The sequence below is a fragment of the Cygnus olor genome, chromosome 14 (assembly GCF_009769625.2).
Source record: "Cygnus olor isolate bCygOlo1 chromosome 14, bCygOlo1.pri.v2, whole genome shotgun sequence".
Taxonomy (NCBI): domain Eukaryota; kingdom Metazoa; phylum Chordata; class Aves; order Anseriformes; family Anatidae; genus Cygnus; species Cygnus olor.
Genome location: NC_049182.1, coordinates 18534655 through 18606743, shown reverse-complemented (window position 1 = coordinate 18606743; position 72089 = coordinate 18534655). Strand labels below are relative to the sequence as shown.

The 72089-nt window shown below is 36.9% G+C and overlaps 1 protein-coding gene across 4 annotated transcripts; it reads left to right on the top strand.

Moving 5' to 3' along the window:
• Window positions 1-22394: 22394 nt before the first annotated feature.
• Window positions 22395-66389, top strand: GABRA1 (gamma-aminobutyric acid type A receptor subunit alpha1). Of its 4 annotated transcripts, none has more exons than XM_040573582.1 (10): window positions 22395-22575; window positions 26016-26103; window positions 29896-30008; window positions 39955-40022; window positions 46922-47142; window positions 48875-48957; window positions 53247-53390; window positions 57730-57882; window positions 60478-60680; window positions 63561-66389. In XM_040573582.1, the coding sequence occupies exons 2-10, from the start codon at window positions 26030-26032 to the stop codon at window positions 63867-63869; spliced, it is 1368 nt and encodes a 455-aa protein (XP_040429516.1). In that variant the 5' UTR covers window positions 22395-22575; window positions 26016-26029; the 3' UTR covers window positions 63870-66389. The 4 variants fall into 4 exon arrangements, with proteins under 4 accessions (XP_040429516.1, XP_040429515.1, XP_040429517.1 ...); XM_040573581.1 differs by lacking the exon at window positions 22395-22575 and adding an exon at window positions 23688-23837; XM_040573583.1 differs by lacking the exon at window positions 22395-22575 and adding an exon at window positions 23903-24001.
• Window positions 66390-72089: the final 5700 nt, after the last annotated feature.

Below are 72089 nucleotides of genomic sequence, written 5' to 3'. Positions count from 1 at the left end.
AATGACAGATCAGCAAAAAACATTTGTTGCTGTGAAGAGGATAATCTAGATTTCAATTATTATGTTAAATAATGTACAATGGAAACAAATTCACAACTTACATGCTCCCATCCTCAAATGCTCTAAGTCACTATAGCTCAGCAAATGGACTGTGTGCTAACCTAACCTTCTGTGTCAGCTACAGGAAGCAGGCATTTTGAAAGGCACGACTATGAACCACAACAGAACCTTTTGTGCAGGCAGCTTTCTCCTGTAAAAAAGGTGGGCAGAAGGGAAGTATTGCAGTCACTTCTTTGTGAACCATTAGCAATGAATTTACTCACTGAACTGAACTAAGACATGAAATGCTAATAAAAGCTTGCCTTGGGCAACAGTGTTTTCTTTTTTAAGCTCTATTTCTTTCTGTTTCCATCAACTCATGGCATTAAGAACCAAACTCCCCCCTCAACCCTGTCCAACCACCCTTTCCCCCATCATCTGACTTGATTCACCAGAATATTTGTTCCCATGGCAGAAGAGCTGCAGTACTGCACTTGGGGCAAACGCTTAAACAACACATCCTAACCATTCAGTCTGCAGTCAGTCTGCTGCAAGTCAGGAGCCACGGCATATGCAGGAAGTTACAGAACAGATCCAGAATAACTATTTTAATAACCATTTTTAACCAGTGAGGACCATTGGATGGCTTCGTTCATTCTTCCCTCTGCATATTCCTAATATTGGTGAAGAAGGCTTCCTCCTGCCTCAAGAATTCTTTTATGTCAGTAGCAGCCATTAGCATATTTAGGGTAACTTGTTTCTCCCAAGAATAAGCACAGTCCTCTGAAGCCTTACTGTGCTTTCTAGGTATGACATGCTCCAGAGTGTCACAAAATAAAGCTTTGCAGTAATAGGTCTGTAGGGTGAGTCACCAAACAAAAAAGGAAGGGGAGAAATATGCTGTTGTATGGCTCTTTTAACCAAATAGAGCCCTTCCACTTGGAAGATTAATAGTATTCTCTGATTGAAGATTAATGATAAAATTGCCTCGTGTTCCTTTCTGAAGAGTGCCTGTTCCAAGAGTGCCTGTTCCTTGCCTGAGCTGTATACTGTGCTCATCTAGGGCAGTTAGAAAAAAAGTAAAATATCTTGTCATTAAATTTTCAAAGTACCATTCTCAGATCTTTTATATGCTATGGGTAGACAATTCTGTCTTCATTATCATTCCTAGAAATGCAATACAAAAATTAGAAAAATCCCACAGTTCTAGGCATGAAGTCATAGGATGAGCCCTTGCAAGAGAGAGGAAACACCACCTCTTCTGTTTGAAGGGCTCAGCATGACAACCCATATTTATTTTGAAAAGTGAATAAATGTTTAAGTGAAACACTACCATGAGTTAGATAAAAGACAATATAGATCATTATGATATGACAAATTTAGTATTCTTTTTATGACTTTGTTATAAGGCTATAGGATAGTGAGATTCATTGAGAGATTGGAAAGCTGAAGATTTTTTTTTTTCTTTTGAAGGGGAAGACACCCTTAATCCTTAACCCTTCCCAACCTGTTGGGTAGGAACTTTTTTTTTTTTCCATTTTATATTGCCTCAGCAACCTCAGACTAAGAAAACTAATTGCTTTGCTGTTTTTGAAATTGCTGTGAGCATTCCACTGTCGAGAAGCTGTTTTTCTAAAGCAAACATATATGAATTTCTGAGATAGAAAGGCTTCAGTTGACATCAGAGGGCTTAAGAATTGCTTCTTACTGTTTACATAGTTTTTAACAAGGCTGAATTCCCTTTGTAGAAATCATTAGTGCAAAACTCTTTCACAGACTACAGTCACTTCAGTAATTTCAGTTCCTGTTTATTCTGAAAGGATTTAACATTCAAAGCAAATGATGGTATGCTGCAGTAAAAAGACTACTTCTTGCTGTGCCACTGCATGTAATAAACAGAGCAGACAGTTTAACAGAATTACAGCAGAAGTGATTTGAACAGTAGTCACTTTTCTAATATGTTTAGTACTGACCAATATTGCTTCTTATGCTGATATAAGTCAGAGTGTGATTTTAACGTCTTTCTTAGCTCTTTTGAAAAAGTCAAATCATCCTATCTGTCCTTAGTCTCATAACACAATAAAAAGCTAAAATTCTACATCCAGTTAAGAAGGTAAACGCATATCGCCATTAAAAGCTATTCTTTTTATGAGTTTGTCTCCCTATGACAATCCTTTCCTTACAGTTTTGAAATTCATAAGGAAGATCTGGGCCAGTTTAGTATCAGACATTATTTCACCTTCCACAAGGTTTTCAAGGTAACCAATCACTTGCCAGTCTCTGGCAAAATTGCTTCCAATCTTTTGGATTTGCACAAGTACACGTGCACACCAACCTTAGCTACTGAATTAGCATCAGACCTGAAGAAGTCTCCCCTCTCAGACCATGACTAAATCATGTTATATGGGGAAAAATTAAAGAGACAGACCTACACATTGTTTCTTCTTCCATAGGGACACTATTACGTTCCCACTGAAAAGGCACAAAGACAATTCAAGCACCAGCCCACAACTCAGAAGGACTAATGTTTTCAGTGTATACCATAACACTTACACACGAAGGAAGGAGATGAACAAGTCTGTTTTCATCAGCATTCCTCCAGCACTAGATTTAGTTACCTGGAGACAGCTTGTGTGGTCACACATAGCCCATCACGGCAGTTATTGTAGCTATGAAGCAAACCTGAGATGTCATTTTTGGTTGGAAGGAAGGGATAGTTTGGTTGGGAGGACAATGTTATACGGAAAAACAAGAGACCCTGAAAACTGGATGTTGTATAAGAATTTTTTCCCTTCGATTTAACTTCCATTTCTTTAGACACAAAAAAAGAAAACAAGGTTAAAAAAAGGAATCCGTCTTGGCCTGGAAATTCTGTCTTCAGTAAGTGTGCACCAGACTGAGGACAAAGTTCCTCTAAATTATGTTTCAAACATCTCTAACTGTAGCATTTCCTGTTATTTCTCTGCTCTTTAAACTGCTTTGTCAAATGAGTCTGTCCTACACTTAATAGATTCCATTTTAATCAGCAGGTGTCTCTCTCTGTGACTGAGAAGAATAAAAATACTGGTTAATCAGTCAAAAATGTATATAATCAAATAAAGAAAAACTCACAGAAACTCCAGGAGACAGTCTGGAGATGATTAATAATTAACATTCCAATTTTCAAAAGGAAATTTTATTCTCAGAGGTGACTAATTTCCCAGTTCAAGACTCCATCTAGATACTATCTGTAATACCCTTCCGGAGCAAGCAGAAGAGCTCTTCCCAAAAATTCATAACTCTCAAATAAACTTCAACAGCAATACTTGCTTTCCAGTGGGTAATGTGGAACTTCTGTTGTTTTCCTTGTTTCATTTAATTCAAGGAAGATTAAGTGGATACTGTACGGAATGAATCCTGATCAGAAATGGATGAATCAATTAACTATCCATTATCTGAAACACTGTACAAGCATGATATATTCTTGCTTGTCAAAATAGCTTCCATCTTAAAACAAAACCCATAACAAAACTTGTCAAATCTCATTGATAATTTCCTCTATTCTCTCACCTTCCACGCAGAAATATTTTGAAATTGGAGACCAGAGGCTTTTCTCACATTCCAAAATTAAAGAAATGTAGTAAAGGTAGGGAATAATTGGCATAGAGTATATAGCAGAAGGAGCTGCAGTATTTTTTTTCTGCAGAATCAATTAACAGATTTGCTATAATCTTTAGTCATTTTTCATATCCCTCTAAAAAGATGAATCCAGTTCACATTTTCTCGTGGATCACGGTCAGTAGAAATTACTTGTAGTTTCACCATCCAGAACTCTAAAACTTAAAAAACCATGAGTGACTGCAAAGCATAGTATAACCTTCAGCTGTAAACCTCTTTGAAAAAGAACTCGTGCTCAGACTGCCAAGTGAATTTAAATACCTCACTAACAGTGGGGAGGAACAGAAATTCCCTGTACTGGCATGAGCAGGCGTTAGCTACGTAAGTATCCTCCTGTCCAGCTCTTCCAGACGCTGCACATGAACACTGTCTCTGCCAAAGAGCTCTCTCTGGGGCTCTCAGAAGCCCTTTGTTAAAATACCACCACCGAATTGAAGGTAGGATTGATTTCCCCATCTCTGATGGAGTTCACCCCTCTCTGAATACTGCTTAATCATCCCTACTAGAAATAACTTTTCCCTGGGGCTTATGGAAAGACTTCTAAAGGGGAATACTTTTGCTTTCAGAATGTATCAGGCTGCCGAAAGTGGCAGGCATTTTCGAAGGAGATGTTCCCAAAGGAGGATAACCTCCCTACAAGGTCTTTACTATTTTGCTTTCCCAGCTCTGCCATCTGAGCACTGCGTTGGTATATTAGCATGCACAGCATCCCTTTATGAAAAAGCATAAACATTTTCAGCAAGGGCACTCCGTGCAAGTTTGTCTGCTAAGTGGCTTTGCCTTCTCCTAACATTAAAATAAAACAGTTCTCAGCAAAATAGATTCCCTGTCATTCCTGCCCTGTAAACAGTGTCCAGAGCCAGGACATTTTTAGACCTTCTCCCTTAATTCCTGTGAGTTTGCATACAGCCCCTCCAACCTTTTAGAGTAAAGATCTTGTTAAAAGCTGACTGCCCTGTGACTGCACTTCACTGAAACACTAGCAGCACATTGCTGGAGAACCATCACCCTCCACTTCAAATGGGCTCTGTACACTATAGGCAAAGGTAAGGCCTGGGAGCAGATATATTACATTATCTCAAAATCACTACAGAAGATATCAGTGACCTGAAGGTCACATGATACGGGAAATTAGGCTTCAGTACTCCTGTGGAAGCTACATGTTACTGGGAAGAAGTAGTGGGAGGAAGTCTGCAGGCTCTGCTCAGGTTTTGCTTGCAAATTAGGAATATTAAAATACCAAACAGCCAGATATTTCCAGATTTCTCTTCACAAACTACAATTTGAGGAAGTTAACAAGAACACAGCTGATTCTACTAACGTGTCAAAGATTATTGTAGTAGTTCCCTTTTACAGCCCCGAGAAGTGACTTTTACAAGCAGACCCAAAGGCTGTGCAGCCAAGACATGCCTTGTGTTTAAAGGAAGAAAAAATGACTTATATGTATAAATATAGAATAATACAAGTTTCTGATGATCTAAGTTTTATTTAGTATTCATGGCTACAGGTCAGATATTTATATTAGTTTCCTTTGAATTAACCAGATATAAAAATGGGACACCAACATACATATATGCATTGCAATATATACACACACACATCCTTACCTGACGCTAGTCCACATTTGCTTCACAGAACAGTGACCTATTCTGAATATCATTTTCTTTATGTGCAGTGGTACAACAGAATCCGATTTCATTTGATGATACAATTGCATTTGAGGTACTTAAATTTCATCCCAGCAGAAATAACCATTTCTCACTTTGTCATACAGTATGGATTATATACTTTGTTAGATCTTAAATACTATTTGAAATATTTAAAAACCTTTACACAATTCCTATTAATTTTATATTTGTCATTTTTCTTTCACATTGTATGGAAGATCTAAATAATTATATATGCCACACACACATTACATAAACAGCAGATTCATACAACTGTAGAATATCTTGGGTTGGAAGAGACCCACAAGGATCACTAAGTCCTGGCCCTGCACAGGACCACCCAAAAAACAGACCATGCATCTGAGAGGGTTGTCCCAATGCTTCTTCAACTCCAGCAGGCTCAGGGCCTTGACCACTGCCCCTGGGGAGCCTGTCCCAGTGCCCAGCACCTCTGGGTGCAGAACCTTTCCCTAACCCCCAGCCTGACCCTCCCCGTCCCAGCTCCATGCTGTTCCCTCAGGTCCTGTCGCGGTCCCCAGAAAGCAGAGCTCAGTGCCTGCCCCTCCGCTCCCCTTGTGTGGAAGCTGCAGGCCGCCATGAGGCCTCCCCTCAGCCTGCTCTGCTCTGGGTTGAAAAAACCAAGAGACCTCAGCCGCTCCTCATATGTCTTGCCCTCCAGAACTTTGACCAATCTTTGTTGACCTCCTTTGGAGCATCACTAACAATTTTATGTCCTGATATTGTGGCACCCAAAACTGCCCACAGGACTTGAGATGAGGCTGCACCAGCGCAGAATAGAGCAGGACAATCCCTTCCCTTGACCAACTAGCAATGCTGTGCCTGATGCACCCCAGGGTACAGTTGGCCCAAGCACTGAGAGAGACCATCCAGGTTGATGGTTACTAATGCCTCAGCTCAACAAAATACTTCAGTGTCAGCTCCTCTCAATTCACTGGAACCACTTGCATTCTTTAAATAAATGTCATGCTCCAGGCCCAAGGTCACAGAAGAACATAATTTTACTTTGATAACCACTCTTGGCCCCAGCTCAATCCTCAAGTAGGTGAGTGAGTCGCCTTCATAATCCCCAGAGGATAGGTGTTTCCAAGCTAACTGCACAGAAGTGATAAAGTCACCAGGAAAGAGGCACAGAACAGGGCTTTGGTCCCCCCTGCTGCAGGGCCTGCTTCACTGTCCCAGTCAGCATAGTAAGAGTGACAGACAGGAGATGAAAACATCAAGACACCATAGATGTCTGCTTCCGTACTCATAGGTACTTATACTTGATAATGCTAAGCACAGAATAGGAATGAGACTAGCAGCAAAAAAGAATAGAAGCTTAATGAACAGTACATTTTAAAATACCCACTGATATCTTTTTTTAAGTGTAATAAATATAGACAATACAATCTCTGGCAAGGCCCCCTTCACACCCCCCCCCCCCCCCCCCCCCTTCAAATCTATAGTTAGCTTAGCAAGAGAACAAGAGTAGAAGCAGAACTGAAAGTGGGTATATATTTTAAGAGAACTAATAAATCATTCATCAGCCTTTGATTATCATACTCTATAATCACAGAATCAAGCAATAAGTATTTCGTATCCAAATTGAACACTTCTACCTGGCCATTGACTAAAAGTGGGAAGCACTTAAATACTTCTGTTTTGTTTTAATTATAGGCAGCTCAATTTCAATCTATCCATTTATTATATCATTTGCATCTCATCCTGAAAAATACATATGCATTTCATCATCTTTAACTGTGTGATTAGACCAATGACACTACTGTCTGCAAGAATGTCTCTTATTTTTGAATAATATTACTCCAGTGCCAAAACAGATTCCTTCTAAAAATATTCACTCACATTTTACTGTATTTTAGGAATGTTCTTCAATATTCAAATTTTAGAAAAAATAAAACAAACCCCACCATCTCCCTTGACTCTTCCTTCTTGTGAAGATCTATTCTTTGAAGCATGTTATTTCTACTACAAATCAAGAACTCTACCTGGGACTCCAGGGAATCTATTCTGCTGCCATCCCTGGAGTAAACAACCTGCTAACAAACCTGCATGCGCATGGAAGAAATGGATACAGCTAAAGATCATTTTGGTGTCAGAATCCATGCTCATGGTTTTTTGACATGGACAATATTACATAAAGAGCTGGGTAATTAACATATAATTGGGACATTTTGTTAATTCCTAGAAAAAGTTAATTAAGGTAATACAAACAACAGAATTGTTTTAAACAAAACACCAAGCTTAAGACCTTTACCACTTCTAAGCAAACCTTGACCTGAGCAATTTTTCCTACAGACAGAATGTATTAGCAATGTGTAGGTTTGACTATCTTACAGTGTATTTTTCCACTTGTTATTGTCACGCTCTGGTGATGTAAAGAAATCCTTATGATCATTCAATTTTAAGTTTGAAAAAGAGACCAAGGCTTTACACTAGAAGGACAAGAAATACGTGCAAGACCCCCCCCCCCCTTTTTTTTTAATGTTAATTTAACTTCAGCATATAACCTCCAAGACATTTAAAGTTTTACTAGCATAGAATTTGAATACATAATTTTGATTGCTTGCCATTTATAACATGACATACAGCTTAAATAAACAGACTATCAAGATCATATAACTATAAGCAATTTTTGATATCCGGTTTAAACAATCACAGTCAAAGCACTACAATTTCTGCAGTATATTTAGCAGGAGTATAAAAGTACTCTTCATTACAACATCTAACACAACTTAAAAATATAAATTTATTGGTAATTAGATGTCCCTTGTAGCAGGATTTTTTTTTTCCCCCAGGAACTTGATGAATACTTGCACCCCAAAATGGATTACATTACAGTGCCCTCACACATGACCTTGGTTGACTTGATATTTTAAGAAGGGTGAAAATAAATCATCCAAATCTGTCTTTGGTATCAATAAACTTTTTCCTCTTGGTTTCAGTTGTATTGGAGACATGATTGGTTGGAAGTCTTCAAGACCTAGAGAGTCACAAGACTATTAAAGTTTCACCAGTCTCATCTGAGAGACCACTGAACATCCAGCATAATGCTAGAAGCATCTATTGTGAGAAAAGAGCTTTGGACCTTATATGCATAAGAAATAAGATGCCTAGAGATGAGTCTTGCCATATACCCAGAAAATTGTGCTTCCCTGTGAGCATGTCTAAGCATGTCAGCTAAAAAAAAAAGAACCCCACAGAGGGGTTCTTCTTTTCACAGAAGACTAGTAGCCATATAACTCAAAATTAAATATAGAAGCAAGCACAGAAATGCAATAAAGTTAAATCTCAAACCATATATTAAATTTTATCGAAAGGTTCTGTTCTCAGGTTCTGCTCACCGCTGCCAAATTTCAAACTAAATATGGTCCTGAAAGGATAAACTGGCAAGCCAACTGGGAGAGTACATGATGGGCTCCAGTTACACCCTTCAGGTTAAAAGAAAAAGCTCCAGGACAGGGAGGGGTCTGACTGTCATGTAGCTATGCAGCACTTCTCCACTGTTAAAACTTATGCATCTCCATGTGTTAATACAAAGGATATGCTTGCACTTCAGACTTCACAGACTTCAGGCAATGAATGGCTGGATGTGTAATTCCAGATCCTGATACCACAAGGTTTCAGTTCAGAGTTTGTTTCCAACATGTTCCCCCCCCCCCCCCCCCCCCCCCCCCCTTTCCCCCCTTTCTTATAGGCAAAGAGCCAATCACATCAAGGAACAATAACAAACAGATTTCAGGTCCTTTTATTTTATTAACGGCAGAGAGAGAACATTTTTCCCTTCCTATTGAAATCTTATTCATATTATCTTAGAATATAGTCTTCATTCATGAAATCTATCCAAAATAACACCATCAAAGAAGCTTGCCAATTCATGAAAGTTTTATATCCTGACATGCAAATCAGTTACTGGCAATCAATACTTTCAATTACGTATCAAGTTTTTTCCTTGAACTCAATAAACATACAGCAATCACATGAAAAGTCAAGGCAAGAAAAACAAAGGTCAAACTTAATTGTCATCGCTGTTCTCTAGATGTAAATTGGCAAGGGACTGGAATAGAAAATGTTTTTCATTGTTTCCTGTGCTTTAACCCCAACTACTAACTGACTGGAACTTCAGTGGCTGGACCTCATGCAATAGGATGCGAAGGTCGGGTGGTCTTGTGGTACAGATGGGAAGAATCAAAAGGGCTATATTTAATTTTCGTCTTTGATTTCAAAGAATTCCTATAGGTTGTAAACAAATCTGCTTTACAAGACGATGTTTGTTTTTTAAACTGTGGTTTACTCATTTGGCCAAAAGCTATATTAGTAAAGCATAGATGCAGTGCAGTATTTTTTACTAAAGATAAGGATTAAATTAATGCTGGTGCTTGTCTTGTTTAGTGCTAGAAGCTATGAATTGAAAGTGATAATACTGAACAAAAATAAGGGTATTTTGAGTGCATGTCTTTTCATAGGCCTCTTCATAGTTTTAAAAATAATCATAATACCTGCAAAACCTCTCCTGAAAGACACACACATTTTACCTGGGGAGATTAGTTCTCTCTAGTCAGGTCTTATGGTAGTCTTCCACAGATATTTGAAAAGGGCTTTGAGATGGGAGAATGACAAGTTTCAAGATCCCAAACAAAGCTTTATTTTAATTCCTCTGAATTCTGACACAGGGTTTTGGAAATATCCAAAAAGGACAGAATAGAGAAGACATAACTAGTCATTAAGATCAAGAACATATCCCTTCACTGCCTAATGAGTGTCCTAGATGAACAGAATTTATGGAGCTCTCTGAGTTATGATTTAGATACTAAATTACCTAGGACATGAGTTAAATGCAACTCTAATTATGCCATCAAAAAAAAAAAAAATGAAACCACCACCACCACAAACCAACAAATGACCAAGGATAAAATATTGATACTTTGTAATGGTTAGGCATACCCTGTTTTTTGCAGTAAGACATTGATTTTCAGAAGCTTGATTTACTTACTAATTTGAGTAGTTTCAGTTCTGAACAAACTATTGAAAATTCTGAGTTAAATGAGAAGCTTCACAATACAAACGTTTGCAATATTCAATTGCTTCTTATGGTTTACATTTACTACATTTCTAGCCCTGTATAAGAATGTAATTCAATGTATTAATAGTTGAAGAATGGTGCTGGGAGATTAAGATTAGTAGTTGAGAATATAATGCATATACTAAAGTTACATAATGCTAATGCTCTTTTAAAGCACAGTTTCTGTAGAGGAGTAACAAACATTACATCTCTTGAAGATGACAGATGCAGAGTTGAAGATCAGACCCATTAACAGAGTGGCATTTTTTTTTCCTAATTCATAATTGACAACATTTCAGTGTTTCATAGCTTTGGCTTTCAATACTCTCTCTTTCGTTGCATCAAGATCCACAAGAAGTTTTGCTGGTTAGATGTATTCTCATCTTAGCTTAATTCAGAAGCACGCACTATCCAGGGATCTAGCAGCAGTGTATAAGGACCAAGTTATTTAGTGCACAACTACCTGTATTGTCAAAGGATCAACAGCTACATCAGGACTGTTTCACCTTGGTTCCCCAGCTGTTGTGATACACCTCCACTTTCTCTGTGTATGCGTTGTCTCTTTTCTTGGTACACCTTTAACTATAAAATTTCTTTAACTTGGCAAACTCTCCTCCCATGGTTGCGTGCTTTAAAAGTAAAAACATGCACACTCACTGTCAAAAAGTTCTTTCCACAATTGTTACAAGCTCAAATCTACACTGTCCACCTTTGCTGAAACAAACCCACCTGGACAGACCAAGCTATGGGTTTTTGCCTGTGGTGAAACAAGAAAAAAGTATCCTGTCAAATGGTTGGGCATAAAGACTTCCTTTCATTCCCCTACTGAATGTAGGGACAGGTGTACATGACACTAGAAAATCCTATAGAATTATTAAGGAGTAAGATACATGCGGGTGCTACAATTGATGGTCAGAGATCAAAAGGGTAACAAATGAATAGTTACAGCTTTCATTGACTTAAAATTTCTTCCTTCACGGCAGTAAGCCTGTGTTAAGTCAAGATGAAGGGATTTTGCCTATTGTGCATTCCTATTAATTGCCTGTCCCCTGTCACTTGACTGGGGAAGCTGTCTTACGTTATTATAACAATGAGAGAATCCATCAAATTCAAAGATTCAAAGTAAACGTAATTCCTCTGATTTATTTTTCCTAGCTTTTAATGTAGAATAAAAACAGTTACGTGAAATACCTTTTCAGGTCTGGATTCTTACTTAATGGCTTTACTACATACTGTAAAGCACAGTTTCCATATTACTGCATACAAAAAGCCTTCCAAGCTACTCCTACTGTATTAGTGATATAAATTCCTCTGATGTTGATATTTAATTCTTACCATGATTACATAATCATCACTATCAAATAAGATGGTCTTAGATTATTTGTTTATTACCCTATATCAGGACAACCGCGTGCATATTTGTATTTTCATGTTAAATTTAGCATCAGGAATTCCACAAGGATGAGATGTTTTATGAACACATCTCACAGTTCTCCACAGTATCTTAAGGCTTCGCTCAGATTTCAACTGCAATCGTTGCTATGTTATAGGTGAAAAGACGGTTCTTTTAAGGACTTCCTGGTTACACTGGATGATTCTCAGCCTCTGAAATCTTTAGGTTTCCAGTTTCTCCCTCCTGTAAAAAAAATAATGAGGTCCCTTCTGTACTGCTCCAAATTGTCAGTCATTCTCCATTGCAGTGGTCCTTTAAATAGCTTTTCTTTCAGTAATGTTGCTCTAAAGGTATTTTAACTTGGCATACTGAAATAAAGGCATTCACTCACCTAACTACAAAAAACTGCTTCTTTTTATACGTCTGCAAAATTTATTTGGTTGAATGATACTCTAAGTTACAATTTCATTTTAAACATGATTTTTTCCAATCAGTATTTTTCTGTTGGATGTTGGAAGCAATATTGTTCACTATAACGTTAATCATTTGGCATACTTTTTTTTTCAGTTTTGTGTAACATCTTTAATAACTCATATGTTGCAAAAGAAATAGAATAGGCTAAGAGTTGTAAAACTGCATATGCCGTTTCTTCACTAAAGACACTAAAACTAAACTTTTGACACATCTATTTCCCTCTGACTTTGTGCTAGTAACATTAATATTTAAGTATACACAAAATATTCCAGAAGGTATAGTTGAAGAAATTTTATATTCAAAATAATTTGTCGTACTGCAGATGGAAGGGTCAACTCGACTTCTGTATGAGTCCAAGGCTGTTTTTCAATAAACATTTGCTTTGACTAAGAATTTGAAATATACACACATACTGAAATCCAACAGGTAAGAGACTCACCTTGTGATGTAGCATCTAGCCCTATAAAACCTGGTTGAGGTCAAGAAACATTTTAAATTGTTCTACCATTTTTAAACAGTACTATCATCAGACTATTTTCAGTAACAGGTCTTACTCTAAGAACAGATTGTACATGAAGACATGTAATTTGCTGAAGTGTAAGCTGTGTTCTTCCCCCCCCCCAGTTTAAATGATTTAAATCAGCTCACAGTATTTAAATGGCTAGTGCATGCTACATTTTAATTTATACATTTCAATATATATAGCTGTCCTGGTTTTAGCTAGGATAGAGTTAATTTTCCTCCTAGTAGCTGGTAGGGTGCTATGTTTTGGATTAGGATGAGAAGAGTGCTGATAACATGCTGATGTTTTAATTGTTGTAGAGCAGTGCTTACACCAAGCCAAGGACTTTACAGCTTCTTGCTCTGGCCTGCCAGCGAGCAGGCTAGGGATGCAGCAGGAGCTGGGAGGGGACAGACCCAGGACAGCTGACCCAAACTGGCCAAAGGGGTATTCCATACCATCTGACGTCATGCTGAATAATATACAGGGGTGGCTAGCCGGGGTGGGGGGGCCGGCTGCTTGGGAATAGGCTGGGCATCGGTCAGTGGGTGGTGAGCAATTGTATTGTGCATCACTTGTTTTGTACATATTATTATTATTATTACATTTTCTGTCCTAATAAACTGTCTCTATCTCAACCCACAGGCTTCAGTTTTCTCGTTTCTCTCCCCCATCCCAGAGAGGGAGGGGGGAGGGTGAGCAAACGGCTGTGTGGTGTTTAGCTGCCAGCCGGGTCAAAACCACAACAATAGCATACAAATGAAGGATTTTTTTTTCCTTCTAAGAGTTGTTTTTTTAGTTTTTCCCTATGTGTAAACAGTCACCGTCTCACCATTGGTGTCAAGTTCTGTCAACAAGTTTCCAGAAAATAAAAATAACAAAAGGAGACCCTTACAACAATAGCCAAAAGAACATTTGAGAAAACATTTTGAAGTCCTAAACTTAACTAAAGAGGCACATGAACATACATCAGGCATTCCTGATTAATTCAGCAACACTGCTAACATGCTTAAGATAGATAATTGCAAAGCATTTGTAGACCAGTACATAAGAGATGTTTCTTGTCAGGTGCTGGAGTTGTTGGGGCTTTTGTTTTGTTCAAAGTATTTTCCTCATTTCTAGTGAGATTAAAGGAAAATAAAAGGAAAACACTCCATGCATCACCAGAAAACGAAACATCAGTTTACAGGAGGTATCCTAAATCACAGGATTGCATTCTAACTCATGCATTTCAATCATTGATTAATGACATAAATGGTTTTATAGATAAATTATGCAAATATTCGTGGCAAAAGAGCAGGACAATTCTTCACCTTTCAAGAGGGGCTTTGTATTTTATTCCTGCTAATGGACTGTGTTGTTTTAATTATATTTGAAGCTCATTCTTTCTTCTGAGGTCTGATACATGTCCTGATTCTCAGTACACACTGACGACCAAACCAGAAAATACTGATTCTACAGAAGGACCTTTTGCCCTACTCTGACAAGGTAAACTGAAAGGTCTGTTTCAGATAGAAAGTGGGAGTAAAGCACAGGATGGGCTACATGAACATTAATTCCTTGACTTGCTAAAGAGGATGAGCCACCAGTTCTGAGCATTCGACTTGGCTAGTTTAAGAAGTTATCCAAGTAGTCTCAGTTCTTAAAATAACAAAATTACTTTTACAACTTTTATTATATTTATAAATATAATTTTATTATATTTATAATTACTTTTACAATCAAGACGCAATGAATTAGAAAGGAGTCTTGCTTAAACTGCTTGACAGCACTTGCTCAGTAACTTCACCTGATTAACCTTATTTTTCCCCTATAATCTAAATATACAGCAGGAAAGGGAAAAAAAATCAGTGATATTAGGACCCTGTTGAACATTCTGTATGTTTAATGCTTAGGACAGTGAGCAGATCTGATGATGCAGACAATACTGACTATTCTACACAGCCACGCTGATTTATGAAGGAAAAAAGACACAGACAATTCCTAAAATAGGCATACTTGCTATGGTATCAACAAAATAAAGACCTTCAAGCTTTAATGGGAAAATCTGAACTCCTGTGTATAAAGCAAAATATTCAGGGAAAAGTTTCAGTATTACATGGTAGAAGTAGTAATGCTGAATGAACATGCATTTTCCAACCTGGGAAAAATACTTGAGTGGCTTACATGACCAATTATTTTTCATCTATATAACTTAATTCAAAGAACAAGAAAACAACTGAAACAAGAAAGACTGTTAGAGAACTGGAGGGTGGGGAAGCATGCATATTTTGCTCTTTGAAAAAAAGTGGTAAAAAAAGTAGAGTAAGTTATATACAGAATTATTTCTATAAGCACCTTTGGCTAATTCTTCTAAAAGACAAAAATCTGCAGTTTTGTACAGCAGATATTTTGTTCTAGTGAACTTATTAACTTTATGTTATTTTCTTTACTTTTTCCTTCCATTTTACTTGTCTACAGGGAGTGGTAGGAGACCAAGGATGAGCCGGTTCTAATCACTACTTGCCAAGGATCTAGCTTTAGGAGGTTCCCATAAACACTTTGTTCACTTAGCAGTTCTATTTGCAGCCACGTGGTGGACTGCTGTCCCACCTGCTTACTTTGGATCATTGTCTACAGAGAGCCTTCACTCCATGCTTTGTCTTATAAGAGAAACTCTGAAACATTTTAGCTACTGGACCAAATCACTGTGTTATCAAGAAGTACCAGCAGCTTTGCAGTCATAGGGCTATTGCCATCCCTGACAGATGAGAGAAGTTCATGACACTGCTAAGAATTAATTAAACATCTTGCTGCACACTACTAGGACAAATGCGTCACATGCCAATTGCTTTATGATAGAGACTTAATCCACTTGAACATTTAGACTTCTCAAATTTTTGCTTAAATTATGTATGTTTGTAAATAACACTGCATCTATAATTCACAACGCAGAAAATATTTTCACCGTTGACAAATTCTCATACACCAATGTTCACCAATCCCCACCAAAGAAAGAACCAAAAGAGTCACAGCATTGTACCTGGCTTACTATCAAAATATTGTGGTGCTACATATTTTTCTTTATTGTACCTTGAACTCTCAACCAGTCAGATACAAATAACAAGTTGTGGAAAAAGTCTAGACCTGTTACAGAATAGCAACAATATTCTATAGACCTGACTTTAGAACCCTCCATTATGTTTCTGTAACTAAGTTTTAACTAAATAATTATTAGTATTGTCTAGCAATTCACTATAGGACCTTGATTGCCCATTTTATTAAAAGGGAAAGACAGAAGCCATAGCATTTCAATGGGTTTAGACAATTCCATACTTTGTATATAATTATGCCCATACTACATGCTTATATGCCACACTTTAAGTATTTTTATGTGCAGAAAACTGTATCCAAAGAAATGGAAAGCAGACTTCTTACTCTTGTACCAAATGCCTTAAGAGACTAAGCAATAAGCACTCTTCTATATGATATCATTTGTACTGAAACTGACCAACTACTGAGGCCAACAGAAAATCTTTAAGTGACTTCAAGAGAAAGTTTTAAAAGCCATTTTTAAATCCACTACATCTATCCTTGGATAAATTATAACTAAACAAGATATTTTACGTTTACTCCTGTTCAGATAGCATCTGATCGAATAAATGTCTAATTTCTAGTTGGTTATTAGGAGTTACGCTTCTTGGATTCCTCTATAGCTGCTAGAAAGTAAAACAACCCTATGAAAAATGATTCATTCCATTCCAACAATCTCTTAAAAGAGTAAACTGAGTCATCGTACCTCTCTGATCACAAATGGTGTCTAGAAAAAACCTTATGAATCTAATTAGTCATGGCTGAAGAGGTGTTAGATGAACTCTACCTTCAGTGACCTGAAAAACAGAGTTTTACTTTCAAAAAGAACAGCTGACTCCTTTACTCACTACCTTACCATGAAAAGAGAAAGTCAGACAACTTTCTTGGCAGCCTGTGAAATATTGTTAACAATAATACTTATTGTTAAGTATTAATACTGTTAATACTTATTGTTAAGTATTAACAATTAACAGCCTGACCCTGCTAATATTGTGCACTCTCGTTCCCTTCAGTAAGGGTACACAGTGGTAACTGAGAAGGTGGTTCTAAAACCAGGCTCTGAATTACTCTTAAAAATACTGAGACCGTTTCCTCACAGCAGAATTGACTCAAGAAAGGGGAAAAAAGGAATGTTTCCCTCTAACGCACACCAGTGACTGCTACCCCCCTGGACAACATTCTAACCTCAGTAGATTTTCTCTTGATTTGCAGCAGTAGGAAAAATAACCCTGATGCTTCTTTTTAAAGAACCACCACTGACTAAGGAGATACTGGCTGAACTCTAAAGCAAAGAGAAATTAATATTAGTACACAAAACGTCCAACGAGGTAAGAGTGCACACCAAAATGATTAAGTAAACATTAACATTTTTATGAAAGAAGCAAGTAAATACTATGAAAGTTAAAAACAACTTCATATTAAATAGCTGACTTTTCACATATTACCTGAGCAAACCTAGATGTTTATAGTAATTGCTTCATTTGTTTAAACAAGGTAGTAGGCAGGGACCAGATCCACAGCTGCTGCAACAACCCAGCTGAACTGAGCACAGCTGTGCCAGTTTGTGTGCTGGGCACCCAATCCAGACATCTACAAAGTTGTTTATGCTATTCAACTTTAAAGTTACTGGTTTCATTCTAAAATAGCATTTGGATCATTATGGATTATCAAAGGCCTTCAGAAATGATATTGTTACAGCTTTCCCTTAGTGAGGTAAAGCACAGATTTTGATTACAACAACACAGTTTCAATTCTAACATCTATATTCACTGACAGTGTATGTAAAACAAAAATAGTTTTTTTGTTTTTTTTTTTTTGCTTCTATAGCCCAGAAATTATTTCAGCTCTTTTTGAATGAAAACAATAGTTTCCCAATATAACCACAAAGCCTACTGTAAATGCAGATTTCATACAGCAAAGATTGGCATATAGATATAGCAATTGGGAGGGATATTTCAATGAATGAATTATGTAAAACAGGAAATATTACGACAATTAAGGAAAAAATTAAGTTCATCAAGCAGCACCACTCACATCAAAACTTCAGCTTTGCTTAAGACCGGAGAGCTCTGCAAAGAAAATCAAAATTCATCTCTGTATCTTAAACTCATTTAAGTTTAAGAACACTTATGGCCTATTGGCATTACCTGGATTTTTAAGTGTTTGGCTGAATAGGGATGGATTTAAATGCATTTTAAGCATCTGTCTGAATTCAGGCTGAGATATTCTGACACTGCATCTTTTAGTTCAATCAAAGGCAAATATATATACTAGGAAAACAGTGAACTGTGTTTTTCTCTGCTGTAGGTTTTTCTTCATTTAAAAAATGTATTTTACCATTTCTAGTCTCTGGAAATGTTTATTTTCTTTTCACGTTCACTGATTTTCTTTCCCTGCAAGTAGTAAGTAACAAGGGCCTATTAATGGACTGAATGTTCTATTGCTATATAAATTCTTAAAAGGAAAAAAAAAGTTTCAACTTTCAGGAACTTTGAAGGTTCTAGAACTGTCTAGTTCTTCTGTTTACATAGATTTTACCTGAGCTGATTTTAGGAGAAATCATCATTATGGATCGATTTCGTTTCTTAAGTAACTACAAAATTACAGGGTAGCTGTCCATAGGTAGTCCATAGGAATAGTCCATAGGAATACGAACTGTTGTTTAGTACACCAAATTGTCAGTCATAATTCAAAGATTTGAGTCTCAAACAAACATTTCCTTCCAAATGTTGAGCTGGAAGGCCAATGAGCCACAAAATCACTCACTGCTGAAGTATATTTGAACAGTAGATTGACAAGAGCACACTCTATGCTCTGTGGAAGAGGTTTCTAGATGTAGTAGGTTTGCTAAATTTACAGTAACGGTTCTATGAAAGCACCAGGAAGTTGTAGATATACAGTAAATACTTCACCTCATCAGAAGCAGTGAGACCAGGGAATAAGCACATATGGTGTTTGTATTCCAATACAGATAAATCCAGCTGTTGCAAGAAAAGCTTCCTGAAAAAGATCTCATCAGTGATCACCACTGGATTTACCAAGCTCCTGTAATCCCTACAAGCTCCCAATTTTAACCTTTGTTGTTTGTGGTGGTTTTTGTTAATTCTGCAGTAGATTTTCTTTGTTTGCTTTGTTTCTTTGTTTTTAGAAAACAGAAGATTATCCCATTCTTCATTTCTGACATCAGGCAAGAATTCCTATTAACTAGGAAAGAATCCTTCATTTCTGGCTTTCCAGGTTGATGTTTGGCAACAGCAAGGGAAGGCATAAGAAATTGCTGTTTCTGTGGATTAGAAATTCTGAGAAAGTAAGGTTTTCTGTTTGAAACATCACATTTGGAGACTTTAAAAATCATCATCTCCAAGTTTCCGGGCATCAGATATTTTACATCTTTATTCCATTTTTAATAGATAATGGGTTCAAAGACATGCCACTTTCAATTTTCAACACAGATCTGGAAAGCTCATATTTCTTTAATGGGCATTGTATCTCAGATTGACTCTTTGAAAATAGTGCAACTTGGTTTTGTGAAGATTCTCATTTGTATTTCCCTGGAAGTTCTTCTCTTTCTACTCATCTTTTGAAGAGGAAAGAGGCACTGGATAGAACCCTTCTGTGAACTAAAAGAGGCGTAATGAGAGTGAACTTCTATTTGAGCTCATCATGTGCCTTTTGTAAAAACGTGAGTTGACAATGATATGTCCTGCTTTCTTTACCGTGGCTGTAAAATAAAGGAAAAAATAAAGTTAAAGAGCACTTTTATTATGTCTACTGAAGGGGCAATAGCTATTCTTTGATATATTTCTGAAGCACATTAAATTACAAATCAAATTCAAATCATATATTTAACAAAATATTTCTGTTTAATCACACAAGCAAGACTTGTAAATAACAGAGTTCAAAGCTCTGGAGCAGATGGGCTTTCTGTTTTAATTCTTCATCTGATCTGCTGTGTGCCAGTAAATCTCTGAGTTTCATTTGCTTTATTCAAATCCCTTGGCTATTCAGGACACATTGTGTCCATTGTAGAATGTCAGTTGTTTTATATAGACTCCTAAACTAAAACAAAACATATGTATATTTAGCATACAAAAGAACAATATGAAAAACAAAATGTTGAAAAAAAAAATACTGCCCTGGTGACCTGTATAAATCCACTCTACAGGTGTTATGTACACCTATAAAGAGAGAGGATGCAGACACTCAAGCAATAGGCCAGATTTTAAAAAGAGTTTACTAGAAATTCAAAAGCAAAAAATAGTGGTAAATTAGGAGTTAAATACTTTAAATTTTTTCACTACTATAAAAATCTTTTTCTATGCCAATTTTAATTTAATTTAATTTAATTATTTTGCCAAAATAGGATTCAATTGGTTTAACTTTATTGCTAGTAATCACTTACACTAACTTTAGGGCTCAGAGCACTGCATGTAGAAGTCGTGCCAAGTTAGTTTGGGCTGACTGTTTAGATTTAATAACACTGTTTTTAAAGGATTTAGCTCTTTACTCTCTTGTAACATCATAGCATCTTTTTGAAAACTTTCTGGAATCATAAAGCTGGCTTGGAAAAAAATAATCTTCTTGATCTCTTCTTTTCCAAATGTGACTATAACACTTTCCACTGAGATGCACATCAGCTTATATTGAGTTACCAACAGATCTGTAGTGAATCCCTAATAGTCTTGGTCTTGATAAATGCATTACCCTTACTGGTGTTTGGGTAGGACAGGGAAAGAAAATAAGCATCGCGCGACATGTGTCTTTACCTTAGCACTTGTTCTTTGAAAGAGAATTCCTGTTGCTAACAACGAATTATATTTGTCTTTAAAAGACTAGACATTTTCTTCTGTGCTTTTTTCCCGTAAAAGCCAGTTATTTTGTTACCACAATCCATCACAAAACAGCCTATTTGTTTGATTACATCCAAATATTTTTAGCATTTACTATGGAATGACATGATAACTGTGATAACAGCCCTTGAAAAGAAAAGAGAAAATCTGGGTTACATGTGAGCACTGATGGACAGGAATCTCAGCCATGGAGGAAAAATAGTTTTGTCCTACTTTCTGAGCAGATGAGAATTAGAGACAGAATGAGCCACTTCCAATTTTAGGTCAATATTTTCACCCAGGGAGAACTCTGAAAAACATGTCATCCTTTGGCATGCAGCACTCATGTCCGTGGAGGCAAAGACCATCCTGTGTAACCCTTGACACTTTTCTAAAATAAAAACAGTTGCCATTGTTTATATACCAATTAAAATAATTCAAGAGGGGCAAATGTGGGATGCGAGGTTATGTCTCTTTGGCTCTGAAGCTATTCCAGCTACCCATTTGCTCTTTACGGCACAGAGGTGCATGAACCTCTGCCATTGAATCATTCACTTTTTACTCCATCTGTCTGTCTGTCTCTCTGTTTACAGACACATAAATACAGCAAATATACACAAAATTTATTTGTTCATACGAAATGAAGGGGAAAGTGAAATACTGGAGCTACGTTGAAAATGTATTTATTTTTGCGAACACACTATTTGTTGAGACTAAAAGAGATTCTGTGTGTATACACACACAAGGTCATTGTAGATAATGTAATTAACTCTCTAGTGACAGGGCAAGGAATCTGAGCGGTTTTACAGTACACAACTTCCATGTACTTTAACAAAAAGCCTTGCACTGTTTTTGTAAACTCAGGTAAAGACCTCAGCATACTTGTTGCTTAAGCAAAACTCTGACATTTCACGATAAGAATAAAAGCATAGTAAATATATTAGCAAAGAATGTGAAAACGTTGCATATTTGGAAAATACCTCTAGCCACTAAGAGACAGTCTGCATGTTCGTGATTTGAAAACTCATTACTTAAAATTCCCTTGGGAAGTCACTAGGTTTTCCTGTTCCCTACTTTTCTGTGCACTGCTAACAACCTTGAAGCAAACTAAGATGAACTACATTGGAGATGCCAGGAAACAAAGTAAAAAGTCCATTGCAGATCTCTTTGAAATAACCTGTGGCTATTTAATGCTGATCATAAGAACTGTCAGGACTTGGTGCACTAAGGGACTTTGATTAAAAAAAAAAAAATCTGCTTTCCTTGTGCTTAGGGAAATCATTGCAGTGTTTAGCCTGTTATAAGTCAGGCATTCATCCAAAATGACTGCCACCTTGGAAGTTATTGCCAGCCTTAGCTATGAATGTCATTGGTTTGTAGGATTAAATCAAATCCTTCTCATGCTGTTACAAAGACAAACAAATCATGTGTTCTGTGAGGATGTGTAGACTGTGCAATATTTGATTTAAAAACCTGGGTAAAGCTTGCAATAGATAGGTTAAGTGTGACATAGGATACCAACTCAAGTTATCTCTGGCAAAATATGTGGATTTTGCATCCCTTGGAGCAGCATCATAGGAAGGAGCAGAAACTCTATCGGTGATGGCAATAGGAGGGGAAGAGGGAAAGTAAGCAGTATTTGAGATCCAGTAGGCGCATGTGATACGAGGATTTTTCTCCCCCCATGGATGCTGGCGGTGCCTTATAAGTAACAGATAGCGAGGAGTTGGTATTATCTTTACTCCGAGCGGAGCTGAGGCAGCTGACCATGCTGCGCTCCCGGCACTTCGCAGCGCCTGCCACTTCAGCAGAAGGCTGGGAGCGATGAGAGGTGCCTAGAGCCCGAGCCCCGGTGCCCGCAGGTGAGCGGCTGCGCGGCGCGCTCGCGGGGCGGCTGCACCTAACTTTCTCCTCGCTTCTCCGCACGAGTAGCGGCGCCCTCCCAGCGCTCCTGCTTTGCTCCCGGAGGCCGGCAGGGTCCCGGGGGGGTCCCAGCCCGGCCCTGCTCCTCCGAGCCCACGCGTGGCCCAGGCAGAAGCGGGAGCCGGGGGGAGCTGTCCCGGCTGCAGCGCCCCGAGGGGCTGCGGGGGGCGTCCCCGGGGGACACCGGGGGTCGGGGCGGGACACGCAGGGCACAGGCTTGGGGCCGCTCCCTGCAAACGCGGCACCCACCGGCAAAGCGCGCGCGACAGCGCCGGGGGGGGGGAGGGGGGGCAGCAGGTCCCGGAGCCGGTTTTCTCGGGGTCTGGCCCCAAACGCAGGTTACCTGTGGTTAATTAGGATTGCAAAGCATCCCTGGCCCCATCTGGCTACATGCATAGGCTACCGGCCCGGCTCGGTAGGCATATGCGGTCTATAAGCGCACACGCGTAGTGCTGCATCTTCTACGTTTCCAGCTAGCCTTCATTCATCTTTGTGCCGCGATTAAATGTTTGATCAAAGGTTGAACGCTAACGCGAGCCGCTTGTATTTTTGAAATGCACGGCCCTTAAAATAGTATTTTGTAAACTGCAGGTGTCAAAATGTTCCCAGTCCAGCCCCCCCCCCGCGCAGCCGTGCGGCTTCCCCCCCAATAACAATAATGCTGCAGATTGGAGAAGGATTTGAGGCTGCAGCCAGAGAGAAAGGGATTAGGGCGAGAGCACTGGAAGTTAAATTGTGCTGCATATAAAAAATGGGCGGATTGGTCTCTAGATGAGAGCTTGGTACCACCTTCCTTTCTAAAATAAAATCTCTCTGGCATGAAGTCACAGCCTATTTCACATCCGGTTTACCCTGGGACGTATTACTACTGTCTTGCTAAAGAGAAAGCTTTTGTTGTAGAGAGCGGCGGCCGGAATATCGGCGAGGGAGATTTGGCTGCTAAAAGCCCGGAGGAGCGGAGCAGCGGCGACGCCAGCGATGGCCGAGGCGGAGTGAGCGGCGGGGCCGGAGCCGCGCATCCTCCGCGGGCGGGCGGGCGGGGACCCCCGGCACAGCCGGGCAGCGGACCCGCGGGGCTCCCGGCAAGGGCGGCTGCACTCGAGCGCACCCCCGAGCGCGCCCCCGCGCACCCCGGAGCGCGCCCCCGGCTGCTGCTGCGGGCTCCGCGGCCAGGCGCGGCTCCTCCGCCCGCTCTCCGCAGGTACCGGCGGCCGCTGGCGTTTGCTTTTTTGCCTCTCCCCCCCTCTCCCTCTCTCCCTCCCTCCCTCCGGCTGGAAAAGCCGCAGCGATCGATGGGCGGTTAAATTTATTTGGGGCTCTTTACCTTTGAGCGTGGACGGATTTGCACCGCTCCCCTTGGAAAAGGTTTATGGGGTTGGGGGCTTTTTTTACCCTTTTTTTTTTTTTTTTTTCTCTCTCCGAGGGAGGCGGTGGGAGGGGTGGCTTGCTCAGGGTGAGGGGGAAATACAAAGTTGAAATGCCGGGAGGAAAACAAGTCGCGATTTGCACCTCAGAACTGTGCAAATCTCTCACCGGGGGTCACAATGCATCAAAATGCCTATTCTTTTTTCTTTCTTTCTTTTTCCTTTTTTTTTTCTTTTCCTTTTCCTGTTTTTTTTTTTCCTCCTTTTTCTTTTTTTTCTTTTTTTCTTCCTTCCAGTGGGCGCTGCTGGAATTCTCCCAGACGCGTGGCTTTCTCCCATTTTGAAGGGGAAAACCAGCGGTGGTTGCACAGGCGGTGCGGGCTCGGGGAGGCCGGGGGCAGGGGCTGCTGCTGTCTAACGCTCCGTGCAAGTCTTTAACGTTTGTTTTTTCCAGCTGCAAGAAACTTTCCTTCTCCGGGATTTTCAGTGCCTTTATGGGTTCATTGAAGCAGGGGCTGGTGTCGGGGGTCTTGGAGGGGAGCGCACGCGGAGCTCAACAGATCAAGATAGTTCAAAATAATTCACTTTCCATTCCTTATCCCTAGAAGGCTTTTGCAAAGGCAGAAGTTGGCAGGACTCGGAGAAGGCAAATTTTGAAGCCACAGATGTTGCCTCTCTCTGTAAGGGGCTGATCGCAGCGCAAGTTGAGATGTAGTCTCGTCCCTGAAAATCTTCATTCCTACTTTCCTGCCACATCCACCTCCTTCCCACCCAGTTAGGTTAGCTTAGCCCAACTCAATGCTTATCTGACGATCATTTGTCTGTAAACGCATTAATTATATCTCACTGCTTACATGCAGCTTTGTAATGATATTTTATTGATTTAAATTGTCCCTGAGAGCGTGCAGTGAATTGGGGTAGCTTTATTTAAAGATACAAAACATTTCCATGAACAGTGCTTCATATTCTCAGGCACTTGGAAAACTCCAGTTCACTATTGGGGGGAAAATACAGGCTTCAAATCTTGTTTATTTAGTGTAATGAATGCTAAAAATCGACTGGATTCCTGCACACAGTATAGATATGTAAAGAGACCTGCAGCATCTCCTGGGCAATCAGTTGAATCTGGAACGCCAAACCCACAAATATCAGCTAACTTTGTATTTTATGATTTGTAGGAAAGCAAAAGAAACGTTCTGGGTTTTATTACTTTCTACTCAAAGGTAAGCTGAGAGTAACTCACTCTGGGGAGAGGACAGGAAATGTTTGGAGAGGAGGAAAAGGTTGCTAATGCAAAAACACTTCCTTGCAGCCATCAGAGACTGGTAGAGACTTAGGAGATGGTGTGTAGGCTGTCAGCACATGGTTTCTTTATGAACTGTGCCCTTTAGCCTGACAAAAATGTTAGTGTGCATACCTAGCAGCAGATTACAGTCAGAATCTGGTGATTGTACTCCTTCTCTGACACAAATATTTCAGGGAAGGGGGAGCAGTATTACCTGTAGAAGAAAGTTGCTTCCATCATACCAAAGCGAAGCAGTGGCTGAGAGGGAAGCACCGCTCTCCTCAGTCACACAGCCACATGCTGACACCTTCCAAGAGCTGTGGAAGGACTCAGGCTGGTTCAAGTCAAACAAGAAACAATTACACTTGTTCTCTGGAAACATTAGGGAGCTGCCTTGTCGCTTTTGCAACACAGGGAGAAACTGAGTAAGAACTCTCACAGACTTTGGGGACAGCAGCTTTAACTTGTAATTGTTTTCATTTAAGTTCAAGAATAATGCTGACAAGAATGCTTCCTTACCACAAAATAAGTCCCACCCAAGGCTTCCATGTCCAAAAGCAGAAAGTAAACAAAACAGCCAAGGCCATGCTCCCTTATACTGAATGAGATACAGTATTGTGAGGTCATTGTCTGACATCAAATTGTTCTGTAAAAGTTGCATAAATTGGATGTTCTTTTTCCACAGTACCTGTTTTAATGCAGGAGTCATTGATGATTATTTTCCTTCCAGTTTCAGAGTCCACCATGAAGAGAATCCTGGTGCTTTGTGACTGCCTCTGGGCCTGGAGCCTCCTCCTGAATGCACTGACTGAAAGAAGGTGAGGAGATACTTTTTAATGCACCTACATATTTTAGGAACCTTGCATTTAATACAACAGCATAAAGCAAATATTTCAAGGGCTGTACTACTACTCAGTGTATTGGGGAAAGTTAATCCCTGTTCAAATCCCAGCTAAATCTAAGAGAAGATTGAAAGAAAACTGCAATTTGTTTGCATAACATCTTTTCTTTTTTTTTCAATATTGTGAATGAAACAAAGCAAAAGCTATCTGAAACAAATTAAACTACCTTTAAAACACCTAGGCAATTCTTTATACTCTTATGGAATGACTGCTCAGAAGTAAAAGTTTCTTTAGAGGAAAAAAAATGTAATTTAGCTGTTTTTTTATTTCTTTTAAAAATTAAATTTAAGTGCTACTTATTAACTTTATTATCCCTACAAGAAAGGAAAAACTTCATTTTTTGATTGGGTCAGGACTGTGACCTGACTTAGTACCTATTCTTGCAAAGCCAAAGCAGACCTTCCTGGGGAAGGGGGACTGCTTGAATAAGGAACAATTTGAAAGCTCAAACAACCAAGCAGTTGATGCATTTGAAAGACAATGCTGTACTGAATCTCTATGAAATATATGTTGAAGTCACAATCTAAAAGTGACTATCATTCGTAATTGTATGACAACTTACCTAGCAACTAATAGATTAACTAAAGACTACAAAGCAGTTCAGAGTATACTTGAAGTACTCTATTCAATTCAAAATTCAGTAAAGGGATTCAAGAAGGCTCACAAATGTATTTCTGGATTTTAAAAATATTAATGTCCCGCCAATAAAGATACGTAATGACCAAAAAGCATTATCAGTTCTGTATTGTCAGTAGTGATACCTAAAGGATGTATTTGGCCTTGATGTCCATAGTGTCTTCTTATACATTAGTGGCTCTAGATAAACTTATGTTCTGGCTACCCTGAAGTATTTAAATAGAGTGGTGTGGGCAAAGGGGCGAAGGTTCATCTGCACAAGTGTTTTCTCTTGGGGAGAGGAAAAAAAAAAAGAATAAAAGCAGGTGATTCATGCAACAATTGTCATCTGGAATAAACATAACATTTTATAAGAAATACATTTATCCTGGTAATATGTTAAGAAAGGTGAGATTTGAAGTATTCACGAAGTATTTCATTTGGCCTACATAGAGAATTTTGTGAAACTGTTTAGCTGTATCTGTATGTGTACCTATATATGTATTATATCTGTAATGTATGCAAGTCCATTCTTAATATGAGAATTTAAATGCATTTGACTAGTATTTAAAAATTCTATGGTGTGTCACTATTATAATGACCTGTAGATGGAGTTAGTGCACAGTGTTTTTATTACACTATGGTTTAATATGAACACAATCATATACAGTCAATTTTTCCTCAAAATGTACACAATTTACATTAAATTTATCTGTTTTAAAGCCATTTTGTCATAGTAACATTACTTGCTTTTTCTTCTGGATCACTGTTAATTCTTTAAGAAAAAAAATCATCAAATTAGATAAAGTGTCTGTGATGCAGGAGAACACAGTCTTTCCATATTCTTTCTTTTCATGAAAAAAAAAAAAAAAAGAAAAAAACCACCACAAAACAAGCACACAAAAAACCAAAATGGCATTAGGAATATTTTAACACGACTGTTTTGACTGAAAAATCACAGTCCCTGTGGACTTACAATATACTTTATACGTATACAAATGTTAAGATTTTTCCTGTTGTGACCATATGTCAGTTAAAAGCAGCCCTAACGGTGCTTTTTGCCTGTGAAAAAATGGTGAAAGGAACAGGTAAGGGTACTGACAAATGTGTCAGCCAGAATGGAAGCAGTGTGTTGTATTGCATCCTTTCACATTGCACTGCCACTAAACCATCTTTCTGATGCCGCTTCTGCAAACATATGCATTTATTTACCCCTAGAATTTCTGAAGTGTTATTATATCCTTTTGCTACCTTAATCCTGATGACCTTCTGCTATCCTTGAGATATGTATGTGCAGCAGCTTGTTTACTGGTGGTGAGTGGTAATATAGAATTTAATCCTGTGAAAAGTCCTCTACTGCAATTCTACGTAAGATGTGTGAGAAAAGATGCTTTGAGAGATACTGCTCAATGGAGACAGCAGGAGAACTTGTTATTTGGTAACATATAGGAAAAATAAAAAAATAACATCTGTGACTTAAAATGCAACTGTGGGTATAAAAAATAAGTATAGACCAACCTAATTTTTATTAAGTGAAATTATATAATATGGCTAGAAGGAATTCATAGTATTTTTATTTTTTTTAAACTGTTAGAGATTTTGTCTTCTTCATTAGGAACAGTGATGTATATGCATTAAAATACCCTGAAAACTGTTCTCAGCAAAGTCACATACTCTGAGTGTCAGTTTTAAAATTTGTCTAAATCTGTAGCGTTACTTATTCAAATCTGAACTGCAAAACAGCTTGGAGGCATTGCCAGAATACCTACATTCAGAGTATCAGAGTACCTTTCCTCCTTCTTCCTGGATTTGATACAAGTGAGATGGTTTGATACACACGAGATACACAAGGATACCTGACTGATGTGGTTTACATAAAATAATTTTGCAGGTATTTTAACAGAAACATATTGTTTCGCATATCAGTAATATCCCTTGCAATATGGTCTTCGCTGATTAGAGCAGGAGGGACTGGCAGAGCACTGAGACCCATGTAGCACCAGAGCCATATGGATAACAGGCTGTCTAAAGAATCACTTGTGTGGCTAGACCTGATTCTAACAGAAGCTTTTGGTATTGACCTGTTCATCCAGTTCAGCAGCAAGTCTGAGAAAGCACTGTTTTGGAAGGCAGCATTTTGTATTTCAGTCGTGATGACTACACGTGTTGATAATGGAAGTCTTCCCAGCAATTAATGGAAAAAATAGTACCGGGTTTGGCTTTAAGACAACTGTAATCTATGATTAAGGGAATTATCCATGACAGGGTGTTTGGTAAAGGTTTCAGATTTACAAAAAAAGGTTGATTCTTATGCCATTTACAGCAGACAGAAACCAGCAAGCCCAAGGACTTCATTCTGATTTCTACTGATGGAAGTAAGATTTTGGTAGCTGAGTTCAAAGAGCTTAATTCTATCCTCATTCAAGGAAAATTTCAGTACCTTTATCTGACTTAGAGATGTGCATTAGGGATTTGTAAGTGAAGCTTTATAGACATGACAGATTTCCATATCAACAGATGATTCCATTACACATTTGTAAGGAAAAATTGGAGGTATTCTTCCGAATGAAATCACTACAGAAAAATGGGAAATAAAGCAAAATTACGTATTGTTCTATGAAAGTATACACTCAAATGATTTACTTATGTACTTGTAAGGATATCTTTGTGGGGTTTTATTTTTGTTTTAGCATTTATTTTCAGTACTTAAATATCAGTGTTCTAAATTACTTTATCTTTCTTATGCAAACCCTTTATGACTATAATGAATTAAACACATTGACTTTTGCTGGTAAATGAGCCTTTTACTGAAGAACACATTGGAATATTGTAAACATTAATGAAAAATTAAGCAATTTAAGTTATATTTGCTCACCATTTATGGAAAGGCATTAGTTTTGTAAGATTTTACTAAAAATATACAATTAAAAAGAAAATGATTAAATGAAAAGACCCTATAAAGCTCTATATTGTAGTTTCACGGAGGAGATTTTGTGACCATAAATCAGTAAGATTAAATACATTTTGGAATTACTGTTTTGTAAGGTTATTAGTTGATTGCTGTTTTTCAATTTTAACTGTTCTGTATTTCAGCTATGGGCAAACCTCATCACAAGATGAACTTAAAGACAACACCACAGTGTTTACCAGAATATTGGACCGTCTGCTGGATGGTTATGATAACCGCCTGAGACCAGGACTGGGAGGTGTGTTAAAATTTTCAAGGTTACATGCTTGAGAAAAATCAGTTAAAACAATGTTATTTTTCTAAGATATACTTACTTTCATTCAACTTATATATACATAAAATAATGCTGATATGTAATATCCATTTTTTTCACAAGTGCCATGCTGTCTTCTACATACTGTTTTCACCCATTTATGCACCCAAAAAGAAGAAAATGGTTCACAATTCAAGAAGACCTCTGAATACTTACTAAACTTTCAAATGTACAAAGAATAAAAGATGTGATCTGACAAATGACAAAAGTTTATGAATTAGGCCTAAACAGCATATCTAAGTATGCAAAAATCCTATTGAGTGTCTTCATAAGAGGATTTGGTTTTCAAAGAGAAAACATCAATCAACCTTAGTCACATAAATGTCTCAGAGAAGTTTGTAAGTTTTTTGGGGGTATGTCAGAATTTGTTTCTTTAACATTTTGTCTTCACAGGTTGGTAAAATGTCTTTCTTCTGCTCTTGGAGCTGAATCCATAAAAAGGTATAAAACCACATAGCAATTACATCTTTATAAAAATGTTGTTACAAAGCCTACTCTTTATCAGCATCTCTGCATTCCAATTGACTCTGATATGTTCTTCAGTGATATCAGCCCAAAACCGGGTCTTAAAAAGACGTTATTCATAAAGTTGGATGTTTTGAATGTCTGTTCTTTTAAAAATCTGTTCTTTCCAGTGCATGGAAAGGACAGCTTTATTTCTTTTTTCACACATCACTTTTTTTTTTCTTTTGGATTGTCCAAGTAAAACGAAACAAAGCAACCCACCCAATCCACAAAGTATAGTTCAACTGATTTCATATACTAGTTCTCAGGAGAACTGCGTTATAAGAACAACAGGACATTGCATTAAGAATTTTGATATCATCTCCTGCAGATGAAAAGAAAGATAATTACAAGTAAGCTTATTCTGTGACTCAAGGCTACCATCATGCAATATTTCTTGAACTGTGAGCCAACTTCTTCCATAGTTTGATTTCATTGACTTCAAGGAATGGCTAGAGACAAAAATCTATTTATAAAGTGTCCAGTAAGAAACACACTTAAAAATGGGTTGGTCTGTATTTTTTTTGTGTGCAATTTCAGATAATACATAAAATAACTATCACTTTTTATCTACCAGTACTTTTGCCTGTTTGCTTGTAAACCTTTGGATTAGTGTAAAAATAAATGCTCCTTAATCTGTGATTAATGCAACGGTATAATTCAGTAAGCTACTATATCACAGTAAATAAACATAGCACAGAAGGCAATAAATAAATGAAACTCTGTAAACTGTGTAAAGTCTGGTACATGTCTACAAGAAAAATCTGAGAACACAATGATTTCTTCTATGAGTTTTGTAGCTGTTATGATTTGTGTTATAGCTACTAGAAAAGCAAACAGAAGGAGATGCAGGGAAAGGAATTTCTCTCATTCTTCTCTCATTCTCTGGATTGCAATTTAGAGAATTCAGCACTTTAGTGTAGACCCTTAGATATGGGTGTGTACGAATATGTTTTATGAAGTCGAACTTCAAGGGTGTATTGGAAGAATAGGTCTGCATACCTCATGAAAGGATCACTCAGTCCAGTTAAAATTCACTCCTTACTTAGAGACCATATAATGTAACTGCTTCTATAGGAGGAAATGACTTTCTTCACAAACTTTAATAGCCTTTTGCATCATTAGAAGTTAAAAGCAAAAATGAGCAGAGCACGGGGGATACAGAGTGGAGGAAAGGCATAATTTGAATGGTTTCTATGAGCTAAGAACCTCAAGATGATGCAATTTTAATATATTTGATTTAGACACTTTATATGATGGGGGAATATATGCTGAAACGTTCAATACATAGAAATATCCAGCAAGAAGTCTAAATCAGTGTATCAGTATGGCATGTTTTTTGGAGGTGGAAGTTCAACAACCTTCCGTTATAGCTTGATCTGTTGCTGCAAGTTTTAAATATACGTGGAAGAATAGTGGTTTCCTTTTTGCTCTCAGCAGTGTCACCGATGGCTTCTTATCAAATATTTAATCCAGACCAGGATTTTTATTATTTACTAATACAAGAACATTTTTAGATTTACAGAATTAGGCCTAAAACTCATTCATTCCATATTAGCTATGATGCAGCTCTGAGAAAAATTAAGAAGCCAGAGACCCTCATATATACATATTATGTTGATGAATTTTACACTGTTAGGCACAGTGTAAATCTTTTTACTCTTGATTACACTGTAGCAGTCTTCTAATTATCCAAAATTATCTACTCTCTATTCCCTGTGCATTCTGAGAATAAGTAGATGAAACAAAACAATGCATGGTGTAGCTACTTTCTCCTACAGAAAGGGCCAGATTGCAATAAGCTCTGTGCTTATCCCTGTAAGACCTCTCCTTATGTACTACAATACTCCAAATATATACACCCACAGAAAACCGAATTATGTGCTTGAACAGAAACAGAAAAGAGAACCAATTTCTCTCTTTTTCATCTACAGCAGAAAAGGTATATGATAGAGTTTCTTCAGTCTGTTTCCCCTTTCTTATTTGTATACATGAAGAATTCAGTGACAAAAAAAGGTTTGTTTACCAAAAAAATTGTAATGAATTGTGAAAGGGCTTTGATCTTGATTTTGCTCTACTTGCTTGCAAGAGTAATTTCCTCCTTTTTGAAATAAAACCCCATGATATTTCTCTGTCCCAAGTTCACAAACTTCCTGTTACTGAGTGGGGTGAATAGTTTCGTTGTTATGTGGAAATACCATGGTGGAGCAGATCGTAGTGGCAGCATGAAATCTGTAACAAGCTCATGGTGAGATCTCATTATAAAGATACGTTATCGGAGCTATACTGTATATTCATTGGAAAGACAGGTTAAAAGGCGAGGTGTTAAGATAACGAAAAATCTAGAAGAGTTGAATTTTGAACCACTCTTTCACCAAGCGTGGAGTCAGTGCTGTATTAATTTTAAATCATTCTTTTTCTTTTTTAACATCTTTTGAGGTATCACTTCAAAAGGAAAATGAAAAAACACATATGGTCCATAAACAGTAAGGTAATGAATATTGGTATTTGCCAGATTACCTACTAAGTCAATACCTGAAATAAAGTGAACAGGTCTGAGCATTTTGCCATTAAACAAAGAAAGAATTACTTCTCATTAGAAAGAATATTAAAAAAAAATGAAGTATGTTACCCATGGGGAAAAAATATTGAATATAACTGAATATGCTCATTTAAAAAATGACATTGTGGCTAAATTTAATCTGATTTTACTTTAAAGGAAACACACATAGTACTTTGTTATGCATTGACAGATTTACACCTGTTATCAATAATTATTGATATAAATTATGTTATTTAGATGCTCACCACCTCCGTACGTGGGCACAGTCACTTAGTCAGGCATCGCTAGGAAATAGCATCTGTTGCATCCATCCATAAACATGGACAAATAACTACATTTACAGTTATTTGTGCTTGGAAAATAGAACTTTTAAAATTAATCTAAAAACATTCTGAATCACATTAGAGGACACCTATTAACTCTACGAGAGGATAATCATTTACAAAAAGCAAGGAGGATGAATTTTATAGAGTAACATATTGAAAATGAAAAAGAAGAAATCATGTTAGACAAAGTATAAACAAACAGTGAGGTCACTTGGGTAATATAATTTTCAGTGCACTATTTAGGTTGTAGAACTAGGAGTGAAAAGATGCTGTCCCCTTTTCAAACACACAGTCCTGAAGAAAATAAAGGATCAGATAGTAGTGGAAAGGGGTCAAATAAAGAGGAAATGTGAAGTTGATGTTTGGTGACCTCTCATAGTAAACCGCTATATCTACAGTGGGAGTTTAAAAGAAATAGAAAGCAACAAGAAATGATGGAAAAAATAAGTTTTGTGGATAAATGAATATTCCATTGACTTTTGTTCTGGATTGTCTGCATGTGGGGAATAGATATGAGCCCTGGGTTGCCAGTGAGACAGGTTTGGAATGCCACAAGGCAGAGAGGGCTTCAACAAAGGAGATTCTTTGCACCTGGTGTTTGAGATTCAGTAACATGAAATCAAGTTTAGCTACAGTTTTTTTTAATACTATCCCCTTTGTAGTGTACACATCCCATCTATAAAATTAAAGGATATCAGGTGCTCTGTGACCTCTTAGAATAACTATATATGCAGTCTATCCCTTTGAGAACAATTTTGTAGTGGAAAAATTGTTTAATACATAACTAAGAAGAACTAGAGTGGGCTTGATTAGGCAGATCAGAGTAAATCTTTCTAACTGAAATTTGCTTTTATAGTTCGGTTGAATTGCTATTAGGTCACACCAAATAGATTATAAATATTACTTTAGTATTGAATGGAATTATATTTTTTCATGCTATCAGTAAGAGCAATTCCACTGTAATGTATATCAAAACTGGGTGTGACTGTCCCTAAGTGGAATGTTGGTCCATCTTAGGCAATTCATTACTTCCATAGAGTGCTCATATTTAAAATGATGGGGAATAAACCTGACAGTATTATGTTAATTAGGTTTTAAAATTCAGTTTTATGAGAACATTATATATTAATGCATAATAAACTTACCTTTTGATGATTGCGGTCTCAACAGAAATTGTTGAATTTGAACTCACATCTGAACTAACTTAAAGTTTAGTGAAAATACAGTGTTGGTCTTCATGTGCAATAAAAATTTAGTTATACCCAAATGTTTCTACTCTAAATAAAAAGAGAGGCCTTTACTGGGCCCTTACTCATAATCTGGTGAAGAAGCACTAGATACTACACTTAATTCTGTAAAAGTTTAAGGGGCTTATTTTGGTCTTTTTTTCCACACCATAGGCACCACATTGATGTAAAGAGAACAGTAAAAATTCATGAGAAGACCCTAGGAAAATTGCTTTGATACAACAGTAAGGAGGTGGGGAGCATATGAGCAGCTTTGAGCTGTTAATTGCTGTGGGGATAGCTAGCATGACACTGCACAGGTCTCAGTCATCCCTTCATAGTGGCATGGACTGTGGCTGAGTAATCACAGGACAGCTCACCATTCTCCCTTTTTGGTCTCTGCTTCTGCAAAAGCAGCAGCATAAAATTCTTCTTAGTGTTTTTCCTGTGGTTCTTCAACCAAAACTCTTCGTAGGACACAGCCAGCACAACTAGTGTGTGTATTGTTTTCTTAGTAGGAATGGCGTCTGCTAAACAGGCATCTAAATCTCTTTCATTCAAAACAACAGGAAGACTCTTCACCATTTTAACAATTACAGCACATGCTTAAACAAGATGTGCAGGGGGAGCAGGTGCATTATTAGAAAAAAGGGAATTAATTTAAACTATCAACATGAGTAATTCTAATAAATGTTGTGCTCAAATTCCAGCAGGTGAGAAAGGGAAATAGTTAATGTATAGTTTTCTATGATTAATGGGCTTATTTCATGCTGTTAAAATAAGTCTTCTCATTTTGTTCTCAATTTGTAATCCAATCACAATTCTAGAAATAATAAGCTCCCTGGGAGTTTAAATCAAAACACTTATTGTTTTTGCTTATTAATTTTGAGAGTTTACGTTAGTCTAGCATCATTAGAAAAACACAGTACTTGCAAACAGTGACACTTCAACAGTTCACTCTGACATGCTTTCATAGCCATACGTGGATCAAAATCATTTTCCACTGGTATAAACTAGTTTATTGCCTGAGGTTGTGTTCCAGTGTCTAGGTGTTGAACTCAATTGTTATTATGCTGATTAGTAACCACTTGGACCCTATGGTTGCCTTATAGTGTACATCATTAAACATAATGTAAAGATAGTAAGTCATTAATTTACTTTTCTGTTTTTTATTTTTTTTTAAACTGAAATCCTTACACGTTCTATCCCTATATTCTATTTCTGGTTCATGAGATAGATGGTACAGTCAGGAGACATGGTTAACGTGTCTTCACAACCGATGGATTTATCCTCGGCAGTAAGATCTGCTCCTGGCCTGAGCTTGTTTTGTTCAATGGCTTAGAATTTTCCCCAGTTCTCAGGGACATTGTGATGGTATTGAATGTAGCTCAGGATTTGAAGTTCCTGAAAAAAATCTCAATGCATTCTGAGCATTTGAAGCAGAGTTTCAGCTTTGCCATGGTAATCAAGCTGCAAACTGAACATGGTTAACCTTGATTCTAAATATATCCCTACTGTATGAGTAAACGTATGTTCTGTGCAGGAGTGACTCAACTTTTGTAGCTTTTAACAAAGCACAGTTGAATCATCTAATTAGTAAAACAGTAAATAAATTTCAAAACTTCTACACATATTTGGAAGGGCTAATGCTTTTCTGTGTGCTCATACACGTTTTTTCACAGCTTTTGAAAATGAGGTACATACCAAAGAAAAAGTAAATCATCTGGTCATCTTCACAGTGGTTTTATTTGGACTTGACGAGGACTGGTATTAGATAGTCTGCAAAAGTCTAACTGATATGAAAATAACAGTCTATTGTGATTTCAGAGTCTACATTTTCTATTGTCATTATTTATGACTTATATGTCACTTAATTATCTTTAATGTTATATAGAAATGAAAGGCACCACTAATTTTTCAATTTCCTCAGACATTTTCCATCTTACTGTGGAATTCTATAGTTTCCATTTTGTTTCCTTAACGAATAATTAACATTTCCTTAACAAATGATTTCCTTAAGCTTTAACTTCTACACTATGACCATCTCTCTTAAAACTAAGATTCAGCTTAATCACTACATGATTCGCTGCTGATTCAGTGTATTCTGTGTTTGGGTGAGGTAAATAAGATAGTCACATTACATTAAACAGAGGGTCACCATTTTGCTTCAGCTGTGACTCTGAGGTTGTACCATTAAGAATGAATGCAATGGGACTGAAGATCTTTCACCGTCTGTTATATCCTAATGACACAGGAGTGCCTCAGTGGAAAGGAGATAGAGAGACTGGAAGTTGGAATAAAGGATCTTTTAAAGAGTCATTTGTTTCATTTTTCAATATCCAGAAGGCTAATAGATTTCATGATAATGTTAGTTTCTCGGTCTTAAGAGGTGATAGAGTACCTGGAACTTAAAAAATCTATTCAGCAATGTCTTACCGGACGTCATGAAATCTCCATCTTCTTTCTGCTAGCTAGCTGTTTCATACAAGAGCACAGTCTTCAACTCTTGAACTTTGTAAAAGTGATGGTCTGAAGGAGAGAACACTCTTCCAAGCCAAGTAGCTTCTGGACAACCACATGCTTCTTCCTGTAATAGAAAATTAAATTCTCACTGTGAACTTCCTTAAGTCCAGAGTCAGCTGTCAGGAAAATACTTAAATTTCTCTTAGTCAGTTGAAAAGGTTGTAAGCAATGATAGGGTCATAGCTTCATTTCACTGGACAGCAGAGGAGGAAATTTCACCTATGAGACATTTTTGTCAATATTCACTGTAATTTTAACACTTCTTAGTCATAGATTCAAAGAACCAAAAGAATACAATTAGTCAACTCAACCATACTGTAGTATCTTACTTTCTATGGTTACAAATAATACATTTAAAATTTCATCCTTCAGATTTCCTAATGAGTGCTACAGATTTCTTTTGCTACTACCTATTTTTTGAGCCAACTTGCTAAAACAAAACAAGTGTCATTCAGTTTATTACAAGAATGAAGGTAGAATCAGAACTAATTTTACATCTGGATTACGTAAAGAAAGAAAGAGAGAAAGAGAGAAAGAGAGAAAGAGAGGAGGGAAGAAAGGGGGAGGAGGAAGGAAGGAAGGAAGGAAGAAGGAAGGAAGGAAGGAAGGAAGGAAGGAAGGAAGGAAGGAGGAGAGTGAGAAAGAAAGAAAGAAAGAAGGAAGGAAGGAAGGAAGGAAGGAAAGAAAGACTCGTCTTTCGTACAGTCTTACGAAAGGACATATTTTATTGCATACATATTAATCATTTATATAAAACTGATTAAACATTGAAGTTGCAGACTTTTTTTGAATGTAATTGAAAAACCTATGTACATTGTAGAGCATTGATTCTGATTAGAACTTTTGGGTCATATAGAAAAATGTATATTGTCACTAGCTTCTTAAACGTGATTCTTTATTTCACTTTTCTTGTGTCAGAACTCTATTAATCTTCTGTATTGACTGATGCAAAAAAAAGAAATCAGCAGACCAAAGTATTTTCAAATCAGAGGGTTGTATTAATTTTTTAAATTTATTTTACTATATTTAAATAGTATTATATAGATGTTATAGCCACATGTTTCTTAGTCTTATGAGTGTTTTTGCCTGCTGCATGACTTGTTTTCCATACATGTCCTTTTCTGTTAGCCTCTTTTCTTTAAGATTACTTTATTATCACACATTTCTCAAATTATTTATTTTTATTTGAAAGTTCTTTGAGAACTGCGTAACTCTTTCCACATCTGATATTTCTACCAAAATCAAACCAATAACAACAAAAAACACACTGGCTTGTATGGTACTACAGTAAATATTCAGACTTACATCACTTTAAGTTCTGAGAGCTGATGGGGTTAGCTCCACTCAACACTGTTTGCATTTATTCCTCCAGGTGCTGTTACTCCCCGTAGCTATATTAAAATCGACAGAGTTATTTTTATAGATGCCACCTTGGGTGAATATTTTCTGATGTGTGGCCTAGAAAATACCAATACGTCCAAAAGTGACTGGCAGGCTGTGAGTAGAGGAAGGAGGGATGTTAAGCTTGTGAGTTTCTCAAAGGAACTTTTAACAGTAGATCTGCAGAGGCCAGTTGTTTGGCTCTTTCTGGAGAAAAAACAGCACCTATGAGACATTTTTGTCAATATTCACTGTAATTTTAACACTTCTTAGTCATGGATTCAAAGAACCAAAAGAATACAATTAGTCAACTCAACCACACTGTAGTATCTTACTTTCTATGGTTACAAATAATACATTAAAAATTTCATCCTTTGGTTTTATTTATCCTTCAGCACCTATGGTGCTGTTTTTAGGTGTCTCGTGTTCAACATTTGTGACACCTGAAATTGTTAGGTTCTTCTGAAGTGGCCAAGGTCATTGTGCCACTGAGCAAATTTACATCCTAGAAATCACAGAGAAGCCTAGCTTTGTGAAATAACATATACAAATGATCTATGTTATGTACACATTATAGATTACTGAATTATTATTCATGCTAATCTGTCACTGAGGCCTATAAAACAAATTTGGTAGTTTAAGGGAAATCTAACATTAGTTCCAATATAATTTAAAATATTTAAACTTACACCTAAAAAAACCCACCTAAAACTTACAAAATAGAATGTTTATACAAATGTCAAAAGATGTAGAGAGGTTTAAATTATATTTATCTGGTAAAGTTTTAACTTGTTTTTTCTTTATTGTAGTTAAGAATAATGCAGCTTTTCATGCCAATAAAATATTTTTTATGTTTGTATACATCATGATGTATTATCTCTCTCTCTTTCCTCTACGTTCCTGTGTCTCAATACTATATACATAATTCATAAGCCTAGGGTTAATTACTACAGACCTGCAATCAGCTTGCCCAGAAACACTGAGTACCCAATGAGACTTTTTGAGTACTGTGTAAAATATTCAGCACTGTTTATAATGTCAGACAAGAAGCTTTATTAGTCAGAGTGACAGGATTTATACAACAGCAGAACTATGGCTGCTGTACTTCAGCATCATAAGTCATGTCTCAAAAAGTTCTGTGGAAACGCTGTAATAAAAAAGTGTTGCTGACAATATTGACTGTGAAATTACATCTCAAAGCAATAAATTATCAGGACTGTATTGTAGACCAATTTTAGAATGGCTAATCAAGGCCAATAATTTTTCTATTTATTGTGAGAATTGGTAGTGGTTAGACCTAATGAAGACGGTTGATAGACACTCACTGTCCTAATTTCCTGCTTCATCAGAGCGTGTAACTGAAGTGAAGACTGACATCTTCGTCACCAGTTTTGGGCCTGTTTCAGACCATGATATGGTAAGTGATGGCCTATTTCTATGGCATTTATTTTCTCTTGTCTTTTCAATTTGAAGGATGGAAGATCTATGCAATAACTTATTTACTCCTTTTAAAACTGTTTTTGTTGTTGTTGTTGTTGTTGTTTTTTAAAAAAACCTCTTGATTCCAAAATGTTGTCAACTTTTATGTGCAATGATTCCTGTTAACTGTGACTGCGTCTAAGTGCCCTGAAATTACCATCTTCAGTGACTTTAATGATGTGTTTTAACAGACCTTATATTTACTACGTAACATATTATGAAATGCATTAGGGTTTGGATCAGTACTCTTCTGAGAATGATTGCTCAGGTCTTTGCTGGCACCTCACTGATCCAATTTGCTGAGAAAGATCATCATCTTAAAATGCAATTAACACTTACGCTTACAGTGTGACATCCATACAGTCCAACCTGTATTTTTATATTAAAAGCTACTGATCAATGGGAAGTGAGTTTCCTAGAACTTGGCTGCTGAATGAGAAGAGAAGATTAATGAGTGAATTAGTGTCACTTATTTATGGCATGAATTTGAAAATCAAATTGCTAGATAACTGCAGGGGATTCAGAGGTTCAGAAGACTGAGTGAAGATGTTGTGATCTCTGGTCTTAAGAGATAAAAAATGTGTAAAAATATGGATAAAGTACTTTAAATTTTGCATATAAATGAGGCCTTCACAAGTAGGTTGCTACTGACAGGGAACGCCTGGTTTGATTACTAGTATCTACTGGATCCTGTGTTAGGATGAATGCTGAAAACATCCTCATTAACTTAAAAAAGAAAACACTTCAGTGTTTTAACTGACCACATTAAACTAAAGATGTTCACAAAAGAAAGAAGAAAGAAAAATAAGAGGAAAAATTGTCACAAGAAAGAAAGCAAGTTCCATTTACCACTACAAAATTATCAGTTATTTAATTGAAACTAAAAATGTAGACAGGTCTTAAACACTTTTATTAAAGTAACTTTTACAAGATAGTTTATTTTCCTGAATGAACTTTACACAAAGCTACCATTTTCCTGACTGCATGGATAACAACAGTTATAAAACTGCAGTCAAATTTATATTTCCAACCAATGGCATCATATTTAGTTGAGAGAGAATAGCTTGGCCAGCACAGACTTTTTGACTAGTATTCTGCTGAGAAGTCTTACAATTGAAAGGCAACCCAGGGAAACAGCCACATTGAAGACATCTCCTCAGCTCATACACAGAATGCTATGTCTAGATACTATACCACTATACTCTTAAGAAGAGTAATTCCAAAAAAACCACAATCATTCAATAACTTCTGCTTTTTTTTTTATTATGGGATAATCCTCTGAAATTAAAATGCCTACTTATTACTCTAAATTATACATTAAAAGATGGGAAATTTCTTGGATTAAAGATTGCCACTGACATCCCCCGTTTGTGTTCTGGTGATTAGCTGAGCAAAACATCTCGTCTTGCTTTCCCAGTTCTGTCTGGAAATAGGTAACTGTTGTGGTTTAGCCCGGCTGGCAGTCAAACACCACACAGCCGTTCGCTCACCCTCCCCGCTCCCTCTCCGGGATGGGGGAGAGAAACGGGAAAGTGAAGTCTGTGAGTTGAGATAAAGACAGTTTATTAAGACAGGGAAAAGAATAACAACAACAACAATAATAATAATAATAGTATTAATAGTAATAATGTGTACGAAATAAGTGATGCACAATGCAATTGCTCACCACCCGTTGACCGATGCCCAGCCTATCCCCGAGCAGCCGGCCCCCCCTCCACCCCGGCTAGCCACCCCTATATATTGTTCAGCATGACGTCAGATGGTATGGAATACCCCTTTGGCCAGTTTGGGTCAGCTGTCCTGGGTCTGTCCCCTCCCAGCTCCTGCTGCATCCCTAGCCTGCTCGCTAGCAGGACAGAGAGAGGCTGAAAAGTCCTTGGCTTGGTGTAAGCACTGCTCTACAACAATTAAAACATCAGCATGTTATCAGCGCTCTTCTCATTCTAATCCAAAACATAGCACCCTGCCAGCTACTAGGAGGAAAATTAACTCTGTCCTAACTGAAACCAGGACAGTAACTGACCACCATTAGACTGAATGAAAACTTCATACACAGTCATGCAACTAGTACACACACACACACACACACACATATATATATATTTAGTTAATAAGCGTTGAATTAAAACGGTAGCAGCTACAGTTTGTGAGTGATCTGAGATTTCTCCGTTTTCTTAGAGATCTGTCTTTTGGGGAAGTAAACACTGAAAAGTTCCTGAAAATTAAACTCCTTTAAAGTATAGGGCAGGACACATGTTTGTGAGAGTTGAAAAAAAATAAAAAGTAATACATATATGCTGGTGAAAATACAAAGTAATACTTGTTAGAGTTGTCTTCTGAGTTGCCTGGCTAAACTGTTGTTTGATTGGTTGAGTCAGATTTACTAGGAAATTCCAGTACAGAACAGCAGGCTAAATAAACAGGCACATATGCTTTCCTACATACAGACATAAATTGAGAGCATCCAATAGGCCTGCTGAATTACTTGGTATTATCTCACATATAGGCTTCAGTGTATACTTATCCCTGATACTTTCAGATGATTTAATTATGAAGTAGAAGGTAAACATAATTTGATGTTCCTGGGAAAAACTGATATGTGCATAGGATTTGGTTTTTAGGGATAAAATATTGAGGCTCAAAATCATCTACTTTCAAAATTAGGAATAGGTATGTTTAAAAAAAAAAAAAGACCTCAGTTTAGCTGCATTAATATAGCATAAGCATTAATGACCCATGAAAAAAGGCTCTCAAAAATACTTAAAAACACATAACACATTGGCTCCCAATTTTCATTTAGTTAATACAGGAGAAAGAATTTATCTACCTCTTAATAAAGTGTGACCAAAAAACACATAGGCAGGTGTTCATACATTTTGAAAAGTAAGAGATTACAGAAAAGTATTTCGTGTAATACTCCTACTCACCTCCCAGAAAAAGTAATGTGTGTACAGCCTACTCATGCTAACTCTTCTGCTTAAGGAAATGTGTGAAATACAAGAAAAACAGAGAGACAAAGATCAAATGTAGTCCTTATCAGAATAGAAATTTAGATTATTATCTGTGTACATTTAGTGCAAAGTCTTCCATACATACTACAGGTTGGTTGTAGATACTCAGAATCACAGAATCATCTAGTTTGGAAGAGACCTCCAAGATCACCCAGTCCAACCTCTGACCTAACACTAACAAGTCTTCCACTAAACCATATCACTAAGCTCAACATCTAAATGTCTCTTAAAGACCTCCAGGGATGGTGACTCAACCCCTTCCTTCCCTGGGCAGCCTATTCCAATGCTTAACAACCCTTTCAGTAAAGAAGTTCTTCCTAATATCCAACCTAAACCTCCCCTGGTGCAACTTTAGCCCATTCCCTCTTGTCCTGTCACCAGGCATGTGGGAGAATAGACCAACCCCCACCTCGCTACAGCCTCCTTTAAGGTACCTGTAGAGTGTGATAAGGTCACCCCTGAGCCTCCTCTTCTCCAGGCTGAACAATCCCAGTTCCCTCAGCCGCTCCTTGTAAGACTTGTTCTCCAGACCCCTCACCAGCTTCGTTGCCCTTCTCTGGACTCGCTCGAGCACCTCGATGTCCTTCTTGTTGTGAGGGGCCCAAAACTGAACACAGTACTCGAGGTGCGGCCTCACCAGAGCCGAGTACAGGGGGACAATCACTTCCCTAGCCCTGCTGGCCACACTGTTTGTTATGCAAGCCAGGATGCTGTTGGCTTTCTTGGCCACCTGAGCATGCTGCTGGCTCATATTCAGCCGACTATCAACCAATACTCCCAGGTCCTTCTCTGCCAGGCAGCTTTCTAACTACTCCTCACCCAGCCTGTAGCACTGCTTGGGGTTGTTGTGCCCCAGGTACAGGACCCATTTGAGGGCTACCCTAAATTTGCTCCAGCAAGCAGACCAACAATCGATGTTGCTGGCATTATGGGATATAGGCACAGGGAAGCCTCACTAGCAGCTGTATTGGCACACCAGGGGAGGGATGTGCTGCTGTCTGGGCCCAGGACTGATGGATGGGATCTGGGAATGAGCTATTCCAGCTGACGCCATATGTTATGAAACTACAGCCACAGTGAGACACCAGCATACCTAGACCATCTGTTTGCAGGAATCCAATGAGGCAGTTATATAGATAGTAGGTTGATATATCAGGCAGTACATGGTGTTCCTACCCACTCTCAAGACACTCTTTTAAGAACAGCACAGACATAACCTGCTATTCTATAAAGAGAATGCCTTGGCTCTGTCTTAAACCTGGGAATCAAGTTAAACAGGAGAAAAGCACTTTTTAAAATAAAAACGTCTAATTTTGGAAGAACTTTGCAAGTTTTCAGGTATGATCTCTCAGATGGTAGATACAACTAATGATCAGATAACCGTCTATTCTCAAGTCACTATTATTTTGTGAAAATTTTGATATATATTATCTGAAATAAGAACCAGATAAAAAACACACACTTTTTTCATAAGGACAAAATGATGTTTTTCTAGTAAGCTTTCATTCACTGTTTCTCTACTGTAAGCTCTTCAGGAAAGAATTTCTGTCTTCGTACCTTCCTGTACAGCACCTAATAGAATACAATAAAAAATATAAACAGTCTCTGGGCAGAAAGAACAGATGAGTGAATTAGAGAATGTATAAAATACTGAATTATTTCCTGCCTGGATCTCACATGTAAGACAAAATGTTATAAATATTCAATGCTATACAATTTATTGCAGATAGCAATCTTCTTTCTTTACTTGCACACTAAGAGATGAAAAATCTCCTCTGTGGAGAATTTATCTGAATTTTATCTCTCTCATCTGCTTGCACATAGACCAGTGCTATAGTACATGGTTTGTTCTGCATGGCACTCTCCTGTAGAAGAAAGCTCTAATCAGAGTAAGAGATCTTAAAGATCATCCATGTGTCAGGATTCGAGGGGAATTACTGTACATATTAAAGCGGGTAGTGAAAGCTAAGGAGGTGAGAAAGCTCAGCCAAAAATGATGCAGTTTGTGTGCAGTATGACCTATCAGCTAATTTTTAATTGAGTTTTGTCTTCTGCTGTCATATTCCTTACCAAATGTCTCAGACTCTGATCTTTTCCAACCTAAAAATTTTGTGTTCATATAAAGGGAAGAACCAAACTCCCTTCTTTCGACCTGTATCACTTTCCACTCACCTCCTACTTTGCAGTTGCTAGAAATAAAAAGGGAATGCACACTGAAGTGATACCACCTTCTGGGCTTGTCTTGTCTTTTACCTTTCCCACGTGTGTACGAAGAAATCTTTGGAGCTAGTAAAACACTGAGAAAATACAGTATTTTAACGCCCCTTCCTCTGAACAAATCCCGGTTCCAGAAGCACACTAAGCACGTGATTAAGAAAGTGGAAATGCTATTATGTTTGCAATTAAATATGCATCAACATGATTCACTGGGTCTCAGATATAAAGAAAAAAAAAAAAAACACGACAGCAAAGACCATCCCATAGAACTACTACTATTGTCCACAATAAACTTGTTTAGTCACTACGTGCCTTGAAAACCGAAAAGCCACTGCCAAACTCACTATTGTTGCTTGCTGATAGTTGCACGAGTAATAAACAGCTCACACTTGCTTATGTTGTACAGAGTGTTACAATTTGTTAAAACAAAATTCATGAGTCTGAAGGAGTCTGCTATGGATAGATTTTAAACGTTCTTTTCAGAATGTTTCTCTTTACTAGCATATTCCTTGGGGAAGCCCTTTTACTTGTAGCAGTGTGTGCCAGTGCCATTTGCCTTCAGGATTTGCCATCAGACATTGGTACAAGATCTCAGCAAAAGTTCAGCTTCTCAGCCAAATGATTATAATTCAGAGTAATTTTGAACAGTGTTTGGATAGCTGCTTTTGATATTCATCACAAAATCTCAGCCGTGAGTGATAGAAGGAATAGGATAATCCCATACAGCACTTCCATGTTAGAATGGGATTTTTCTCTAGGTAAATATTAAATTATACTGCATCCACAGGAGTTTTCCACATTTTTACCACATCAGAGTGGGAAAGTATTCTATGTTTTATCTATAATACACCAACATATGTTTCCTAACTTCCCTGTCTCCCTCTTAACTTCATTTCTATTGCTTTGTAAAAAATAATTATTTCATTTCATAGCAAGTTTTCTGTTTGTTTGTTTTATTCTCCCTATATACACTGATTCAGCCAATGCATCTCCTCCCCACTGCCTCAGTCCTTGCATAACCAAACTATTACTGTTGGTCCAAAGCAATCCTCAGCTTGTGCTCTCTTGAGTCCAGTGATATGGACCAATGAGCCATTTCACGTCTCATAAATAAGACCACATAATTCTAGTGCTGTGAACTTTTCACAGGTTGACTACCTCTTTATGCTGATGAGACACCTAAAACAAAAGGCTCTAGTAAGATGCTGTCTCACCAGGCTTATTTTATTCTAAGATACATATTCTTTGCAGGCTATGCAAAATGGCTGAATATCCACAGCTTCAAATCACAGTTTTATGGAAGGTGAAAGGAAAAGGAGAAAAGGGCAAAATATTTTGTTTCCATTATATTATACCTCAAATTCTTGTTTAACTTTTGATATGCTATTCTTCCCAGCATTTGCTCTATTGAACACAGCAATGATGTTGTAACTGTTAAATAACCAGCTTCAGATACATTGTAAGTAATATAAAGAATAAACGTTCTGGTAATTACTAATTTCATTAATAGTCTTGCTTTTAGGGAACAGTAAGAATATAATTTTCAAGTTCTTGTATTGCAACATATGACAATATTACCTTTTTTTTTTTTTTTTTTGAATTGGTGTAGGAATACACTATAGATGTATTTTTCCGCCAAAGCTGGAAAGATGAAAGATTAAAATTCAAAGGACCTATGACTGTTCTCCGGTTAAACAATTTAATGGCCAGCAAAATTTGGACACCTGATACCTTTTTCCACAATGGAAAGAAGTCAGTGGCTCATAACATGACGATGCCAAATAAATTATTACGAATTACAGAGGATGGGACATTGCTGTACACAATGAGGTGAGCCCTAAAATATTATATCCTTCATTTAGTTTGACAATTTAACTTGGTAAAGCAAGATATTTTCCAAACAGGAAACAGGTTCCTTTTTCAGCATAATTTGATTCCTGCTTAGTAATTATTTTCACAATAGGTCATAGAATGGTGGATAAACAGACATTTGCAGTGTTCATTTTTTTTCCTGCTGCTGTGCCACCTTTACATGTCCTGGATGCATCTCAATACTTGATTTTAAAAAGGTACCTAGAGTATTAGGAATCCATCAGTTTGCAGAGGACCTTAATTAGGATCTGCTTTCAAGTATTCCATCAGCAAAACAGAATTACAGAATGGTTTGGGTTGGAAGAGACCTTAAGGACCATCCTGTTCCAATGTCCCTGACATGGGTAGGGATACCTCCCACAAGATCAGGCTGCCCAAAGCCCCATCCAGCCTGGCTTTGACCACTTCCAGTAGAAGTAGAATAAAGACTGAAAGTTGAACATAATCTGGCCTACTAGATCATATATAAGGGTCTCTAATCTTTGCTTCCTATAGAAAGCAGATTCTAAGAACTAGCAGATGACCAGAGAATTCATTGCACATTCTCATTTCTTGTGCTTGTTGGTGAACATGAGAATCTAAAATGGACATTTCGTATTCCATTTGTAACAAGAATACACTATAGTATTTGAAATGTTAGGGGTATGAAAGATTCCTGTACTGGCATCATTCTTACTGGAAATGGGGTATTCTCTCCATGACAATAACAAGTTGAACTGAACGGTTGTCAGCAATGGGGTAAATATATCCTTTGAAAATAATGATGGTACACAGTGGTGAAAACATTCTGGATTAAAAAGACCTTGAATTAAACAATGAAAGAAATGGTATATTGTCTCTACAGAGCTATATGTTTGTGAATCTTTTGAGTCAAAGTCAAGATGGATAGTTTAGTACGTAGGTGAATATTGAATTTTCTTTTTACAATTCTAAAAATGCTTTTAAAAGCAATACAAGTATTTGGAGAAAAAAAAGTCTCCAGGATTTTTGGAAGTTTGTCAAATGTGTTCAATGTATCTGAAACATCATTCAAGGCTCCCTAGGCTAGAGTAGAATACGGTTGGCTAGTGCTTAGACAAGTCCAGGTCTACCTAAATGCTTGGGCTGCTAGGGATTTAATCCACAAGAACACTACCATGGCAGCACGTGGTTCATGTCTCCATTTCTGACCATAACCATTTCTGTTTCTTCATCTTTGCAAGTGCTTTAATGCAGTCTTCTGCCTGGTATTCAAGTGTTACTGTCCATTCCTTGCTGATGTTTGATACACGACTGTTTCAGCGAATGTTTCTAGTTTACTTAACCTCTCATATTAAGCAACATTCTTGCATCCAAACCAATAGCATCATAATGATTTCAGCAAATGTCCGAACGACCAGAGTGGGCCAGTTGAGTGACAGCAGCAGGGAAATGATTTTACTTTCTAAGAGAACTTAATCCTCCCACCAAGGTACAAGTCTGAGTGTGTCTCTGCTGTATAGTAAGACAAGGTAGAGGGCAGACTCAGTCCCACTACTGTGTTTATGCATGTAGCCTGTCAGCATGCCTGTCAGCACCCCTAGACAGGGCCTTTTCTAGCTGTTTATTAATCACATAAAATTAGTATAATGCCTGTTAATGTGTCTTCACAGAAGTCTATTTGCTATTTCTATGAAACTAGAATAAATGTGTCTTTTTGCTCACTTTATAGATTGACTGTGAGAGCAGAGTGTCCAATGCATTTAGAAGACTTTCCTATGGATGCACATGCTTGCCCCTTGAAATTTGGAAGCTGTAAGTTTATTTTTAAATTGAGGTTTCTCCATTTTAAGGCCACTTTACAAAAGTATTTTGCAACTGAGCAAACTTCAAGGTTTTAATTGTGTATTTTCCTATCTTAAATATGTGTCTTAAATATCCTCCAGTGTCATACTTGGACATTCACAAAGGAGAAAAATGGTAGCACTCAACTTCTGGAAAAATAGCTTAGAAAATATTAATCTTACAGTTGATTTTTTTAAAGTCCCAAAATCAATTTTAGAGAGAAGTAATACGGACTGTAGATAACTCAATTGGGTTAGGTAAAAATAGTTTCGCTACCATAGTCTTACTATGTTTAGAACGAAATTTTGTCTTAGACTGCAATACTATTCATATTACAATCATGTGACACATCTGGAAGTGGAAGATGTCACAAATCTCCTAAGAGAGTCCTACACTTGCAACATTTTTTAACCTTAGATTAGGGAACACACTGAACAAATATAATGTAATCGAAATCAGAGTAATAACTGACGCCACTTACAATAAATCAAGAATTTCTCCCAAAAATTTTGATTTGAATTGCAGCCAACCTGTAACTGATACTTTGAAACTTAGCTAAACATATTATTTCCATAAATTAAATATAACCCCTGCTACAACTCTTTAAGATTAAATAAATAAATTGAAGAGTTGTTTTACTCTGGTTGATTCAACACAAACATAGAAGAAAAAATGTGTGGAAAATGTAATAGTGTACAAATTTTTTCCTCAGTGGCTATTTTTTCTAGTAGAAATGGGTCATTTCACTGATAATAGGTACTTAGTGGCTTGATACATTTTAGAAGTCAACAAACAGAACACCCGATTCATTCTTCAAGTGGTACCAGACAGGGTGATAATTTACTTTGGGCTGAATAGCTCTGTGTTTACAATGAGAAAGGACTGATCTTTTGTCTTTAAAGACCTACTAGCCTCCTAGATAAGATTTACAGAACAAAAAGCTCATACAAAGTTGGAGTATAACTGACAGGAACAGTTTACTATTTGAATGCTAAGTTTTCTTACAGCACGTCCAATAAACCTTTCCAAATCTCCCGTGAAACAGCAGAGGGGAAAATGTTAATTAATATAGGGCAGTGGGTCCTGGACCAATAACAGCAGATCTGTGCACCTGGAATCACCCGGGATCCCAGTTACATCAGATGTGGTTGCAGAGCTGAATTTCTCTTGAAATGCACATTAAGGAGTTTATGCTGACTGTATGTTGGATCTGGAAGATAGGAAGACGGGTACTTGTGCATAAAACCTGCTAACATAAAGTTAAACCATCAACAGGTTTTGTATAAATGTGAACTAGCAGACTCGATTTTACACTTCTATCTAAATTTATTCTGTAAAGTATTTTTTTATCATTATATACATTAGTTTTCTTAAATCAAAAAAAAATAATCAGTTATTTCTAACTGAAATATCATTTTCTGCACCAGAGTCAGAGGTTAATACTAACATTCTAATTTCAGAATGCAGGTATGGGCCATTATATTTTACAGGCTATTTAGAGTATTTTTGTACTTTGAACACAAATGGCCTTCAAGCCAGCTGTTCTTAGCAGGACCTAACAAAACAAGTAAGTCCAAATGCTGGGAAGGGCCATGAGACAAGATTAAGGCCTTTTCAGGGAAACTCTGCTTTCTGCTACTAATTTAAAAGGAGCTTCTAATCTGGGGGAGTGCCTTCTGCAACATGCTTTTACTGCAAACACTGCTTGGGGACTTCACTGTCCAAAAGAGGACCTTAAATATGGGTCTCTCCCATCCTTCCCATTACATTATATAACATAGTTATCAGATTATAAAATATTTCTGTCTGAATACTTCGGTATTGATACAAATAGAACTATCTCCCACTGGACAAATGGCTAGACTCAGGCAAGTTGTGAAAATAGGTCTCACGGTTGTACATATAAAAAGAGAACAGTTGTAAAATTTAATTGCTGCTTTTTCAGTGGGAATATCCTTTCAATACATTTGGGACATTTTTATCAAACAACTAAAGCAATTCATAAAATTCATCTTAATGGAGTGAAGAATTTACTGAAAAAGACCTTCAATTGTAATGAAAGACACTCTTTATGTACAGATTACAATACCAGACTTAGTAGCTCCCCAAGGTAGTATTTGCCCAGCAGTGTTTGTTTTGAATTAAATTGGATAAGAGTTTTTCCATATCCTCCACTATTTCTCATCTCTTGTTGAAGCTGGATTCAGAAAAGCCTCACATTTGAAGGAGTGGCATATCTCCCAAGGACTCTGCCCATACTGTAGAGGCCAATAAATGCTTGACCCAGTTCCAAGGCTAAAATGATTTGCCAAAATAGCAGTTTGAGCTAGAGGTTATTCCAATGTAAGTACAATGCGACAAATGCTAAAGAGGCTTCTGGAACAACAAAAAGCCATATGTTGGCATAACAAAATCAGAAAGGCAGCTGCTGTCCTCAACTCTTCCCACAAAAATCTGGTTGTCAGTTTAAAACTAAGGCCACTCTGGAAAGCAGCACTGAAAGGAGCAAAAGGGTATGTTGAACTTACGCAACGTGTCAACCGGATGCTGAGGGTAGGAGGGAGAACAGACCATCCGTGATGGAAATGGAGAAGTGAACCTGGTGGGGTGAGCTCATTTCCAGCGCTGATGAGCATACTGCCTTCCCTCTGACTCCTAATCCACTGTTTCCCAGCAGCTCAGGAAATCAGTTCCCTCTCTTCCAAACTACTCATGTGATCCAGAACAAGTAAAATGCTTTAAAGTTAATATTATCTTTTTTTTTTTTTTTTTTTTTTTCCCTTTTTTATTTTATTTAGCTAGATTAGCAGGCCAATTCTTGTACTTACTGTGGCCATTATTTTTAAGGCCAGAATTATTAAGAAGTAGATTTGCATTTACCACTGCTTCCAAAAGAGCTAACTATATGTTATAGTGCTTAGGGAATAAGAAGTCTGAGGGCAAAAGTAACCTTCCACTTCAATAATGTGGGATCAAATACCATGCAATTAATTTACCAGCACACTCCATTCAAAACCACCTCTTTAATCATTGTTATCTCTTACACTGATACGATAAAATTATTAACTCACAAATGAGATCAAGGGAATCAGATTGTTCCTTTCCCTTTCCTGCTTGCCTGTTCTGAAAACGCACAGAGAAAATCTCATCCTGCAGGTAGGAGTCAGTTAGTCACCTATACACACATTTTTAGTACCATTTTAGGTGTCCTAAGATGTCCCATCTGGTTTCCAGCTGCCTCTGGTGGGTGCAAGCTTTATGTAGGTTCTAATCACACATTCAGTCCCATACATGTCTTGGATACTCCTAGGTGCCAAGAATGACACTCAATGCCTGTATGTAGACAACTTACTCCCACCCTGAATGCTCAAAGCAAGAGCTGTCAGACTGCAGACTACACAAAATGGCAGAAGAATATTACAGTACTACGATAAAAAATGTTATGTATAGTTTAATTCATGAAATAACAGAAATAACACACTAATAACAGCACAAAACACCTGGATGATATATGTAGGATACTACTGAATTATCTATATAACATGCTAGACTAATTGGGTCTGGAAAATACAGTGTTTTTCTTTTGCTCTTTTTAGGACTTCGATAAATGTGAACTTGAATAAGTGTGAGCATTCCCCAGAAATAACTAAAGAGGAAAATAGATTCACTGTGATTTAAACTGACGTGAGCCTAGGCAGCCTCAGAACTATCTGCTACACTTGTTATACAGCAAAGGCACCATGAGAGGGTGATGACAAAATGGAGAGCTCTAGCCAGGCTGAAGGAGAGGTCACTGGAGCTACTCTGAAAAGGACTTACTTTCTGACCGTGGCCCAGACACCACCAAACCACCACAAATTAAAAATACTGGGGCTCGTCTTTCTTTATAGTAGTTAAAGATTAGAATAAGAGCTGGAGTCCTTGCATGCCCATGAAATTCCATGTCTAACTCCCCCTTCCGCTTATTCAGATATTATATAGGTGGGAATGATGTAAGGGAGAGAAAGACTTTCAATGTCATTGAGGGCAAACCTTAATCCAGCCCTACAGCAGCTATTTAGCTGATCATAATACAGATAGACCTATAAAATCACTTATATTCCCCATAATCAGAAAGTTCCAGTATGCTAATTGTGGGTTTTCTACAAGTGATTTCAGAGTATTAAATATTCAAAGTACTGCTCAAAACCTTGTTCTGTTAAAGACATATGGCAGTAGATGGACAAAAGCTGAAATGCAATGTATTTGTTTTAAATTAGATGCTTATACCAGAGCAGAGGTTGTGTATGAATGGACACGGGAACCAGCAAGATCAGTGGTTGTGGCTGAAGATGGCTCTCGACTGAACCAGTATGATCTGCTTGGACAAACTGTGGACTCTGGAATTGTTCAGTCCAGTACAGGTTTGTGAAAAAGGTTTACCAGTTTATAGCAAAATGAGACCTCAAAGATCATATTCTTGGAGGCAGTGAAATAAGATGCTGAAAAAAAGCATATAGTCTCTTAAGGAGGTATTTAGAAAGTGAAAAAAATGTCACCAAATTAAAAAAAAAACAAACACACAAACATTTGGAACATCCAAACATAGTATTTAGGTACCTTAATGCTGCCACCAGCTTTTACTCCAAAACTATTAAAAGTGAGATACACAAATATAGCCATATAGCCCTTGTTTTCAGTATTAGTTAAGTGTAATGTTGAAGCTGGCTAAAAAATTTTGCACTTTGCATTTTCTGTTTCAAGATTTAATCTTTGGGTGTGTTTTGTTGTTGTTTTGTTTGCTTGTTTGTTTTTTATTACTTTGGAAAGGCACAAAAATCTGAATACAGTAATAAACTGAACTTTGAGCATGAACAAGATCTTGAAGTGTTGACTGGAATTAATGTTCTATGAATCGGAGGGAAGCACTCCATTAGACGTAGCTGTATTGCTCTGAATGCCCCTGCAGTTGTAATGGAACTAAAGAAGTACACTTGTACCTGCCTATACCAAACTTCCTAATCTGTCATTCATAAAATGAAGAAATATTTAAAGCAAAGTGAGTCATTTTAAGGTGAACCCTAACTCGTGTCTTATTTTTTTATTTAGCTTCTCAGTATATGTTCATGCGGCCTATTAAGCTAACAAATTTTCTCATAGACTAAAATTTCCAGTGGACCACTATTCAGGTTACTGCTTGGAAGCTTCTGTTGATGTAATCATAAAAGTAAGTGGGATGGCAGAAATAAGGACTTCGCATAAGAAATATCAACACAACTGCTTCCACAGATTCACTACATTCATTATTGAGCACTGAGGTCAGCATCGGTCAAAGAGAAAGAAAAGCAGAGAGAACTTTCTGCCTGGCCATAGACAGAAATATTCCTGTTGATTTCTTTGGAGCCAGTAATTCACCTCACCTGCCCTTTCCTGGCAAGTCAGTGTGATTTGTGAGGGACTGCAAGGATCCTGAGCTCTGTGCTCTTTCTCTTCGGAGGCTGTTCACTCAGAGAGACCGCAGCAACCTGCATGGCTGCCCTTTTGCACTCATTGCCAATTCCCTGCTTACTCGATGCATTTTAAGGGCAGCAGGACAGTCAGAAAAGACTCATAAACTTGGGAACATATTTAAACTGAACAGATAATAGCAGATATAATTCAGGGTAGTTAGATGGTATTGTGAGAAGCACCCTTTAAATTCTTAAGACAGTCAGATAATAGATGTTTAAATAGAATTAAGGCAAACCTAAGAAGTGTAAAAATTCTTTATATATTTCCATGAAGTAACTAAATTACATTTCCTTTGCCCGTGATATTTCATAGGTTTGAATTCTGCCTCCTTTTTTCTGCCTGAAATTTTTACCATGCTAATCCATAAAGTTAAATGAAGTGTTATTAATATTTACTAAAACAAATATGCTATTGTTTAGATGCAGAAAAACATTCCAAAAAATTAAATACAATGACTATCAAAACTAAATCCGAGCCCGTTAAATAATCTTTTAGTTCCAAACTTGCAACCCTCTTAAATTAATACTTGATAAGAATATACAGTGGAAGAAACATTGATTGTTTTCAAATTCAACATCTCAAGGAAAAGTGCTTCTTGACATTTGCCTTCACCAAAATAATGGTGGGGTCAGAAGTGCTTTCTCCCCATTCAGATAGCTGGGCAGCTATCTCAACACAATCCTCCGGCACATCTTTATCCTCTGATCATCTCTGTTTTAAGACATGACATACGTAATGAAAAATGTGAAACCCCTCCCTATTTTTAGAGGGGTGGAGATTGACTCATCTGACAAAAAGACAAAAGGATCTTTTTTTCTCGTTCGGGGTCTAGAACAAGATAAATACAAATCCTGATTTTTTTCATGAAAAGAGATCTGCAATTGTCGTTGTCTTCAAGATAGTCTTTCAAAGACTAAAATGCTTTTACAATCTAGTTATTCACTCATCATAGAATGCCTCGGGTTGGAAGGGACCTTAAAGATCATCTAGCTCCAACCCCCCTCAGGTTGCCCAAGGCTCCCATCCAGCCTAGCCTTGAACACCTCCAGGGACAGGGCATCCACAACTTCTCTGGGCAACCTGTTCCCATGCCTCACTGCTTCTACAGTGAAAAATTTCTTCCTAATGTCTAATCTAAGTCTATCCTCTTTTAGTTTAAGACCATTGCCCCTTGTCTTCTCATTATCTACCTGAGTAAAGAGTCCTTCTCCATCCTTTTTATAAGCCCCCTTTCAAGTATTGAAGGACTTCAATGAGGTCTCCCCAGAGGCTTCTCTTCTCCAGGCTGAGCACCCCCATCTCTCTGAGTGGAAGAGGAATTGGTTGGAAGTTGTACAGTGGTCAGCAGCTGTCATGTGGCCATGCATTTTAATTAAAGACAAAATATGGGAAACTGAAGATTCAGTAAATAACTGGAGTGTTTTAATCTCTTATAGTTATTTAAGTAAAATCCATTAAAGATCTATTGTATTCTAATAAATGACTCCAGTCCATTGGTATTTTGGAGACCTACAAAAATGTTTTTGACTTATAACTGAACTGTAAGCATTATTCTAGGCCTATGTTTTGCCTGAGATGCTCATGGCATTACCTTTAACTGACTTCTAGCTCAGAACTATTGTCTTAACAGATGAGAGTAATCCCTGTCTTTTAAATTGCCTTCATGCTTCGAATCTCGTTCTCATTTTCCAGAGGTTAAAATACTTTCATAATTTAGGGCAGCTAAGTAAAGCTTCAGAGCAGAGTGATGTGTTCACTCTATATTCTTAGCTTGCCAGCTACAATCACTGAATTAATTCTGATACATCATTGTGAACATTTTATATCTGATTGCATTAAAATAGTTTCCCATGACATATTGTAGTAGATGAAATTTAATTATTGGTTTTTCTAGCTAAGACTGGCACCCTTCAGAAAATTATAGTCTCTGTTGTAGGTTGTTCTGGTGAAAGTTACAGAACAACAGGTAAAAATCAAGTCAAGGCCCCCCTTACTGTTCCTGAAGTCCTCTTTTCTGAAAGAATATTTTCCTTGTATATCCTTTGCTCTAGCTCTCAATTTTTAATTGGTTCTCTTTTCCGTCCTTTGCTACTGACTTCTATTTTATATTGAAACATACAGGGAGTATTGTCACATCTTATTTATAAGATTTCCTCAGGGTTATATATTGAGAAAGATTGTTCAACTGAATGTTCTTTTACACTCTGAATTAAAGAAAAGGGCATTTGACATGCTCAGTGCATAAGCAGTCAACGTCTAGACATAGTTTTTCAATCCAGTTTAAGCTTTTCCTGTACAAGTGCAACAGTCTCTTTCCAGTTGCCTACATTTTAAAAGAGAATAATGGTAATTTCACATCATCTCTAATCTAGACAGAGGTTTTCATCCAGTCACATTTCCACCTGTTTCTTTCCTAAGCTAATGTCTATTGAATAAAGAATCAATCTACGGTGAACAATATGTCACAAGTATAGGTTTTCCAGTCTATATACTGTTTTTCAAAATCTGTTTTCAATGATATTGTCAATAATGTCTGTAAATATTTGCTGTCCTCTGGAAGAAATGGTTTATAGAGTTATATAAATACTTAAGATGCCTTTTGTATGTAATTGGAATATCCAGATCATATATTCTTGTAGCACCTTAAAAGTTACTGGTAATGAAAATATTATATGTTATTCTTGCTTTGGCCATTTACTATGGGAGAGAATATTAATTTAGTAAGGAACTGAATTAGTGGTATAGGGATGCTTAATCTTCAGAGCAGATAAAGCACAAACAGTGATAATACAAACATAATCACATCAACAATTACAACTACAGCTTGGCCCTACTGAAACATTTCTGATTTCCTGTCTCCATTCAGTCATTGTTTGATGTTTACATGTGTATATTACAGTGTTTCCACCTTCTATTAGAATGAAACCTTTCACAAGAGGCCTAAACAGCCGCCAGTTAATGGAGACTTTTATTCACTACTCAGTGAAGAAGATGAAAAAGATGCAAATTTAATTAGCATTTCCCAGAACTGTCTAGTTTTGTATTATTAGTGGAACTTGATTATTAAATGATGGAACCTTTATTATTAAATATTTTCTTCAGAGCTGAACCAATTTGATCTGAGGACTTCTTATTTTTATAATAGTAGTGATTATAATGAAAAGTGAGTTCCTATAAGGTCTTTTAATTTGTTTATTTATAAAAGCTTCAATGTTTTTTGTTGTTGTTTGTTTTGTTTTGTTTTTTTTTTAGGAGAATATGTTGTTATGACTACACATTTTCATTTGAAAAGAAAGATTGGTTACTTTGTCATTCAGACTTACCTGCCATGCATCATGACAGTGATATTGTCACAGGTGTCCTTCTGGCTTAACAGAGAATCTGTTCCAGCAAGAACTGTATTTGGTAAGAAAGACCTATAAACTCCTTGGCAATCACATGCCAGATAATTTTAAGAAATTTTGTGATAAAAGTGGTTATGTGTAATGTGATATTGGAGAACAGCAGGAGCCTGTACATAGTGCAGTACACAACAGTTAATGTGTTTCATTGTGAAGATGCATCAGAAGCTGATACAAGTTCAAAAGCTTTTAAACTGACTGTAAAAAGAGACCTGAAAATATCTCAATCAATCTATTCCAGTTCTACTTTTCCAAAACAATAAATATATGAATAAAACATTTCCAATAAATGGCAATGGCTTCCATGGCGGGGATTGTCAAAAAGTTTTAATCAATGGGTGTTGGTCCTTTGACATCCTTAGGCCCTTTGAAAATTCTTATCCTGAAAATCCCTTTTGTAGGCTGCTGTCTCCTGTTGAAATCAGAGATCATCTATTGTGCTTATAGCAATGAAAAGATGCACTTAATGAATGCAGTAAGGAGGGAGTCTGTGGGATTCTAAGTTTATACAGTTGGTCCCTAGTATTTTAACTGCTGCCTGCAAACACTTATTTTAAAATTAGAAAAAAACAACTAGCATGTTTTTTGAAGCTATTAATCCAAGTCAAGCACATGGTTAAAAAAAAAAAAAAAGATATAACAAATCTGGTTAGGGAAAATAGAACCTAAGATTTTTGGAATGTTACCTAGTCTTTTTGTGGGACATCTGAACATCTTTGGCAGGAGGAGGTGGAAAAACACACAGCCAAGTTGGCCTTTAGACCCATTTCCCTGCCTCGGGGCAGTGCTGGGGCAAGATGCCACGGGCCCTCCTGCTTTGCTGAAAAGAGTTTATGCATTTACACTGTACACAGCAAAACTGGAGAGAATAACAAGGCCTGATGTTGAGAAACATGCAGACACTGTTCAACTGTTGTTGAACAAGAGCTGCTTTTATTGACTTTTTTCTTGCTCTCTTCATAGTTTTGCTTTAGTTTCCCAAAACCTCTGGAAATAATTCATAACATGCATAACCTTAGACCTCATGAACCAAGTAAAGACTTTCTGTAGATGTATGGATTTGCATTTACAAAAGAATGGTTTAAAGCACAAGATAATTAAATTTGATTTACATAATATGATTAATGTCTAAAATTAGTTCAGAAGTTTTATTACTGAGAACTGATCTGGGACTTATATGAGCCTCTGTACTCAAAGCTACTGAAATTGTAACTGTTTTATCTCTCTTTGCACATGCCATTTAAAAAGAAATGTCAGATCAGCATTTTGCAATGCCGTACTTCATTGTCCCTAGATGGAGAACAAAATTTACTAGTCTCATAATGAATAATAAATAGTACTGTATGGTGTTGCAGCTGTTATCTTGAGATATCTCAAAATTTTCCTCTTAGAAGGCACTATTTAGTAAATAGTGTTTTGTTTGCTTTATCATAACATAACAAGATAGGTTTTTTCATTTCCTAATGGCAGTGAAAAAATGTCACAGAATATTTTGCATGCATGTATGTGTACAGCTTAGATATTTTAGCCCACTTACTAACGCAGACCATATAAATTATAAAACCTGCTTGGCTACTACATAAGAGAAATATAAGCTCACTAATAATGAGTCAAAGATGAGATTAGGTTGTCTCTCGGGGAAGGAAATTGCTTCCTCACTAGGCACTAAAAATTCAAGTTCTTTACACCAGTCCATAAATACATTGTTCATTATTTGCCCTATTTTAGACCGCTGCACATTTTCAATAACACTTAGTGCAGTGAAGATGAACTAGCAAAACACATTCAATACGTGACACTGGAGTTGTCAAGGTAACTTGTGGACATACAGTTTGATGTATATGTCTAGCTTACGCTTGTAGATTTTTTTTCAAGCTGTTATAGGCAGAATGAGTTCAATACAGCCCTGCGACTCAGTGAAAGCTCCATGGCCAGCTAAGGAAAAAAGCATCATCAGCAATGGAACAGGCGGATATCAGAAATACAAATGCATTGTTACTGTTCCTACATAAGGTCTTTGCTATTTTCAGTGCATCAGTAAATAAAAGGACAGAGATCTCTAAAACCATCAACTTAAATATATGGAATATATCACATAAAGCTTAGTATGTTTGAGTATAGGTTTGAAGGAACATATATAAACGTTACCATTAATCAGGCTGAGTAACATGAAAACAATGTTTTTAAGTTTTATATCTTATTATCTTAGAACTGTTGCAAGAAAGAACTAAAAATATGAAAGTTTTACATCTGCAGTGCAATTCACAGGGCTTGGATAAGGAACAGGAACAATAATTCCTCAAATTCCATGAAGCATAAAGTAGCATCCGGTCCAAAACTCAAAATATTATTTCCATCCCCATTTAAAAAAAAATACTATTGTACTAAAACAATGTCAAAGAACAAAGGTATAAAAGAGATGTTACAGAGAACCTGCAACTTCCACAGGAATTGAAATTTGATTTTAAGTGAATTTAAGTTGAAAGGTCTATAAAAATTAGGGGTAGAAATAAGGGTTTCACTTCTATTGTAATAGTCGAGAATTGAAACACAAAATATAGCCACTGATATAAAGACCTAAAAACTGTTTGTTTTTCAGGAGTAACAACTGTCCTAACAATGACTACGTTGAGCATTAGTGCAAGGAATTCACTACCCAAGGTGGCCTATGCCACTGCTATGGATTGGTTTATAGCGGTTTGTTACGCCTTCGTGTTTTCTGCACTCATCGAATTTGCAACAGTGAATTACTTCACAAAGAGAGGTTATGCATGGGATGGCAAAAGTGTCGTTCCTGAAAAGGTAACACCACTTAATATTTATTCCAACAGGTCATATTATGTCATGAATGATCTCCGTATATTTTAGCCTATTAGAGCTCCTGTGCAATTTAAATAATTATTCTAAAAGTTTCCTCATGCTCACCCACACAGCATTTCTACACACACACACACACACACACACACACACACAGAATAATTGCTTAGACACTGAGTACCTCAATATGTAGTCTTCTTCTCTGGATGATATTTAATGCTATTAATAACATAAAAAATATGCATAGTCTCTGATTTTTCATAGAGAAAAAAAAACATTTTTGCAAACAGGCTCTGGGATTTTGACTTGTGCAGATAAGCAGGAAGGAGACACTTTTTTTTTTTTTTAAAGGGAAGGCAATTCATTCTCTAATATTTTAGCAAGAGAAAGTGTTCATGCCTCAATATATATGTAGAAGAAAATCTTGTGACTGCAGTACTTGAGAGTTTTCAAATTATATTGCTCCCCAACTTAAACTTCAAGAGAGTTGCCATGTAGCCATGATCAAGTAAATCACTACAGAGCCTTTTCTTTCCTTTGCCTCCTGTTTTTTCCCTATTAACAAAAAAAAAAAAAAAAGTTATTCCTAATTCTTAGCATGTAGGAGAAGTTGAATTGTTTTGGGGGAAGCATTGACAGTCATTTTGGGAGTCTGTAATCCTGTTCCACACATCCCTCAAGGAAATGAAGGACATCACATTGACTCCTTTGGTATGGGATTAGACTGTCTGAAAATCACATATGCATCAATAAACTGTCAAGGGTGCATACGAGATGAAAGAAAAAGTTTCTGATTTCCTATGAAATATCATGTGAGCTCCTTCTGTGAGGAAGCTAATTTTGGTTATTTTTTTAAGAGATCTTGAAAGAGACTTTTAACTTGCCTAATTACTTATTACGAACATTCACAGATTAGAGATTCAGCAGAATAAATATTTGGAGGAGCAGATGTTACTCATTGGTATGCGAATATATGTGTTTAATTCAGGAATGTATGCCTATATATAAATATTCTTTATCTTTTTTTTTTTTTCTATTTTAGTTGCATAAGACTCTCAATGAGAAAATAGAAATAAAATTAAGACATTTACAAGATGAGAACAAACATAAAAGTATTGCGGAACAAAGTGAAATAACTTAAAAGTACGGTATTGAGCTTCATGACAGTTTGTCAATATTGAGTTTTCAGTTACTGATGATACTTTCATTGAAAGTCATTTATTTGCTTCTTTGTTTTGCCCCTATCTTCATGATATCTATTTTTAATAAAATAGGTGGTATTAATAAAACATAATAATTGAATATTAAATATTGCCTTTTGAACATAGCCTACCTGGTAGCATAAGTTACTATAACCAGCCACTTAATCTGTTTCAAATAAAACTACTATTTTCAGGAAAAACAAAACAAAAACAAAAAACCACAACAGTAAATACGCAATATTCAGCCTACATTTCCTTCCTGCATAGGACTCTATGTCATGCTTCTACAAGCCTCTATCCACTTGTCCAGATGCTTTTGCAGCTTTTCTGCACGCTCTCAGGTGTCCTGCAGGAACCCTTCTGCTTCCTTAAATGTTCATCACTTGAACAAGATTTTTTTTTTCTTTTTATACTAAAGCCAACCTACTGGCTTGTTTATACAGCTATAAATCTGTAGTTGATCTGTTATAAATAGTAAAACAAAAAAAACAAAAACCACTCCCTCCCTGGGATAGCTGCAGCTTGAAAACAGAATTATGCTTGCTGTTTAGTGAAATAATGTAATAAAAAATCACACCTAGCATTATTATTTGCCTTCTAGAGGACTAAATGATCAACATTTGCTTTAGCTTTTTGGGGCAATCACTGCCTAATGATTTTCTAAGCTCCCTCTGTTTTTTTTTTTAATCTGTTTTCTCATAAATGGTGCTTCTCTTTACACCTCCTTATCAATCTAGTATATCTCTTCTCTATATCCTTGTGCAGTGCTGGAAGAAGGATTCAGACTGTCTGCAGCCTGGACAGTTGAATTCCAGCTGACATCCCCACACAAAACTTTTTTTTTCTCTCACAAGTAAAATACTAGAAAACACAAGGACCCATTTGAAAATCTAGATACTCTTTCCAGTAAGTTCTCCACTGAAAGCTTTTCAATACGTTCTTGCTTTAGCAATACAGGTAGGTGTACTGGGTCTATACCACACTAGATAGCTAAAAAATTGAACAGCTATTTAGGGCCCTATATTCAGAATGACATTTCATCCATTACGAACCAGTTGTAACACTCAAACATGAACTTCAGTTTTGTTTTCCTTAATTCATATGCTTCTGGCATGTAACCTTAATGTAAAAAGACTAGTAGATTTGCCTATTTCTAAATAATTCACTCTTTTAGTGCACGATCACATTATATATTTATTGCATATTTTTATGTATGAACTGTGTTAGAATGCATTATAAAAAACATTATTTGTCTAAACATTGGAAAGCTACATTTAAAAACTAAGTGTCTTTTAAAGCTTTTGGCCTGGTCAGGTAGCACAGTTGATTAAGGCAATGTTGAATTCTGAGTCGATCATCACTGCTAATTACCATTAAAGGTAATTTTGTGTATCAGTAAGCCTAGCTACCAGTACAAGTCCTCATTATAGTTTATCAATCACATACGTCGGTTTAACTAATACAAGTAATCCAGACTGATGATTCTGTCCATGTCTTCATCTAAATATTTTGCATGAGTCATGTGCCCAAATATTAGCTTCTTACTTAGAGCCTATCACAATTTGTGGTATAAACTTCTTTTGTTGCAAAAGTTCATGGTGCTTTTTCAGTTTGTTATCTATCAAGAAAACAGTAAGAATAAAATATTTTCTTCTTTTTTCAGCCAAAGAAAGTGAAGGATCCTCTCATTAAGAAAAATAACACATACACAGCTGCAGCTACAAGCTACACCCCTAATATTGCAAGGGACCCTGGGCTGGCAACCATTGCTAAAAGTGCAACAATAGAGCCCAAAGAAGTTAAGCCAGAAGCAAAACCTGCAGAACCCAAGAAAACTTTTAACAGCGTCAGCAAAATTGATCGACTATCAAGAATAGCCTTCCCATTGCTTTTTGGAATCTTTAATTTAGTCTATTGGGCGACCTATTTAAACCGGGAGCCCCAGTTAAAAGCCCCAACTCCCCACCAATAACCTCATTTATTCATCTAGCTCTGTTTTGTCTTTTGCTCTGGGAATTGCTTCCCGTTTTCACACACAGTAATTCCCATTTGCTTCATTGCCTCTGTCTTAAAGAAAATAAAGGTTTCTTCATTTAACCAGAAGTAAAATATATCCGTATATGTAAAAACCCAGTGTCCAAGGGAGAGAAGGATATATGCTATATAATTTAACAAACTGATTCTTGAAAAGGGAAAGATCTAATAATGAAAAAGAAAAGCATTTTAGATACCTTAAGTACTGACTGTCCCCAATAGATATTGTATATGGACATGAAAAAGATATTTTTATTCAATGGATTGTGAGGAGCAGGATAATATTCTTTACAAAGTCCATGTTGCATATACTATGCTGTACCATTCAACCACTGTTTATAATCTTTTCAAGGATGTAAAGCTTCCCATTTGCCGAATCCTTGCTGAAATAACATAAAATGTTATTTTCCTAATCCTTTGTCCCTTCTATACTCCAAACCACCTGATTTATAATATTAAATGGTCTTTAAAGAAAAAGGGAAATTATTCACTGTAGGTACAGTTTATCACTGTATAGCACATAAGATCTAATGGTAACAAATGCTTTAATCTGCTGTCTTACTGCAGTCTTGTTCTAAGCATTAAGTTGTCACTAGACTAGATTTAAAACAAGTTGCACAATCAAGTGCATATCCCAAGTCCCCTCTATCTCCTGTGTAATCCAAACAAATCCTGGATGCTTTTACAGATAGGTTTTATTCATCACTATGTTTTAGAGAGTTAAAAAAATCGCAAGCTCTAGATATGTTGAATGTATTCTTTTATAAAATGATACATTAAAAAAAGCTTTAGATTGAAATTTATGGATAGCAGAAAGACAAAATATAGTATTTAAATAATATATGTAAATACGCAGCATGAGATTGTACATTTCTTTTTTTTTTTTATAATTTTTTTAAAGTTTTGATCTTAAAACATCGTTTAGGATTCACCTCTTAGCTCTTAATATGTTACTTAATGCTCAATAAAACATATTTAGAGCCTAGATGAAGAAAAAAGTATTGGTACTGGAAAGCCTAAAAAATACATAGAAAGTGCTTGGAATTATTTCCATTTGTAAAGTGGTTAAGTGTACAGTAGCTTGCAATTTGACAATGTCATCTGATGTTTACTATTAGATTAACGACTGGTCTGCTCAGGTCATGCATAAATAATAAAGAATGGGATTATATTTGGTAGGTAAAAATGATGAAATATTAAGACAGAAGTTCATCTGTATACTACTGCTATATTTGCTGATACATAACTGTTACAATAAGTGATGTAATATATGTAGCATTAAATACAAAAAAAGTCATACAGAAAAGAATGTACAGGAAAATAGATTTTATTGAGTAAACTTATAACATTTCATTTTTACTGTAGCAATATATTTGTAGGAACAATATGTAAGGGCTTTAAATACAAGATGTCCATTTTGCAGGTACTGTGCTCCCTTAAAAAAATCTAGACAGTATTCCTATTGCTGATTCTTAGAAATAAAACTTCAGATAAAGATTTTTCAAAGAGATGGGAAGAATGGTGGTGCAAGCATCAATTCAAAAACCATAATACATGGTACAGAATGAATTTTAAAACAATACTACATGGACCTCCAGAGAAACTGCGAATGAGAATCAAATTTCATAGTCGTGTTTCAGGCAATGTTTTATAAACTTTCTCAATAAATCAGAAAGTTGACATTCGCTACGTTAAAAAAAAAATGGAAATAGTTAATGTTTTATTTAGTGTTTTTTGTTGGTTTTTGTTTGTTTGGTTGGTTCTTTTTAATGCTTCACTGTCTAACATCTAGTCCTGTCTAAACTTGATAAATTATCTGATTGGATCTTATTAAAAGGGGATGTTTTCATCTTCTGGTATCATGTGTAGATATATGTATAGAAAAAAATAAACTATGGCTCTTTAACTTCAGTGTACTTGTTTATCTTGTTATTTTTGGCGTTAAACTAGTGTGTTCATTTAGGGCATTTTATCCTCCTAGTAATTCATAGCTACCTTTTGGTCTGCATTTTGCACATTAGATGTGAATATTACTTAATTAGTCTGCTTTTTGCTATGCAATGACTGCATAATATCACCTCTTAGTTTGTTAGTCTATGCCAATAGTATTATACTGTACAAACTTGATTGCAGAGTTTATCAAAACAAGGTATTCTATGTAGCTTTTTTTACAGTGCTTTGCTAAACCATGTAATAATAGTAAGTCTTCCTTGAAAATAATGATACACTCTTATAGAGGACAGTTTCTGTTTACTCCTGGGATAATTTTAAAAAGATGACATTGAATGTTTATTGCACCTCAGTGCAGTGATGTGGCAATAAAACCTAAATCTAATAGAGGTTGTTTATGGCAGAAGCATGTATTGCTTTACAGAGTTTAGCAAAAGCTCTTTATTTTATGTCAGACTGTAATTCTATTATAATAATAAAGCTAAAAATGTTCAATAATGAAAGTGAATGTTTTACTTTGGTTTTCTTTAGTTACTGCTTTTTACAACACATTGCTTTATAAACTGCTATTCATTCAAAAACTTTTTGTAGATTTGGTAATGAATGCAGTTTAATGGATGTAATTTTTCTGTTCAGTGTTTTCAACAGGAATATTTCCAAAATCTGATTTGACTTTCAAAAAATATCATTCAGTCTACATAACGTATTTCCAGTAAAGCAATAAATTGAATCTGATGAACAATTGGTGAGGTTTAGTACCACAACAATGAATATGATATGTGGTGGGAAGAGAATAAAATATGCTCTCTCCCACCTAAAGTGGCCGATAAACCATTAGTAAAGATGTGGATCTTTTTATTATAGATGTCGTATAAATACAGATCTAAGGTCTAAGAAAGACTGTCAGGACAGGACCTCAGGTGGTATAAAACAACACTATTTCACTTATTTAATGAGTTATGGGGATAGCATTTAGACATGTATGTATAGCTTAAAAACACTCCAGTCTTTCTTTTCCACATAGAAGAATACCAGATACAGGAAAAGTAATTCAAGTGCACTCAGCCCTCATATTTTCTTGGGCAAGGTCCTGGGAGTAAGCCTCATACTCTTATGTAGAGAAACAGAACCAGAAACAACCAGTGGCAGGCATTTTTCAAAGGAACCAAAGCAGGAAAGACTCATAAACGTATATAACAATATTTATAGCATTCTTAAGAAACTGAGTCTCACAAAACAACTTATCAAAATAGAAGGAAAGATAGCATTAATATGGGCAAAAAAAAAAAACAAACAAAAAACACAAAAGAAAAAAACAAAACTAATTATTCTGCTTTCCTCTATATTGAATGAGGATAATGCAGTCTGAATCCCTGTTCCTTGCCTCCTCCTAACTACGCAGAGCCGAATCCCTATGGAAACCCATACAGGATTTTCTGGAGGAGTAGGGAAGTGGCAAGTGACACTGAACATCCACCTCCTGTGTTCACATGCCAGATGCAAAGCATACATGAAGACTCCCCCATCTCCTTTATCACCGCTCAGACATTCTTGGACAGAACTTGAGTAAAATGAGTGAAAAATACAAAGATGAAACAGGACTTGACTCAGAGAAAAACATATAGCACCATTAAGCCTCACAGAGTGGAAGAACAGCTCTGCCAGATGGCAAATTCAGTCACCAGACAGTCCAGCACGACACCCCGACATGGCATTGCTCTATGATATTACATCAATAGGGGAAAATCCTCTATTTTTTCTGGGATTGTCCCTGGAAGCTACTGAAAAAATGTAGAACAAGATTAGCTCAATTTGAAACCTGCTTGTGCCTCCTGTAACCCTATTTATTGGCAGAGGATAAAATGTTTTATCTCTCAGTCATAAGCCACCTCTCGTGGAAATGGAGAGATGATGAAGGAGTCCGTGTCCACAGGCCAGGATAACCTAATCATTAGGTTACAGAAAGAAACTTTTTTTGATGTACATTCTGCTTGTTTTGATCTTCTGGGGTCGATCACATTATCAGAATCACAAGTGGTAATTCGGACTGCTACACTTAACGTCACACTAGTACAGCAGGCTGAACAAGTCTTGCTGAGGGAATAAGTCTCACTCGCTGTCAAAGCGCATACCTGCGCTTAGCTGAAGCATCCGTCAGCAACCTGGTAGCCATTTGGTTCAACAGCCCAAGCAGTCAGTGTCAAAGGGCAGCCATACTTCATACAGCCTTAGTCACAGAAATGCATGTGCATTAGCCACACCTATTGACAGGTTAAACAAAGGTGAAGAATATCTTTGACATTTTGATGGGATGTTTAATATTGGGAGAGTCAAGCAAAACCACAAAAAAAAATCCTTTCTAATTATATTCTTTTGCTTGGATTGACAGATGGGTAACCTGAGAAAAACTGATTTCCTTTTCTCTTTAACTCCTCCTATTCTCCACCAATATGGCAAATAATAAAAGCTTATGAAACACTAACAGTCAGAAAATGGGGCACACATGCTTCAGGGAGCAAATAATAAAAGAAATTCTTTCAGCTTTGGCTTTGGATCCAAATGACTGTCCAAATAAATTAGTGTGACGGGAAAGTTTAACTTTTTCTTAGATGCTGGAAAAATATCAGCCACATTTCAAAAGATAAAAAACTCAAGATCTCAGACTTTCTGTAATAGATCCACAAGGGAAAAAAATAAAGACTTACTATGCATAAAGAAGACAGCTTAAATATAAATGTGTTTGCATTCCTAGCACGTGAATTTTGCTAGTGAAGTGTATTATCAGCTTGTCAAGCTGTTGCTGTCAGGTTACATCTGATTACAAACTGTACAATACAATGAGAGAGGTAAAAGCCTCCAAATGACAAGTTTCTGTAGGCTCATTCACTCAGCCTACAGGCCCATCCCAACAGGCAGGATGACTTCACAGCTGCTGATAAACTCATTTGATTCAATTGCTCTAGGGCATTTGAAGATGCTGTGAGTAGATTCAACACTTGCAGCACAGCTGTCTGTTACAGGAATTTCACCCAAAAACTAGAGATGTGACCTCCCTAAAAAACCTTCTTCAGACTGACCATATGACACTGATTTTTAAATGTAGTCTCAAGTGAGGAAAGATGTATTTGGTGGACTCTGGCTCCAAACAAGGACATTTGAGTACAAACAGATAGGACAAATTTCTTTCCAAGTGCTTTCATATACAAAGGACACAATTAAACTCAAGTTGAACAAGCCTAAGACCTGAACTAGGACTATGATACTGAATTTGGCTAGAAGCAGTTTGCTGATTGCTGCCCAGAAAGCACCATCTGATTGAAAGCACAATCACGATTGCTTTACCACATCATTGTTTTACATCCCCCTGCTAGGGAATTAATTTAAATTGCTTAAAAACAGAAAAGACACCAAAAACTTAAAGCTCCTATTTGATTACTGCTTGCAACGGCAAAACACCACTTCTAAATAAGTCATTTATAGGCCTCTAGGATTTTTTTCTCCCTTGTAGACATTTATTAATGTAACAAGTTTTCCACAAGGATATGAAAAACTCCATCAAAAAGAATGAAACAAAAAATATTTCATGGTCATCTAAAATCACAAATAAAATAAGTGAGTCTACAATAGAAAGATCCTTATTTTCGTCTTGAATTTACCTTTTTAAAAAAGAAGTATCTTACAAAAACAGAAAAAAATCATAGTAGACAAGGCTCATTTTAAATGAACGCACCTTTTCAATAAGGGAAAGAACTAATAGAGAAAGAAGTAAGATATCTCTGCCAATTGTTAGGACCAGCCATAGGGGGCAAAAATTTAAGCAAATTAACATTTTGGAACGGGTTTTAAGCAACAAAAGACACCACCTACTTTTTGGATGAAAATGGTACAATTTCACTAGTTTCAGTAGTCCTTTTAGACTTATTTTTTTTCCCCTTTGATGTTGTTTCTCTAAAAACAAGCAAAAAAGCCACCCATGAAATTCAGCTTCCTTTCTTTCCTGTTGGGGAGGCTAAGGCAGGCATGGAGATATTAAGGACGCAGTTCCCAAAAGGTAGTTGTGAGCATCCCAGGAAATAACAGTGTGGGAGTCTTACATAAAACAGCTCTAATATGGCAGTATGAAACAATTTTTAACTACTCATAATGTTCAGCTAAGCCTCATGGAGACAACAAAACAATATGCAGATTAATGTAAAAGCGAGGGCTTGATAGGATTTTGCTTCTTCATTTATACCAGACAGCTAAAGCAAGCTTTGAAGAAAAAAATATGCTATGCACAGCTATTCTGAAAACAACACCTACTGTAAGTCAGCCTGCTGATTTCTGCATATTTCCATCATCTCCTCCCTAGTTTGCTTGATTTGTAAAGAGCTGGGCTAATTTAGACCGAGCAAAATGTGTCCTTGGGTCATCAGGGCGTTTACCAGCTTGTTTGCAATTATCTTCTCTCCTAAGTGTCTCTTCTGCAGCAAGGCACAGAAAACAAATGAACACAACTATTTCAACAGTTTAAAAGGATATGCTGTGTATTATGAGTAATATATATACACTGGTATATTTAGATAGCTGCAAAGCCAGAATTTTCACACCTGAATATGCTTCTTTTACATCCATATGTAAATGCCAGATTAAAAGATACCGCCAGATTCCCAGCAGAGGAAAGTCTTTTTTGCAGTTCCACAAGATAATTCCAGAGCTTCTCAGCCATGATTTTAGTAGCACACTTCTAAGAAAGAATAGGAGTTGTTCCCTGGTCATTGAGTTACTGAATCTCAATGGTTATGTTTATTTGTAAATGCCTCTAATCTTCCTTGGCCGCCTTTTCCAAGGGAGGTAGCAGGGCTGAGAGTGTCCACTTCCATTCTGGTTTTTGAATGGAAGGATTTTTTGCTTGCAACTCCCGTCATTAGAAGTTTACAAGTTGAGCAGATCAGTTTTTATAATATTGAAACAGAACAGAAAGATGATTGTGGATATTATAGAAACCTGGTAAACCAGAAATTCACATTTAGATGTTTGTTCCAGCTTTAGTCCTGACTATCGACAGCTTCACACACCTCCTAGACAGAATTCCTCCTAGACAGAATTCCTCCTAGACAGAATTCCTCCTAGACAGAATTGGTCTTGTCCTAGCAAAAGTATTTTATAACATAACAAAAATCCTTTGAAGTGGTAAGAGCAGAATAAAACCAGCATTGGGTGCTTTTGAAAAGCTTACTTGATATTTCTAGCCATACACAGAATGACTTTTAAAGCATGCTATGCTGCTAAATAATATTTAAGAGAAAGCAACAGAAAGCAGAGAATTTGACATTGCAGCAAGTTCAGCTGATGATTTTCTTAGTTTGTATTTTGCCAGGGCATGGGCTAAAAATTTTATTCAGGTAGGCACAGGAACAGTGCCATGAATACTACACTGGCATGCCACAGAAACCTGTGTCTCAGGTGTCTGAAAGAGAAAAAATTCTAGTTGTGTTCATGCCACTCTCAAAGTTTTTTTAAATTATAAAGCAGAACTGGAAGACTGATATTGAGGGTTGCCATAGAACTGTGCGGAGCCATAGATCAAATTAGAAACACAAGTTAATTATAACCTTCCTGCATCACACCTTGATAACAGAAGTGGAAGTAACAAGTTAACTCAATTTTGTGAAATAGGCCTTTCACGTTATTCTAGACCCGATATTTATACTTCAGTGCTTCCCCCCTCCCCTCAACTTAAAGGGCATTCTCGGTCCATTGCAAAGTAGGACTTATAAAAAGTAAGAACGTTATTTTTTTTACAGCCTTAGGCTCAAAGGGTAGAAAGTAGTATATGGTCATATTTCTTGAAGCTCACCTGAAGAAATGCGATTCTATCTGGCCACTGCAAGAACTAAGTGGAAAGAAGTCTATAAACAAACATGATTCATTTATTTATAAATGTATAGAGATAAATAATAATTCTCTGATATAGCATGATCTGACATATTTATTACTAAACCATGTACTTGACAACAACCGTTGTAAGACAACAGGCTGTTTTACTACTGCCTCTTAATGGGAATTACATGAATAATAAGTCTCAGGAGACACTTACCAGTGATAAAGGTAAATATTGGCTCTAAAAAATGTCAGACAAGCAATTATACCTCTGCATAGCAGGCAAGCTAGATGGGTTATTAGCTATTATTTTGTTTTATTATATCTAACATTTAATAGCTTGGAA

What these genes read in the sequence shown, in the direction of transcription:
- GABRA1 (XM_040573582.1), top strand. Translation starts at nt 26,030, where the DNA reads ATGAAGAGAATCCTGGTGCTTTGTGACTGCCTCTGGGCCTGGAGCCTC. An exon ending in AATTGTTCAGTCCAGTACAG is followed by an intron (nt 53,391 to 57,729) that starts GTTTGTGAAAAA and finishes TTTTTTTTTTAG; the next exon opens with GAGAATATGTTGTTATGACT. An exon ending in AAAGTGTCGTTCCTGAAAAG is followed by an intron (nt 60,681 to 63,560) that starts GTAACACCACTT and finishes TTCTTTTTTCAG; the next exon opens with CCAAAGAAAGTGAAGGATCC.